The 72,089-nt window shown below is 38.4% G+C and overlaps 2 protein-coding genes and 1 non-coding gene across 3 annotated transcripts; 2 read left to right on the forward strand and 1 right to left on the reverse strand.

Annotated features, from left to right (window-relative positions):
* The first annotated feature begins 17,868 nt into the window (after nucleotides 1-17,868).
* Nucleotides 17,869-47,790, forward strand: Ndfip1 (Nedd4 family interacting protein 1). Its single transcript, XM_015498946.1, has 8 exons — nucleotides 17,869-17,892; nucleotides 19,576-19,663; nucleotides 25,462-25,592; nucleotides 29,788-29,875; nucleotides 30,804-30,928; nucleotides 35,028-35,094; nucleotides 38,480-38,585; nucleotides 46,799-47,790. The coding sequence occupies exons 1-7, from the start codon at nucleotides 17,869-17,871 to the stop codon at nucleotides 38,581-38,583; spliced, it is 627 nt and encodes a 208-aa protein (XP_015354432.1). The 3' UTR covers nucleotides 38,584-38,585; nucleotides 46,799-47,790.
* On the reverse strand, nucleotides 34,815-34,887 carry Trnaa-ugc. The gene has a single exon. It is a non-coding gene; the product is annotated as a tRNA-Ala (tRNA).
* LOC107142237 (10 kDa heat shock protein, mitochondrial-like) lies at nucleotides 41,477-42,944 on the forward strand. Its single transcript, XM_048811716.1, has one exon. The coding sequence runs from the start codon at nucleotides 42,244-42,246 to the stop codon at nucleotides 42,538-42,540; it is 297 nt and encodes a 98-aa protein (XP_048667673.1). The 5' UTR covers nucleotides 41,477-42,243; the 3' UTR covers nucleotides 42,541-42,944.
* Nucleotides 47,791-72,089: the final 24,299 nt, after the last annotated feature.

The following is a 72,089-nucleotide window of genomic DNA, read 5'->3' on the forward strand; positions in this document are numbered from 1 at the left end:
TACCACTGATGAATATATCATGAAAGCTCTTTTGTAATGTTAGGGATATGGAAGCAGGATTTGTCAAAGTCAGGAGTTGCAGATCTGTAACTGTCATTTGTATTTGATTTGACTCACTCTTGGTAAACCTTGTTCCTCATGTTGTTTTGTAGCAGTGGTGGATTCTTATCGATCCATCTTTATTTTCTTGCCTGATCTCACTGATGATTCTTTGTTAGAGGAAATTTGTTTGGCTTACTCATTTTGTCTGTCCCTTGGAAACAGGGCAGGATTTCCTGCTTTGGGCTGAAACCAAGATCCAAGTGAGCTGCTCTAGGGAATCCTGCTCTTAAGGATGTGCCACCCACTTATTCTCTACATAACTCCAAATTACTTTATCCTAGACATCAATTATAGTACATTATAGTAAATTATATTATTTAAAAATCCTATCATGAAGATGACTTTGAATTTTTTATGGAAAAAAAAGGGCTTGAAGAGATTCAAGTTACATCCTCTGATTTATTTGTTCTTAGGGCTTCAAAATAAATGCTTTGGTTCCTTAATTTATTTTTGTGTTACTTTTGAATAAGTACAACTGCTTAGCAGAACCATATTCTTGTAATGGTGAACAGTGCCCATTTAGATGAAGATTCTTATGTTACAGATTTATGTTGAAAATCATGTTGATAGTCCTTTTTTCTCAAGTTACTGTTGCCGGTAACCTAAGCAGTTGGTAAACATCATATTAAATTTTTTGGGCTTTATGAACTTTCCATTTGTAATTGCTTGGAGGGACTGGCTAGGTGGAAGTATAGTATGTATTGTTAACTTCATCAAGTGTAGTAATACAAAGCCAAGTATTGTCAGACACCACTTAACACATTCTGCTGTTACAGTTAGGCTCTTATTGTTCTGAATAACATAGTTTATATTAAAAGTCCCAAGTTTAACAATATTTGTAATGAAGCATTATCTTAGTGCTTATAGCAGTTCCCTTCACATGTATAATTTTAATAGTAATATTAATTTCTTATCTCCCTTGGCAATTTAGCATATTCTTTTGACAATTTTTCTACTTTGCCTTTAATGTATGAGAATGATCAAGTAGTAGTTACCATAAGTAGAGGCTTGAATGCAATTTGGAGGTGATTCTGAAGATTGGACAGTTTATGAATAGAAATAGAAGTGTTTAGGGACGCCTCTAATTCCAGTGGCTCAGGAGGCTGAGGCAGGAGGATTGTGAGTTCAAAGCCAGCTTCAGCAACTTGGTAAAGGTGCTAAGCAACTCAGTGAGACCGGGTCTCTAAATAAAATACAAAAAGGTCTGGGGACGTGGCTCAGTGGTTGAGTGCCCCTGAGTTAAATCCCTGATACCCCCCTCCCCCAAAAAAAAGTATTCAGAGATTGGCTTTTCTTTAATAATAACTTAACATTCAGTGTTTAAATGTGACATTTAAAGTTAAACATGTCACCAGAGTGGGTTATGCTTTTAATCCTAGCTACTTGGAAGAATGAGGCAGGAGGATTGTAAGTTTGAACCCAGCCTGTAATCAAAATAGAAAATTTTTTAAAAGGGCTGGGGATGTAGCTCGGTGGTAGGTCTCCCTGTGTTCAATCCCAAGTACTGAAAATAATAGTAATAATAAAAATAAGAAATTAAAACTTTTCAATTTATACAATAATACATAGATAAATTCTTCAAGTGCTAGATTCAAGCAGTAAATTTCTAGAGGAAAATTTGATTTTCCTTTTTCTTCCAGTCCCTCTCCAGAAGTATTAACTTCTCAAGTTTGGTATGTATTCTTTAGACTTTCTTACCTTTCCTTTGCTGTTGAAAAGTTTTTATTTTTTTATTCATGTGTATGCGTGCAAATGTGAGCGTGTATGCACACATGTTGGATATTGGACCCAGGGCTTTGGGTGTGCTAAACATTCATTTTACCATTGAGTTACACTCCTACCCCTTCTTCTTTTGTTTTTGTTTTCTTTCTTTTTTTTTCATTTTTGGTGGCACTGAGACTTGAACCTGAGGCCTCACACATACTCTTGACACTGAACTGCAACATCCTTAGTCCTTTCATTTAATTTTGAGACAAAGTCTTGCGAAGTTGCTGAGGTTGTTCTTTGAACATTGTGATTTTCCTGCTTTAGCTCCCTGAATACCTGGAATTACAGCTGTGCATTATCACGTGCAGTTCTAGTTAGTATTTTTTTTCTTTTTTAGTTGTAGATGGACACAATAACTTTATTTGATTTTTTTTATTTATATGTGGGGCTGAGGATCGAACCCAGTGCCTCAAGCAAGTGTTCTACCACTGAGCTATAACTGCAGCCCCTCCATTTCATACTTTTAAGTGTGCTTTTTAGAACATTTTTATGTTTATGGAAACACTAAGAAGACAATACTCAGTTTCCATATACCCACACCTACTTTCTTCTGTTAATATTTTACATTAGTATGATAAAACTTTCATAATTAATGATAAAATATTGATAACACTATTTGCAGTACCAGGGGTTGAACCCAGGGGCCATCTACCATTGAACTGCATNATTGTTTAGATTTTAGGTGTCCCCCAAAAGCTCATGTGTGAGACAGTGCAAGAAGGTTTAAAGGTGAAATGATTGGATTGTGAGAACCTTAACTCAATCAGTGAATTAATTCCCTGACAGGGATTAACTGGAGGTTAATAGCTGGAGGTGAGTCACACTGGGGGTGCTTTTGGAGTATATATTTGGTGAGCTGAGCTTAGTCTGTCTCTGCTTGCTGATCATCCTATGAGCCCCTTCTCTCCACCACACTCTTCCGCCATGATGTTTTGTCTCACCTTGAGCCCTGAAGAATGGAGCTAGTGGAGCTAGTTTTCTGTGGACTGAGACCTCTAAAACCATGAGCCCCAAATAAACTTTTCCTTCTCTAAAATTATCCTTGTCAGTCTTTTAGTCTCAGCAGCAAAACACTGACTAAAACACATGCTATCAATATGACTTATTGCTGTCGTAATGTTTGGCAGGTTTCTTTCTCATAAAAATACTCTTTTACCCTCTTCCCATACTATACTGTTTGTGAGGAAGTCAATATGCAACATCCCATACATAAGGAGTGGGGACTTAACACAAAAGGCAGGGTATTTGCATAAATAATGCAGAATTTATCTGTATGAGATGTCTTTTCTCTATTAATTTCTAAATTTTGGTTTATATCTGAATAGATTTATAAAAATTTATATCTGTATGTACTCAAATACTTATAATTATTTGGGTTATAATTCAATAGCAATTTATTTTGTCACTAAAATTATTCCAGCTTTGGCTAGTGGGAACTCTTGAGGTAGTGCCTGTGTCCCCTTGACCATCATTGTGCTTTTGTTTCTTTCTTTCCTTTTTTTTTTCTTTTTAAAGCACTCATTTGCTTTTTGGTACCAGACTCATCTTATGTATTTCCTCAATTCCTAGAATTGGGCATTTCTCCAGGGAAAATTCCTTTTATTGGAGAATAATACTAGAAGCCATATCTACATTCATTTCTACTGGGCTGTTGTTTCTTCCAGGCCTTGTAAGCTGACAAAGCAAGGAAATATATGTGTATATATTACCCTGTGGTTATATCCATCTATAAATATTTTTTTTGCTTTTTTTATTGTTAAAAAAATTAAGTCTGTTAAGTATGAACACTACCATTTAACTATACCCCCAGCCCTATAAATATTTCTGTATGTTACCATCTGTCTATATGAAGCTAAACATAAGTTCATACTAATATCTCTGCTCTAATCCATTACCACATGAATCAATCTAGCCTATTTCCCTTATCTGTAAACTCCCTTTCCAACAGTGATAAATTTGGCTCCCACCATCTGGCATTCATTTACTTAATTCTTCAGTTCTGATATGCATGTAGAGTGGCATTAGACTTGTTAACCCATGCCTGTGTGGGAAACAGTCTTATTCACTAGAGGACAGGATATATATTTGGTTGCAGACTACTCATTTCCAGAGTTACTTAGGTCAGCACCTTTCTCCTATACTCTTTTTTAAAAAATTCTAGTTTGTTATATATGACAGCAGAATGCTTATTACAATTCACATTACACATATAGAGTACAATTTTTCATATCTTTGGTTGTATACAAAGTATATTCACACCATTGTGTTTTCATACATGTACTTAGGGTAATGATGTCTATCTTATTCCACTGTCATTTCTACCCCTATACCCTCTCCCTTCCCCTTCACCCTACATTTTCCCCATACTCTTTTTTTTTTTTAAGATGTTGATGGATCTTTATTTTATTCATATATTAAATGCAGTGCTGAGAATTGAACCCAGGGCCTCACACATGCCACTGAGCCACAACTCCAGCCCCTCTCCCATACTCTTGATTAGATTCTTCCATACATTTATATAGTTTTCTCACATTCTGCATACTATGCTGGGTCTTCCTGGTCACCTAAATGAATTTATAACATTTGCATACATTAAATTCACTCTCCTGCAAAGTTCTATAAGTTTTGACTTTATCCTTATTTTCCCCTGCTTTTTAACTAAACAATACATCTTAAGGAAAACAGTATGCTTTTCTTTTTCTTTCTTTCTTTTTTTTTTTTTTTGGTACTGTGGATTGAACTCAGGGGCACTCAACCACTGAGCCACATCCCCAGCCCTATTTTGTGTTTTATTTAGAGACAGGGTCTCACCAAGTTGCTAAAACATTTTAGGAATTTTAGTGTGATCAAAATAACATTTTTTCTTTAATTAAGCCACAAAGACTATTTGAACACAATAAGCTAATTGTTATAGGTTAAATACTGAATGTTATAGTATTCTATAACATTGCTGAGGCTGGTTTTGAACTTACGGACCTTCATGCACCACTGATTACAGGCATTTTTTGGGGGGAGATATATATTTATATATTTATATGTAATATATATGTATGTATATATATATATAATTTATATATTTTTTTTCACAAAACTTTTTTACTTTGCCCTTACCTTTTTTATTTTTTATTTTTTTGTGGTGCCAGGGATTGAACCAAGGACCTCATGCCTACTAGCACTATACCACTGAGCTACATCCCCTGCCCTACCCTTCTAAAATTTTGATGAAATTTTGTGGACTAGGGAAATGAGCAATAGTAGTCTTAGTATTTTGAAGCTTTGGTTTTAGGCACTGTATGTTATAGGATTCAGACTTCTGTATTTTTGCCTTAATAAGCAGTTCTTCCTTTCTTCCTTCTCTTTCCCTTCTTCTGCTTCCTTTTCACCCTCTTCTTCCTCTTCCCTATCCGTATCTTTTTCCCTTTTGGTGCTGGGCTTTGAACCCAGGGTCTTGTACCTGCTAATAAGCACACTCTACCAGGGAGCTACACTCCTAGCTCCTTTTCCCCATTAAGTTTCCATTTGCCAGTGTGGTTGTTTGCTCCTCATTGCTTTTTTCTCCCTGGTTGGTCTTTTATGAACCCTTTGTGTTAGAAGCTTTCTGTGGTAATCCTTTGACTGCACATTAACAGAGTGCTCCACCAGGAAAGCAGTTTGGAAGCTCAGTATGTTTGATGGAGCTTCTCACTGTGGCCTGTACCCACTAGGCTGTTCTTTGTGTCATTGTCTTTGGATCTTTTCTCATGGACTGGTCAGTTTCTTCAAGAATAGGTCTGGCTGCTAGGAGTTTGGGAGTGACTAGAAAAAGAAGGCAGGGAGCTCCCAACATTTAGTGTAGAAATCTCTCACTGTTTTCTGTATGTTACCCTTTCCCTTAAACTCCAGTGTCTTAGGTCAAGAGCTCTCAGCTTTACATCTCCTGAGAATAAATCTGTATTCTTCTAATGGAAATCCTGAGAGCTGTATATGTTTAATTGCTCCTCCAAACTTCCTGTTTTTAAAGCCCATTTTCACTCCTACTTAACTGCTGCCACAGATTTCTGACCTTATTTTGGTGACAACAGGCTGTTTTTCTGCTTTCTTTTTCTAGGATTCTGCTTTCTTGGGTCTCATGAGTCAATTACCACTTGTCATCCAACTTTTGGCTTTCAGAATTTTATTGCTTCCTCTCCCTTTGCTTATCTTTGTAGATATTTCCCTTTAAATGAACAACATTTTACTAATGTCTACATTTAAGAGGGCTTTGGAAGGATTAGTGGCAAATGTGTGTGTTTAACCTTTATTATTATTAGTGGCAAATGTGTGTGCAACTATTTCTTTGTCTTTTTTATTCACTAAACTGTAGGGTTGATGAGGTAAAAAACATCAGCCACATTCACCTTGGCCAAACCAATATCAGTCAAGGCCTGGCACTTTTTTTTTTTTGGCCTCGATAATCTTTTTTTTTTTTTTTTTTTTTTTTTNCTAAGTAGACCCATACCTAGTGTTGAGAAGTTTGCTGTGTGTAGCTTTCTGAGATCGTTAACTCCTGTTTATCTATTCCAAACCCTCTGCTTTACAGAAATAGGTCTTTGCTTATGTCGTGAATTTTAGTCTTCATGCCAGATGTTTTGAGAATCCAGTGGGTGATGATGATACTGCCATATAGGTTGAAAAATAAACTGCAGAATGTTCGATTTCATACTTAACTCATGGCCTACTAGTGAGCGTGTGCATTGAGAGCATCACTGGTAAGTTTATATTGTAGTCTGATAAGAATGTAGAGCAGTTTCAGGAATGACACCTTTTGAGGTAAGTTCTCTTAAGATTTTGGAGGAACAGTTTGATAGGTCAGGAAATGAGTCATACATGTGCACATATACATATATTTTTTGGCACCTGAGATTGAACTCAGGGGCAATTAACCACTGAGCCACATCCCCAACCCCTTTTTAAATATTTTATTTAGAGATAGGGTCTTGCTGAGTTGCTTAGGGCCTTGCTCAGTTGCTTGAGGCTGGTTTTGAGCTCATGATCCTCTTGCTTCAGCTTTCCAAGCTTCTGGGATTATAGGCATGCACCACTGTACCCAGGGAGTCTCATATTTTAACAGGTTGAATCATTTGCATTAAAGTATTAGATGAAGTCATGATCTTGGAGGATGGACTGAATAGTGCCCATGTGATTTGTTTTATTTTTTATTTTTTTTAGTTTTATAAGTCATAATTGTATCATGGAATACCCTATACAATGTTTTATCAAGATTTTTAAGGTTACTTCTATATAAGTGGCCTACAATTGTCAGTGATCAAAGAAAACTTTTTCAAAAAACTTTTGTAAAATATTTTTTGCAAAAGATTGAGAAGATGAGTAAATTGTTTCTTTGAAAACTTTAAAAAAATGTGGTAAAATACATACAAAATATACTGTTAACTTATTTTTCTTGATGCTATTGATTGAACCCCCTGGGTTCATACATGCTCAGCACGTCCTCTACCCTGAACCATAGTATATAGTTCAGTGGCATAAAGTACCTTCACATTTGTGCAACCAGTCTCTATCTTTACAAAACTGAAAATTTTTCTGTACTCATTAAACAGTAACTTTCCATTATTCCTGCCCTAGCTCCTTTCAACTACCATTCTACTCTAGGTATCTCTTATAAATACAATCAATATTTGTACTTTTGTTGAGTGGCTTATTTCATTTACCATAATGTCTTAAAGTTTCATCCATATTGTAGCAGGTGTCAGAATTTCTTCTTTAAAGCTGAATGATTTCCTGTTGTATGTGTATACTAAATTTGCTTTTATCTAGTCATCTGTTGATGGACCTGGGTTTGCCTTCACCTTTTGGCTGTTATGCATAATGCTGCTATGAACATGGGTGTACTCTGAGTTTATGCTTTTAATTCTTTATAACCAGTAGTGCAATTCCTGGGTGATATGATAATTCTATTTTAAATTTTTTGAGGAATTGCCATACTGTTTTTCATAGCGCTGCACCATTTTACATTCCTATCAATGGTGCACGAGGGTTGCAGTTTCTGCATATCCTTGGCAACTCTTGTTCCTGTTCTGTTTTTTTTTTTTTGATAGTGATCATTTAATGGGTGTGAAGTAGTATCTCCTTGCAGTACTGATTTCCATTTCCCTAATGATAAGTGATGTTGAACATGTTTTCATTGCATTGACCATTGTATATCTTCTCTGAAGAAATGTCTATTCAAGTCCTTAGCTCAGTTTTGAATTGGGTTTTTGTTTTGTTAAGTTGTAGGGATAGAGTTATTTCTTAATGATATTTATATTTTCAACTTTTTACTATCAGGATTTCAGACATACAAAAATAGATTAGGGGGAGGGGAATAGAAAAGACAGTAGAATTAATTGATCATAACTTTTCTAGCCTTGTATTTGTAAATACGACCAGGGTAACACCACATCATGTACAATCACAAGAGTGGGAGAGAGAGAGAGAGAGAGAATTTTTTTTTTTTTAATATCTATTTTTTAATTCTCGGCGGACACAACATCTTTGTTTGTATGTGGTGCTGAGGATCGAACCCGGGCCGCACGTGCCAGGCGAGCGCGCTACCGCTTGAGCCACATCCCCAGCCCCCTCGATAATCTTTATTCAATTACTATAGCAACTTCTGAACTGGTCTCTAGCTCCATATTTTTTTTTTTCCTTTTTAAATTTTTTTCTACATACTTGTACAGTAGGGTTAAATTAATCTAGTAATAAGCATGGAAAAATGAAATGTTCTTTGATAATAGGGATTGTGGAAATGTCTGCATCCATTTCTTTGCTCTTAGTGTTCTTGCCAGAGACGAGGACCTCATGTGCAGGCCTGTGTCCATGTGGACCTTTTTTCACCCATGATTTCTGCCTGAGTGTACTATTATACCAGGCTAATAAGCAAGCATAACTTCTCAGCTATAGGGCTAGCTCTGGTAGCACATGCTGCAGTCAGTGTTTGTATTTGGGTCCTAGGCATGGCTCTGATTGTCTTTTCAGTGTATTCCACTGTCTTTTCAATGTAGAATATTCTATTTGTTGGACTATTCTATTTGTGCCAATTGGTTATTTTAATAAGGAAAAACATTTTAGGAATTTTAGTGTGATCAAATATCATTTTTTCTTTAATTAAGCCATAAAGTCTATTTGAACACAGTATGCTATGCTAAGTGTTATAGGTTGAATACTAAATGTTATATGTTTTGTATTTTTAAGAGATAAAGATTGGAGATGTCTGTTTCTCCTCTTTCTTTCTTTTTTTTATACCAGGGATCAAACCCAGAGAGACTTATCCACTGAGCCATATCCCTAGCCTTTTTATTTTTTTATTTGGAGTCAGGGTCTCACTTAGTTGCTTAGGGCCTCTCTAATTTGCTGAAGCTGGTTTTGAACTTGAGATCCTCCTGCCTCAGCCTGCTGAGCTGCTGCCAATCCCAATCTAGCTGCCTTTTCTGAGTAGGTTTTTGGTAGAACTGTATCTCCATGCCTCTTTTGGTTAATATGTGCTAGTAATGTATTTATGATGTGCTACTCACTGTGTAATGTGGGGTGAATACACCAATAAACCATGCTAAGTTTCCATTCGGCAGAAGGCTTAGGTCAACAAAGAACATTACCACCCCTCCAGGGGCTCCTTTCAATGCTCTTCTAGTTATCCACTTCTCCAGGGTAACCACTAACTGGTGTGTTAGGTTTGTCTGTGTGTGTATGTGTGTTTTAATCTTTTTTATAAATATAAACATTTATACTTTGACTAGTTTGATCAACATTATGTTTGTATGTAGTTACAATTTATTAATTTACATCATTGGATACTATTCCATTCTGTGAAGTTAAAACAATTTAGTTACCCATTCTACTATTGACAGGCACTTGAGTGATTTCCAGTTTTATGAATAGTGTTTCTTTGAACATCTTGTATGACTTTTTTAAACTTTCTTTTGTGGGTACGTGTGGTATAGGGTATGAACCCAGGGCTCCATGTATGCTAGGCAAGTGCTCTGCCATTGAGCTACACCCTCATCCCTTTTTATTTTTTATTTTGAGGGAGGATCTCACTGAGCTACTCAGACTAACCAGCGATCCTCCTGCATCAGCCTTCCAAGTAGCTTGGATAACAGGTGTGCACCATCCTATTTGGCTATGCTTGTATAAAATCTTGATGTGGGCTAGAAATGTCCTTTAGTCAAGCCCAGGATCATTTTTGCTCTATTTTGAATTTATAAGTAGAAACAAATAATTTTTAATATTGTTCTTAAAATCTAAAAGAATTCTTGAATTCTTGAATGCCATTTATAGTTCATGCTTTATTGTGAAAATTTATTTGTCCAACAAAAGGGTTGGAAATGGGTTGCTCATGTATCATTTTAAATGGTGACTAATTAGGAGCTTGGTTTGCTTTCATGTTTCTGTTTTAGAGTTTAATGTATCTTAGTTGAAGATTTTATAGAGTTTTAAAAAATAGATTGTATTTACCACCTTCAAATTTACCTTATAGACTAGATTTTACATAGCTACTATTTTTAATATTATTTACTTTGCAAACAAAAGATGTACAGTTTCTGCTATCTTGTCAAATTCAGGGGAACAAACCAGTGACGAGTCTCAATTTCAACCTTTCTTGCTTTAGGACTTTTAAATTTTTTTTTTTTTCCCAAGTAGCCCTTGAGGTCTGAAGTAAGCCTGATTTTTTTTTTTAATGGAACCAATTAGAAAAGGATGGACTCAAGGACACAGTCTGGTTATTAGCTTGAATGCTATTAAAAGATGCTATGTTCAGTGGCAGAGAGATCTGCTATTTCCTATTTAAAACATTCGGGCAAGTGTCTCTTTATTTCCTCAGTTTTTGGAAAATCATGACCCACTGAGGTCAAACCATTAACCTGGAAGGCTCTTGATTGCAGGTTTTACTGAAGCTTGGTGCCAGGAAACATTGGGGACCATTTCCTTGAAGGTATTTTGGTGGAGCTATCAGTGATAGAAATACTTGGATGTAAGGTACAGATCCCAAAGGTTGGCAGGTTAACAAATTTCTAATGCTGCTCAAACATCTCACAGTGCTAATACCATAGCCATAGTTGGCTAATTTATTATCTTCATGGATGTGGAGTCATTTCTCCAAATGCCTTGGCTAAGGAAAGTTGAGGTTGGAGGAGATGCATGCCTACTATGTTGTTACCTTCTTTTCTTTCTTGTTAATTTGAACCTAAAATAAGGAATAGAAAGTTAAGGAAGACAATCAGAATGATGATCATAGTTCACAGGATTTGCTTTCTCATCTCTAAGGACTTATATAAATACTGAGAATATTTTCTCTCCTGCCAAACCAAGTGTTCATCAGTTGTATTTATGTTAACAGTGACAACCACAAAAATCTTTAAATAGAAAGCTTTACAAACTAATGGGTTTTCTAAGAGGATTTACTGCAATATTGTTTTTTTCATATGTTGTGTTGATTTAAAAATCATTCTAATTACTTGATTTTCCTCTGTTTGGGTGAATTTTAATATTTTCTTATTTTCATTTTGGCATTAAGAAAATTCGTATTTATCTTTTCTTTCTAACATGAGTGACACTATTAGGGATTGTCTAAATTCAGTGTATTTTTTCCCCCCTAGTACGGGAATTGAACCCGGGCTGCTCACTGAGCTACATCCATAGCCCTTTTTATCTTTTGAGACAGGCTGCCCTTGAACTTGTTATCCTTCTGCCTTAGCCACTGGGATGTTGATGGGATCAAAATCCTTTCCTTTTTGTTGAGGGGCATAGTTATTAACTTAGCAAGATATCATAATTTGGAGTAGTTAATTTTGGGTTTTGTTTTAAGTAAAATTTATATAATATAGTTTTCCTTTTTCAAAATTAAGAAATACTCTTACCCTGTTTTGGGGGGCATAAAATTCACATACCATAAAAGTATTCTACCACTCAGCTACATCCCCAACCCTGAAATATTCTTTTGTTTTTTAATTTTTTTTTTTTTAGTTGCATGTGGTTTATGTGGTGCAGAGGATTGAACCCAGTACCTCACACATGTGAGGCTTGTGTTCTACCACTGAGCTACAACCCCAGCCCCCTGAAATAATCTTTTAAAAGTGTAAAGTTAACTGGGCCTGGTGTAGTGGCATGTGCCTGTAATTCCAGCAATTTGGGAGGCTGAGGCAGGAAATTTAAGTTTAGCAATTTAGTGAGGTCCCAAACAACTTAGTGAGACCCTGGCTCAAAATAAAAAATAAAACAGGCTGGGAATGTAGCTCAGTGGTAAAGCGCCCCTGGGTTTATCCTCAATACCACCAAAAGAGAAGCATAAAGTTAGCCAGATTTGGCATTGCATGCTTATAATCCCAACTACTCAGGAGGCTGAGGCAGATCACAATTTTAAAGCCAGCCTGGGTGATTTAGGGAGATCTTGTAGATCTTGTAGCTCAGTAGTAAAGAGTACTTGCCTACTGTGTGGGAGGATCTGGGTTCAATCTCTGGTTCCAATAGATAAACAACAAAAAAAAAGCATGTACAGTTCAGTTTAGTAATTTTTGTTATATCCACAAGGTTGTACAGTTATTATAGCTGTCTAATTTTAAAACTTTTTTCGTTTTTATCAGGGTCTCACTATGTTGCATAGAACTCTCAATTCTTCTACCTCAGGCTCCTCGGAAACTGAGATTATAGGTGTGAGCCACAGCACCCAGCTCTCAAAACATTTTTTATCACCCCAACTGGGTGTTGTAATTACAAATATCTGTAATCCAGTGACTAGGAAAGCTAAGGCAGGAGGATCAGAAGTTTGAGGCCAGCTTCAGCAATTTAGCAAGACTCTGTTTAAAAAAAAAAAAAAAAAAAAAATTTAAAGAGCTGGGATGACCCCCAAAGAAACTCAGATCTATTAGCAGTTAGATGCTTTCTTTCTATTCCACTTTGTCAGAACTTGGCAACATCTGATCTTTCTCTATGGATTTTTGCATTTTTTGAAAATGTTATATAAATGGAAGAGTACAGCATATGGTCTTTTTTACTAGTGACTTCTTTCTCTTAGTACAGTGTTTTCAAGATTCATTTATGTATTGGGTTCATAGCATGTATTAGTAGTTTGTACTTTTTTGGGCTAAAAAATGAAATATACCACATATTATTTATCCTTTGACGTTTTGGCTACTATGAATAATGCTGCTGTAAATTTTCATGTGCAAGATTTTGTGTGAACATGTTTTCATTTCTCTTGTGTGTGTGTGTGTGTGTGTGTGTGTGTGTGTGTATGCACCTAGGAGTAGATTTGCTGGGTCTTATTGTAACTCTGTTTTAGCTTTTTTGAGAAACTGCCAAACTTTTCTATAGCAGCTGCACTATTTACATCTCACCAGCAGTGTATTAAGGTTCCACTTTTTCCATATAGGCAGCAACATCCTTATGGTCTTTTTTATTTGAGCTGTCTTGTGAAATGATAAGGTTTTGACTTGAATTTCCCTGATTACTTACTGATTTTGAGCATTTTATGTCTATTGACCATTTGTGTATTCTCTTTGGAGAAATATCCATTCTGATTCTTTGTCCATTTTTAAATAGGGTTGCCTTTTTATTGCTGAGTGTAACTTACTTTGTCAAAATTAAATAAAATATAATCCCCTAATTTATAGCAATTTAGTAGAAAACGGGCTGGAACTCAGTGGTAGAGCACTTGCTGGGCACATGCAAGGCCCTGGGTTCCATCCAGAGTGGGGAAAAGCATTTAACAGAGAACTGTTTTTGAATGGGAAGAATTTGGGGATGTTAGGGTGACACGATTTATAGTTACATTATATACAATAAAGAATTTATAGTCTTCACAAACATTGTGGCTCTTTTTGAATAACAGTAAAATTGCATACTCAGTTGTTTATCTAAAGGAATGTGCTTGTTACTTCCTGGTAATTATACCGTCTCCTTTGGTAGGATTTAGAGTATACAGAAGTAGTGGGTTGCTAATGAAAGGTTTAAAAATTACATTTTAAGGTGAAAGTTTTACAAATTGTAGAATTTAAAATGGTAATTAACTTTTAAAACTAGAGTTTAGGCATTGACCCAGGATTTTATGAGATTTATTTTAAGTTGGCAACTTAAAGAAGGGACTTGAAATTGCAAGAATTATTTATTTACTTATTTTATAGTACTGAGGATTGAAGCGTTGTACCACTGAGCCATTAGGGATTGATCATTGATAGCTGAGTAAACTGCAGAGAGGCGGGACTTCAACTGAAGGAAATAGTTCAGTGGTAGTGTACCCTGGAAGGTTTATCTTTTCCCTGTACCACCCATCCCCCTTCCTGGTCGCCATGACCTCAGCAGCTTTTCTCTGCCACACCCTTTGCTGTGCTATTTCTGTCTTGGAGCCAGCCAACCATGGACTGAACCTGTGAAACCATGAGCCAAAAGAAATGCTTTCTCCTCTAAGTTGTTCTTGTCAGATGTTTTGGTCACAGCAATGAAAAACTAACATGTGTTGGTACCTATCTTGAAGCATATTATTTATGGGGTTGTTTGTTTGATTTTCAGTAGTGGGATTTGAACCCAGGGCTCTGCACATGCAAAGCAGGTACTCTACCACCAAGCTACATCCCCAGCTCTTTTTATTTTATTTTTTATTTTGAGACAGAGTCTTCTAATGTTGCCCATGCTGGCCTCAAACTTGAGATCTTCCTGCCTCAGCCTACTGAGTTGCTGGGATTTAGGTATGCGCTGCTGTGCCCAGCTTGTATTTAGTAAGATTTTTTTTTGTTGTTTTCCCATTCTTAGTAAATATAGAGAATTGAAGAATGACTTTTTAGTGCCTATAGGTACTGACATTTGATGCAGTTATAAATTGTTGCCCCTTATTGAGCACTAATCCTAGGCTTGGCTCTGCTGTTGCTCAAAAACAGCTTGTTTCTAAACTGAAGATTATCTTTAAAACTTCTTAGGGGAAGGTGGTAGTAAAACCTTCTTGCTGGGGTGGGAACTCAAGTACAAATTAAAGCCTGTGGTATAAATGTCTTTAAACTTGTTAAATTCAGGTTTGTTTCTTTTAGAACTAGAACTACACACTGGAGATTTTTTTTTTTTCTTTTTAGAAAGGATCTCACTATATTAATCAAAATTGCCTCTATCTCTTGGGCTCAAATGATTCTCTAGCCTCAGCCTCCTGAGTTGTTGGGAATACAGGCATGTACCACTGTACCCTGGCTCTTGGGGGGTCTTTAAAAGATCATATTTATTTTTAATAACAGTAGTAGTTGGATGCAGAGGAAATGAGAAGGGTGAGAATCCTTTATTTTATTTGCAGGCTTAATCTTGAGTAGCATTTGTTGGTAAATAAATATTTTTTAAAATTTAGAGTAAAGCTGGGCATGGTAGTGCATCCTGTAATCCCAGAGACTGTGGCTGAGGCAAGAGCATCCCAAGTTCAAGGCCAACCTGGGCAACTTAATGAAACTTCCTCTTAAAATAAAAATAAAAAGGGTTGAGAATGAAGCTCAGTGTTAGAGCGCACCTGGGTTGAACCTCAGTACTGTGTGGGTTTGGGTATGGGGGGGTGGGATTTGAAGGTGATCAAGGCCAAGAGGTACAACTATAGATTATGATATATCTAAAGTGGGAACATAGAAAAGAAAGTAAAGTAATAATGTAGAGTGCAGTAAAATGAAAGGCCACCTGAATTTTAAGATGATTATTGTTCTTATTTCAGTGATAGAGACAAAGGTAGTTACAGACAATTTTGTATTAAACTCAGTATTTTCTATTATGTGTAAGCAGTTGAATAATTCTGTTTGGAAAAAGTAGTGCCATAATCATAGTAGAGGGGCTGAGGTTTAGCTTAGTGGTAAAGCTAAGTGTTTGGCTTAGTGCCTAGCATGCTCTAGGCCATGGATCAATTTCAAGCCCCAGAACCACAATAAATAATTAATGAAATTAATTAATTAATTAAAAGTAGAGTTAAGTAAAATTGGTCAAATTTTAACAAAAATATGATGAAAAGAATCCAGTCCCCAACAGCTAGTATCACAGTTATCCTGTAGCACTTTGCACTGAGAACAGAAATTCCTATTGCTTTTAGACCTGCCTCTTAGAGGATCACCTACAATTCAGCTTCTGTGACTGTTAAGATGGACTGGGGTAGGCTCCTACTGATCTAATTGATATGAGACTGTGAGCCTTTCCAACTGCAACCTAAAGTGACAATGATATACTTAATTCTCAGAGCTCTGAAGAGAGGCTGAAGAGATCCTTGACCTCTGGAAGTGTTCCCAGACACAGAAAAAGAAAATCTTAAAAAATAATTTTTTGTGTTGTGTTTAGGTGGTGCACACATGTAATTCCAGTTGCTTGAGAGGTTGAGGCATGTGAATGGCAAGTTCAAGTCCAACCTCAGCAAATTAGCAAGACTGTTTCAAAAATTAAAAGGGCTCGGGGTATAGCTTAGAGCTAGAGTGGCCTTGGGTTCAATCTCCCAGTAGCATTAAAAAAAAAAAAAGGAACCAGGTAAATAATTCATTGCCCGCTCTAGTTTTACTATACACGTTCCCTCTCCTTTATTAGTGAGTACCTGACCTGTGGTTCCCAAAGTGTAAAAATGTGTATGTTTAAGATTTTAGGGGATGGGCGCTGTGGCGCACACCTCATCCCAGTAGTTCGGGAGGCTGAGGCATGAGGATCCTGAGTTCAAAGCCAGCCTCAGCAAAAGTGAGGCCCCTAAGTAACTCAGCAAGACCCTGTCTCTAAATAAAATACAAAATAGGGCTGGGGATATAGCTCAGTGGTTGAGTGCCCCTGAATTCAATTTCCGATATAAAAACAAAAACAAACCAATTTTGATGTCCAGCAAGTTATCATTGAACATAATAGGGATCACTAAGTATCTTTTTTAAAAAGGTCATTGCTCCCCCCCACACACACATTATAGTTTTATTTTTAAAAACAAGTCTAATTTTAGCACCAACATTATAGAAGTAAGCCAGAGTGGGAAGGTGAGGTGAGATCTTGGGATCACCCCAGTGGTATAGAGCCTCCACTATTATCATAGAGTCATAATGTTTTATTTTTTGTGCTGGGGATTATTGAACCCAAGGGTGCTCTTCCACTGGGCTACATCTACGCCAGTCCACCCGCCCCCCCCAGTCCTTTTAACTTTTTATTTTGAGATAGGCTCTCACTAAGGTGTTGAGGGTCTTGCCAAAGTTGCTAAAGCTGGCCTTGAACTTGGAATCCTTCTCCCTCAGTCTCCCAAGTCATTGGAATTACAGGCATATGCTACTATACCCAGCTTGTTTTTCCTTTTTTAAAAGATGGAAATATTTTTACATGATTTTAAAGTAATGATTTTTAATGGAGCAATCTTTCTTTTTTCCTCACCAAAGAGAAAATTGGGGTTTCTGAGAATGTTGGAATTTCTTCGATCTGTTATCTGTTACTGTGATGGCCAATGATCAAATTTCACATTACCAGGTTGCTAGGAGACTGGCAGCATATCTTATAGACACAGGCATGTAAAACCTCTTTAGTCTTTGAACATCTATATTTCTTAGAATTGCCATGTTTCCTTTCTGAAACCTAAATTATACAGAGGAAACATGATTACTTTGACCTAGATCAGGAAATATAAAACAGGTCAGAAATCAGACAAATCTTAAATAAGGGACATTCCTGGCTGCCTTACAGTAAGGTAACATTTTTGGAAAGCTGTTTTTGCTTCTGTTCTTGTGGCTGGTACTTTTGTTGCTGAGTTTTGTGATCTTCCCTTGGCACAAGAGTGGTTATTGGGGGAGCTGAGAATTCCCTTTTGAGGGCTTCAGATTATATTAAAGTCACTAATACAGATAAATCATGGTTCAGGAACTTCATCAAATAATCACTGATTTGGCATCCCAAGAATGTTTGACTTTCCTATAGCTATTTTGCTCTTACACTTTCATTTATAAGAAAAAATTATCTTAGGTTATAACACAATTATTTGGAGAGTGCCTTCGATTTAGATTACTAGGACTCAAAAAATATGCCCAAATGATATATGCTGATGAGAACAAAGTATGATAATTCATTTGAAGTTGAATGCTTTGCAATAGTAATTGGAAAAGTTTGTTGGGAATCTGGTTTTTAATAGCATGGGGCGTAGAGATTGAGATGGCTAATTAGAATTTAATGGATTAGGGAGCTCTGCTTCATGTTATGACACCTTAGGTCTTGTTCTGTCTCAGTCTGTGATAGAGTTAGTATAACACTGTTGATTCGAAGTGGTGTGTGTTTTGTAAGTATCTCAGTTGACTCTATACATTATGATACTGAAGCCAGGGCCAGATCCCTAAATTAGTTACATCAATGAATATTTGTTAGTACTTTACAGATTGGCTCCCAGTTCCAGCAAATTCATCTTTTAAATAAATATGGGCTGCAAATCACACTGGAAAAATTAAGAGAAGTCTTTTTTCTATGATGGTAACTTGGGTAGACTGTCCATACCAGCAACAGCAGGCAGACACTTTCACTATGTTATTTAAAATAACTGAAGAAGGGCTGGGGTATTTACTTAGTGGTAGAACATGTGCTTGGCATGCCCAAGGCCCAGAGTTCGAACCCCCACACTAAAAATATAAATAACATTAAAATAACGTACCAGAAAATTTGGCTATTAAGAAAGTTGCTGAGATGGAGAAAAGGGAGATGTCTAAACAGAGGTTAGAATTTTATGTTTTTTGGGCTGGGGATGTGGCTCAAGTGGTAGCACGCTCGCCTGGCATGCGTGCGGCCCGGGTTTGATCCTCAGCATCACATACAAACAAAGATGTTGTGTCCGCCGATAACTAAAAAATAAATATTAAAATTCTCTCTTATTTAAGATTTGATTTCTATGTGTAAACTGAATAAAATGATAAATGTTGGTTTTCCTTGATTTGTGTTTGTCCTAACAAATTATTTTTCTAACTATAAAATTATATAAGTGATAAATGTTCATCAGAAAAATAGAACATACATATAAACAACAAAAAGGAAAAAATGCTGTACTTCCATTGCTTAGAGATAATAGTGTTGAATTGTAGATGTCCAGCATTCTAGATATTCTTTGCATTATGAATCAGTCTTCTGTGTGTGTGTAGTACTGAGGATTGATCCCAGGGCCTTGCACATATTAAGCAAGCACTCTTAAGCTACACCCACAGACCTTTAACATTTCTTTTGTAATTTTTGAGACAGTGTTTCACTGAGTTGCCCAAACTGGCCTCAAACTTGAGATTCCCCGGCCTCAGCCTCTCAAAGCTGAGATTACAGGCATGCACCACATACCCGGTTTATATCTGTCTTTAAAAAATAAATTATTTGATGTATCCTCTTTGGTAAATTTAGCTTTTTTCTTTTTCTTTTTCTTTTTTTTTTTTTCATGCAACGGTTTGAATATCTGTCTTAGTTGTCAAATCTTTTTTTATTTTTCATGACTGCCTAATAGTCCTTTGTGAAAAGTACTATAGTAAAGTCTCTAAGATTGGAATTTAGATTGCTTCAATTTTTTTGCTGCCATAACATTTTTATCTAACATTTTCTCTTTGATTAATTCCATAAAATAATTTCCTGGGAGTAGAATATATTTTTTAAAGGATTTGCACATTTTAAGGCTTTGAAACATACCACCAGCTTTCCAGAAAGGCTATTCCCATCTTCAGGTTCTCTTCTCTCTTATTATTTTTATATGTGCATTAATATCTGAAATTTTTATAGTTGCAGAATGAAGAAGAGCCTGGGGAACCTGAACAGGCTGCAGGTGATGCTCCACCGCCTTATAGCAGCATCTCTGCAGAGAGTGCAGGTAGGTAATGGGGCAAGGTAGTTACTGAATTCTTAAATAAAATACACTTAGACCTTGTCTAGTATATGTTTATTGCTATTTGCCTTTGCATCAGCTTTTCTTAAGTTATCCTTGGCTTTATTTTTAGTTTGTAGTCAAAGATGAAAAAAATTCACTTTACAAACTGAAAAACAGATAAAAGCCCATTTCATTGTGGCTTTTGTATAGAGCTTAATTTTATTCCAGCTGACTCTTGAAATTTAAAAAAGTAGAAAATGAGGAATTGGGTGATCACTTTCAGTTTTAGGATTGAATTCTTCATTAGCTGTACTGGTACTTATAGCCAATAATACCTGATACTTATAGCCAGTAATACCATAATATAGTAATATACTGTATTAAATGTATTTTATGCTAGTAAATCCTTAATGAAGAAAACTAGAAATCTTCAAACCCTTTCATTCCATTTTGCTTCTCATAGCTTAAACTTTCTTTGCTTAGTCTTCTCATGCCAAATTATCTGTTATGTATGTGTGGACAAGTTGGGGAAGGAGAAAGAAAATGTCAGTAATGGATGTCTTTTGGTAACTAGTTTCTGAATACCAGTTCTGCTCTAATTTCTCAAAGTTGACCAGTTTTGATAGAAACTCTTCCATATTCTCTAAAACAGAACTATGGTAGAGTGGCATACACATGACCCATGTGCCACGACTGAATTCAGCCTGCTTCCAAGATAGATACTATAGGTGAATTGGGACATCATTGAACCTGCAGAGCTCAGACACAGCCTCATTTCAATACAGCAGTTTAGGCAGTTATTGTCAGTTGATATAAGATTGATAATCTCTGTGTCTCTGAGGTTGCCATTATAGTTACACGAAACAGGTCAGTCATTTCTCTATTCTGTCTTCAGTCTCTGAACTCTTTGTAGTTCTATTGCCTTTTACTAGTTATGATTCTTTCATTTGTAAATACCTGGAAACCAATCCTGCTAATATAAGGTTTTGGAAAATTTCTAGATTATTTTCTAGAACCAAGTTAAGCCTGGAACATCAAGACTTGGAAAAGAAATCATAATGCCATCATCCATTTTTCTCTCTAGACCATAAATTCTGGTCTTCCATTAAATCACAGCTCATTAAATTAATAAGAATTTTTTATTAATGATAAAAGTCCGTTATGTTTAGCTAGCCCAAATCATCAGAATATGATTTTTTTTTTCCTGAATAGTATCTGAGTTTCTGTCTTCTGTGTTGTAAAACTTTAGACCATTTTAGATAGAACTCTCTCAAACACTTCTCGGTCTTACTTACATCTTATATTCTTTGTTTAAATTTTTCTATATGGTTTAGGGATTACAGTTAGAAACAGTCTCTGGTAGATGTCCTAGTATTGTGATGGCTTCAATGAGGTTTTTTTTTATTATTATTATAGAGGGAGATTCATTATATAAAATAGTGGGGTTCATTGTAAGATATTCATACAGGTACTTCATTGAGATTTATAGAACTTTGTGATTAAAGAATAGGTTCTCCATATTTGTCTCTCCCCCACCCCATTGTTAGATGATATACCTTGTTGCCACCAGCTTGAGGTCCTTTCACCTCTTTTTCATGTGTTTGTTTATCTGACTGTGGGCCTGAACAGTAAATAACAAAGCTTCTTAAGACTGGGTATAAAGTCAAGGTAGACTGTTTCTGGAATACAGGCCTGATGAACTCTCTCTTAAATATATAGTCTTTGGGGTTTGTGGTATTTCATCTTAATACTCGGGCCTTGAAGCTAAGCATGGTAGTGCACACCTGTAATCCCAGCAACTCAGTGGGCTGAGGCAGGAGGACCACAAGTTTTGAGGCCAGCCTCAGTAACTTATCAAGGCCCTAAACAACTTAGTGAGACCTTGTCTCAAAATTTAAATAAAATAAAGGACTGGAGATGTGGCTCAGTGATTAAAGTACCCCTGGGTTCATCCCAACTACCAAAAAAGAGAGGGGTGAGGCGGGGAGGGAGCGAGCTAGCTTAATATTCAGGCCTTGAAAATAAAGAGAAGGAAGGAAGCAGGGAGGGAGGAACTTACTTCCTACATCTCTAGATCTTTTTAGTTCCTATTAAATGAAGTGTCAAGAAAATGTGTTTATTTGTAGATTGTGAATTATACAAGAATATCAATTTTTTAATGATTTAAGCAAGAGTTTTCCTTTTTGAAAAAAGGAGACCTTTAACATAACCTTTCTCTCCTTGTTGAAGGGGCCTTTCTTTTTTTTGAGATGAATGTTAACTATTCATACCTATTAGTCCATATATGAAAAAATGATTAAAGACTGGAGGGCATATGTACGTGTTGATGGGGGAAAAAGCACAAGTCATTATTAGGTATACTCACTTAACCTATTGTTACTTTATTTTGTAGTATATTTTTTTAAAAATGACATTTTAAAGAAATGACTATGCCAGCAGATTAAAGTATAGGTTTTTGTAATATCTTCATATAACTAGGTTAAAAGAAAAATAAATTATATATGGAGTATTTATAATAAATGATGTACATACATGTGTTTTTATATTTTGTTATGTGTGTATGTACATGAATAGTTATTTTAATGTGGAACAAAGTGAGCTTTTTTTTTTTTTTAAGTAAACTCTTTTTTTAATAATATTTATTTTTTAGTTTTCGGCGGACACAACATCTTTGTTTGTATGTGTTGTTGAGGATTGAACCCGGGCCGCACGCATGCCAGGCGAGCGCACTACCGCTTGAGCCACATCCTCAGCTCCTTAAGTAAACTCTTTAAACTGGATTACATGGCAGTTTCTATTTAATTTTCATGACCTTTTTTTTTTTTTTTTTTTTGGTACTGGGTATTAAGCCCAGGGTACTGAGCTATATCTCTAGTCTTTTCTGTTTTTTATTTTGAGACAGGGTCTTGTTAGGTTGCTGAGGCTGGCCTTGAACTTGCTATCCTCCTGCCTCAGCCTCCTTAGTTGCTGGGATTACAGACATGTGCTACCACAACCAGCCTACATTTTCTTTTAAAAGTTTTATTATTTTGCTTCTCACATTAAGATCTGCATTCCATCTGCAGTTGATTTTTCTATATAGTATAAAGTAATGTGCAAGATTAATTTTGTTCTAGTTTGGACATCTATTTGGCTTCAGCACTGTTTTTGAAAAGACCATCTTTCTCCACTCTTCTGTAGTATTACCATTGTTCTAATTCAGGTGACCATATTTGTGTAGATCTCTTTATGCCTCACTATTGTGTTCTTGATTTATTTATCCTTGAGTATCCTGTTGTTTTATAAATTTGATGTCTGATTATGGGTCCCTCAGCTTTAATTTTTTTTTTATTTTTTATTTTTTTGTTACTGGGGATTGAACCCAGGGTCTTGTGCATGCTTAGCAAGTGTTCTGAGCCACAGTGTCAGCCCTGTGCACCCATTCAATTATTATTATTATTTTTTTTTAATACCAACTCCTTTAATGTTTTACTTTGGAGATCGGGTTTGCTAAGTTGCCCAGACCAGCCTCGAACTTGATGATCCTCCTGCCTCAGCCTCCAGAGTAGCTTGACTTACAGGTTTGAGCCACTGTACTGGGTTCCTTCAGTTTTTTAGCTTTTCATAATTGCTTTGACTATTCTTGACCTTTTATATTTCCATGTATATATTTTTTTCAATTTATTTTTTTTTAGGTAGATACAATATCTTTATTTTTTATTTTTTTTATGTGATATTGGGGATCGAATCTAGCACTCCACGCATGACAGGCGAGCATGCTACTGCTTGAGCCACATCCCCAGCCTCCATGTATATTTTAGAATCAGGTTGTCAGTTTCCATAAAATGGACAAAACAAAAGCCCTGCTAGAATTTTAGTTCATATTACACTGTATTTGTGGATCAGTTTGAAGAGAATTAACATCTTTATATATAATGTTGTCTTCGAGTTTATGAACATGATTTATTTATTAAGACCTTTAACTTCTTTCCATATTTTGTAGGTTTCATTGTAGAAGGTCCTGCAAGTTTTTATTCTATTTATTTTTAGGTGTTTGATATCTATTGGTGCTATTGTAAATGATTTCATTTTCCATTTGTTGCTGGTATATACAAATATGATTCATGTTTTATATTAACTGTATATCCAGAGACTTTGCTAAATTCTCATATTTTAATAGTTTATAGATAATTTTGGATATTCTACATATGCAGTAATGTCATCTGTAATTGACAGATTTTTTTTTTTTAATTTTTAAATCTTTTTTTTTCTTTTTCTTGTCATATTGTACCAGCCTAGGACTTTTAAGAAATGTTTAGTTAGAAGAGGTAATAGTGCATAATTTTGTTTCATTCTCTAATCTTAGGAAAGAAAACTTTTAATAATTTATCATTAACTATGATGTTCACACTTTTTTTTTTTTGGTAGAGATTTGTGACCAGATTAATGAAGTTTTTTTTTTTTCTTGTTTTACTAAGTGTTTTATGGATGAATTTTATCGAATACCTTTTATGCCTATGTCATGATAGTAGAATATTTTTCCTTTTTTATTAATGATGTGCATTATGTTGATTCACCATTATAGTAATAGATTACAGTAAAATTTTGAAAGTTAATTATAATTAAATTAAAAATGTTTAAAACTTGATGAATGGTAATATTTTTTCAAATTTTTAAATTTTTTGGAAGAATTATGTAGAAATTTAATCCACTTACAGCTATATATTTTCTGCTTGTATTGGATCTTTCATAATAGAGGTCAATGAGAATGGAGGTGCAGTGTTAAAAAGAGGAAATGAAAATTTTAATAGAGATAAGTAATTGTTCTGTTACTGAATTAGTTAGCTTAATTAAGCATACCGAAGGAAATAATATGTGGTAAAAAATCATGTGAAAGAGTTAAAGTACCAAAATAAGAAATGAATTTTAAGCTTTGGCTTTTTTTTCTTTCCAGTTGATTTACTCGTTGTTAATAGGAGGAAACCACAATACAGATTTATATATACACATGTGAAGTATTTTTAGCTGAACTGTTTTCCTTATTCTACTATTAAACTTACGTGCCTTTTGAGAACCTACACGATGGCGTTCTCAAATAGTGTTTGAAAAGCAGTTGGAGGGGCTAGGGATGTGGCTCAAGCGGTAGTGCGCTCTCCTGGCATGCATGCGGCCGGGGTTCGATCCTCAGCACCACATACAAACAAAGATGTTGTGTCCACCGAAAACTAAAAAATAAATATTAAAAAATTCTCTCTCTCTTAAAAAAAAAAAAAAGCAGTTGGAAATAAGGGTCCAAAGTGAGTCTAGATTTCAAATAACTGAGAATTGAATAAATTTAAAAATCATCCGTAGTCTCTTACATTCTTTTTTTTTTGGTACTGGGGATTAAACCCAGAGGCACTCTACCACTGAGCCATATCCCCAGCCCTTTTTATATTTTATTTAAAGATAGGGTCTTGCTAAGTTTCTTAGAACCTCACTAAGTTGCTGAGGCTGGCTTTGAACCCTCCATCCTCCAGCCTCCTGAGCTGCTGGGATTATAGGTGTGCACCGCTGCACCCAGCTCTTAACATTCATTTCTAAAAGTCTTGGGTTTTTTTTGTTTTGTTTTTTTGTTTTTTTGCAGTACTGGAGATTGAACTCAGGGCCTCAGGCTTACTGGTCAAGCGCTCTACCACCCAGCCTTACATGTATTTCTTGATTCAGTTATTCTATATGTATCTTAGGAAAAGAATGGATTTTATTTGCCACAATTAATGGAAATCCTTTTATTCCTTTAGTTCAGCGACTCATCAGACAATGTGACTTTTTTTTTCCTGCAGCCTATTTTGACTACAAAGATGAATCTGGGTTTCCAAAGCCCCCATCTTATAACGTGGCTACAACGCTGCCCAGTTATGATGAGGCTGAAAGAACCAAGGCTGAAGCTACCATCCCTTTGGTCCCTGGAAGAGTAAGTGTAGTTTGCCATTCTGACACATGATGGACTGTTTTATGGGAATTGTTATTTTCATTATCCAATTTTGTTATTCCTTGGGATAGTATTGATTAGTAAAAGTATAGCTAATTTTAAACAAGTACGTTTTCTTTTGGGATAATAAATATTTCTTCCTGAAAAATAATAAGTTATAGAAGTATGAATGGGCAGATAATCAATCACTACAAAAGTCAGCTTATTTTTTCTGTCTCTAAAACTGCTGCCACAGCTTTCTTAAGTCTCTGAGGGTGATTGAAACATCTTGGAGCAGGAGCTGATTTAGGAAACACTCCGACTGCCTTGATTCTGCACAATTAATAGATTGGTGTTAGGTAGGTAGTAGCTAGGGAGGTCTATAGAAAGAAGAAATATGTGCAAGTTCATAGAATTGAACTTCCTCTAGTAGTCCAGATAATACCATTTGTGGGGGTATAATGAGTTCAGATCTCATCTAGCCTGATGTTGATTCATGAGAATGAGATGAGATAAGCCAGCAGAGATTTTAGGGTACTCTTGGCTCTTGATGTTTTTGTAAGCAGTATACATATAGTTTCATAAATATTCATGCAGGTCAAGATCATGCATGTAGAACCTTGGGCCTCATATTAGGAAAGTTGGGGCAATCAGGGTTTCAGGGTCTAGGCCTGGCAAGAAACTGGAGGGAGTGGTAAAATAAGAAGAGAAGTCCAGCTAGGCATAGTGGTGCACACTTTTAACACTAACTACTTGGGAAGCTGAGGCAGGAGGACTGTAAGTTAGAGGCCAGCCTCAACAACTTAGCAAAACTCTGGCTGGGGGTAGGGGTGGGGTGGGGTGGGGTGGACACCCGGACAGCTGAAGGTTGAAGCTCAGTGGTACAGCACCCAGTGTGTTCAATCTCTAGTAGTGGAGGAGGGGCAGAGAAAGAAGTTCCCCTGACTTTAGGATAGTGGGCTGTTTATAGGCTGTGCCTGCTATAAGGAGTGGAGCTCCTAAAACCACTGCTTGAAAGAAATAGTTTATAAGCCCAGTAAAAGCTGATCCTACATGATAAATGCATTCAGATCTTGTTGGTGCTAAGGAAAAACTTAAGAACCCTTGTGGAGTTTATTGTCTAAACACAAAAAACAGTCCTGACCTGCCGTATTTACTGGAAGCAAAAAATGTGTTTGGTACTGTGCTTGGTGCTTTTATATATTTTGTATATTGTTTTCAACCCTCAAATAACCTCTCAAAGTAGATAGTATATTATCTTCATTGTATTGATGTAAAAATTTAGGTCCAAAGAGATGAACTAACTTGCCTGAAGTCATTTGGCTAATAAGTAGCAGAAGTGAAAGTCAACCCTAGATATTCTAGACTCCAGAGTCCTTCCTAGTATGTTCAGTGTACTCTACAAACCTGTTGGAATAGATGGTAACTAGAGCACTCTGGAGATGATTAATACCATTTGTGGGGGTATAATGCTAGACTGAGGCATTTAAAATTTGTATCTGGCTCATCTGGAGTCCGCTTCAGAATTCTTTTATTTGAAAAGTATGCATAGTTAAGAGCTTTTTTTGGGGGGTGGGGTATAATATTGGGGATTGAACCCAGGGCCTCACACATGCTAGGAAAGCACTCTATCACTGAATTACACCCCCACCCCCTTATTGGAGACTGGATATCTCTCCCAGGCTGTCCTTGAACTTGGAATCCTCTTGCCTTATTCTTCCTAGTAGCTGGTATTATAGGCATGTACCTCTATACCCAGCCTAAGAGTTTCTTAATGCTGTCTTATTCAGGAGATACGCATAGATCACTTTTTTGTATAAGGTGCTACATATTCTGTAGTGGATGAGTAAAGAGCTTTGTATATATTAGGATACAGAGCTTAAAATCCAGCTAGGTTAAAAGGCCCACAGATATTCATATCTACTCTGAGATGAGCAATGAGCATCAAGAATTGACTTTTTACTAGGTTATCATGGCGAAAGATGGGATTTGTAGTAGGCCCAGAGTTTTGATGAATTAAGAGCATTCCAGAGGGAAAAAGCCCAGAAAGCAGATGTAAATTTAACCCAGTATAAGGGGCAGTTTTGTGGATGTAGTCATTGGGTTTTTCATGAGCAAGGACCTTCTAAAGGGAAATAGAAAGATGTGACCAGAGCTCTCATTTGTATGATCCTTGGAATGCTAGACTGAGGCATTTAAATTTTGTATCTGGCTCATGTGGAGTCCTTTCAAATCAGGAGTATTGAAGGAATAGTCTAATATTTTGGAAACATTAATCTGGCAACTATTTATGGGAGAAATCATGACAGAAAAGATCCCAAGGACAGGAAGAACATTTAGAAAGCATATACAGAATAAGTTACTTCATGTATTTTTGGTGTATAACTTTGAGTAGCTATGCAAAAAACAGTTTGTTTCTGCCAGTCTTGTGTACCTGTAATTCCAGCTACTCAGGAGTCTTAGGCAGGAGGATCATGAGTTCTAAGTCAGCCTGGATTTAGTGAGATCCTGTCTCAAAATAAAATTTAAAAGGCTGGGGACGAGCTGGGTGTAATGATGCATAATCCCAGTGACTCTGGAGGCTGGAGCAGGAGGAATGCAAGTTTGAGGCCAGTCCCAGCAATTTACTGACCCTGAGTAACTTTGTGAGACTGTTTCAAAATAAAAAGAGCTAAGGAAGTAGCTCAGCGGTAAAGTGCCCCTGGGTTTAATTCCCAATACCCTTCCACTCTCCTTTAAAAAAAAAAAAAAAAAAAAGACCAAGATCTTATTCTGCTAATATTAACTTAGATATTTAATATTTTTGAAAAATTTGTTTTAAGCTAGGCATTGTGGTACATGTCTATAACCATAGTGACTAGGAAGCCTGAGGCAAGAGTATCTCAAATTCAAGGCCAATCTAGGCAACTAGGTGCAAGACCCTGTTTCAAAATAAAAAATTAATAAGGGTTGTGGGTGTAGCTTAGTGATAGAGTACCTCTGGGTTCAGTTCATGGCACCACCAAAAAAACAAAACACAACTGTAAAACAAACATTCTTATAAAGATTTAAAATGATAGGGGAAGTGTGTTCAGTTAGAAAAAACAGCGGCCACTGACACTTCCCTTTCTTTAGTTCCCTTCTCCAGGGTAACCACCAGTAACAGTTTGGTATAGATGTTCCTCTCCAGACCCTTTTCTGTGTAGGACAAGTTTTGATTTTTTTTTTTTTTTTAAATTTTAGTGTCTTTCTTGATCTATGTAGAGCTTGTTACTTTCAGTTTTAAGTTATACTCAATTACCTTTAAATATCTCAGTACATACCTACATCAGTTGAAAAGATAAGCCACATAAGTTGGTGTTGGTCAAGATCATGTTCCTTTTAAATCTGCAATATTGTGTTTTCAAGTTAGAATAGAAAAGATCCTGTATGCAAGTAAGACTATAGGTGAATTTGTTTCAGACTTATATACCAACACAAACAAATGCTTATGGACAAGTTGAGCAGTGGGCAGCTCTAGAGACTCTTCATGTATCATGCTGTCTTCCTCCTATCCCCTTAGTATGGTCCTAGATTACTATTATATTATAGGCCCTAAACAGGCCCTTGATTACTGATTTTCTAGAATTTAAGTCAAATGTGTAAACAATTTTTTAAGATAATTTTGAAAAAGAAAATAGTTCTTTGTGAACTTTAAAAAATATTTTTTCCCACTTTACCACTGAACTACATTCCCAGCCTTTTATATTTTTTGAGACAGGGTTGCATTAAGTTGGTGAGGGTCTTATTAAATTGCTGAGGCTGACCTTGAACTTTCAAACCTTCTTCCTCAGCCTTCCAAATTGCTGGGATTACAGGTAGGCATCACTGCGCCTGCCTGTGAACTTTTAAATTATTATTATTATTATTATTTTTTACATTTGAATTAGATGGGATATAATTTCTCATTTTGAACTTTTAAATTATTAAAATATATTGTTAAAAGACTTTCCACTGGGGCTGGGTGTGCAGCTAAGTGATATAGTGTGTCCTTAGCAGGCAGGAGGTCCTGGTTTCATTCCCAGCACCAGTGGGGGGAAAAAAGAATTTGGGTTATAAAATGAAAAATTTATTTAGAAAACCATGGAGATTAACAAAAAGATTTATTTCAACTCTAATTATATCTTTTACTTTATGATGCAAAATGAAATTATTCATTTACCTTTTTCTTTTCAATTAGGATGAAGATTTTGTGGGCCGGGATGATTTTGATGATGCTGACCAGCTGAGGATAGGAAATGATGGGATTTTCATGTTAACTTTTTTCAGTAAGTATATACACACAGCAGAGTCACTTCTTACAAACCAGGGTGCTTTGGATTAATATGTAGAAAATATAATTAAAGCAGTTATGGGAGGGCTGCATTTTTACATGAGCTAAGCTTCATTTTCCAAGTCCACAGAGTCTCTTTACATTATTCCTACTCACACCTAATCTGTAGAGTAGGAATTAAATGCCCTTGTCTGATAAATTGTCTTCTATAAGCGTCTATTTTTTGATAAGTCAAAATCAACCTGATTTTTTCCCTTTGATATTATTGTTCATTTATCTTTTCATGAGTCTCATTTAGAATGAGCAACTATTTTTTTTCCTCTCTCTATTAAAAACAAAGAAAATGCAATGTTTTTAGAGGTAATGTTATATAAACTGTTAGAATTCACAGCAGGATGAGTAACATGAATCAGATTATTTGGGGGCACCAATTTAATGGCCAAGGTATTTATTTATTTATTTAAATATTTATTTATGTATCTTTAGATTTTTAGGTGGATACATTAGTTTGTTTTTATATGGTGCCGAGGATCGAACCCAGTGCCTCATGCATACTAGGCGAGCACTCTACCACTGAGCCACCACCCCAGCCCCAAGCATTTATTTTATTTGATGAAGTATATAACATACAGTGAAGAGCACAGGTCGTGCGTATGCAGTTTTGGTGACTGTTAAGGCATTTTGGGCATGAATAGAAATAAACATAATAGTATAAAATGATATTCAAAGAAGATTTTTTTTTATTGCTTTTAGGAGAAGACAAGAGGATGGTTGTTTGGGAGAGGTGGGGTAAGGGTTGTGAAGGCCAGGCTGTCTTTTATCCTTGGGAAAGTCACCGAAGCAGAGGCAGATGTAAAGGGCATTCCTGCTTCTTCTCCAGTAAGACCTGGTTGGCATTTTTTTTTCCCCTTCTCCTTTTTCAGTGGCATTCCTCTTCAACTGGATTGGGTTTTTCCTGTCTTTTTGCCTGACCACCTCAGCTGCAGGAAGGTATGGGGCCATCTCAGGATTTGGTCTCTCTCTAATTAAGTGGATCCTGATTGTCAGGGTAAGTTGTACAACAGGAAAGATAGATCCTCCAGAGAGACAATAATCAGAATTATTTTGAATGTTTGACTTTTTTCATTTGCATTTTCGAAGTTATCTCAACATTTAAAATTATACTAATCTTTGTTTCTGGTTTTATAATGTAGTTGAACCAAAATCAGTTGCAAGTGGTTCCTGCATCCAATTTTTGTAGTTAAATCTAATGAATATTGGTTTATTCTACCGGTTGTTCACCAGCTGCTTTCTTTGTTTTTATTTATTTATTTTTCATGGTGCTGAAGATTGAATGTAGGCTTCATGCATGCTAGGCAAGCACTTTACCACTGAGCTACACCCTAGCTCTGCCTTCTTGTTTTTAATACTTAAGGTAATGTGTATGTACAATCCAAAATTAGTTATTTGTATAATAAAAAGGATATCACTTCTTTGGTGTTTCATCAAAAACAGGCATTCCTCTCATTAATTCTTCTGAATTGTTAATCTTAATTTCTTCTTCTTCTCTCTGTTTGTTTTCCTTCCTTCTGGGATTGGTTAGGCCAAAATATTTGTGGAGACAACAATATTTAACAATATTGATCCATTAGGGATCAAATTAGAGAGATGTGTGTTCCTTCAGTGATTTGGGAGTTGCCAGTTAAAATCATATGAAGTTATTTAAAGTTATAAAACATCCCAACTTTTAAAATATTCTCTGATTTCCGTTAAGTTTATTATTGTTGTTGTCTTCCTTATAGAGCAAATCAATTTACTCATTGTAAGTTTGCATACTTAAATACTCAGTTCTTCAAAGTAGTTCCATTTTATTTATTCTGGAACACTTTTAGCATTTTTAGGTTTCCAGAATCCCTTAAGAATCTGATAAAAAACAGGAGCTTTCCCCCTAGGCAGCTAATGTACATTCATCTAAAACTTCGGCTTTAAGTTAAGAACTTAGGCCACAAAGAAGTTTTCATTCCTTCTCTAAATCTTGTTATACTTTATTAATAAGTAAAATACTATATCATAGGCCTCCCTTATTTTCAGTTTTGCTTTCCATGGTTTCAGTTCCCTGTGATCAATCCAAGTCTGAAAATATTAAATGGAAAATTTTAGAAATAAACAATTTGTTCATTCTGAATTGCATGCCATCCTGAACAGTGTGATGAAATGAAACATCCTACTGAAGACCTGAAGGATTGTTCTGCTGGTGTACTCATGTGGAATAAACTTCCCACTGTAGTCACTTAGTAGCCATCTCAGTTATCAGATTATCAGGTTATCAAAACCCTTGGGTCCAGGTCATCCTTATTTTACTTAATAATGGCCCCAAAGTATAATTCATAATTTGGATATGTCAAAAAGAAGCCATAAAGTGCTTTCTTTTTGTGAAAAGGTCAGTTCTTGATAACAAATGGGCAAGAATCATAGACTGGGGTTCCTCTTCCTTTCTCCCTTCCTCCCTTCTTCCTCTTCCTCCTCTTCCTTTTTCTTCCTTTCTTTTTGGCAGTACTGAGGATTGAACCCAGGGCCTTTTAATGTTAGGCAAGTTCTCTACCACTGAGCTACATCCCCAACACTTTTTTATTTTATTTTTGAGACAGGATCTCACTAAGATGCCCAGCCTGGCCTCAGACTTGCAATCTTCCTGTCTCTCTGGGATTACAGGAGTATACCCCCACACCTAGCTATTTACTGAAGTTTCTAAGATTTATAATACAATATGATATTTTGAGAGCAAAACCAAGCTCACATAACTTTTTTCACAGTATATTAAAATTGTTTTAATATTAGTTATTGTTAATCTCTTCCTGTGCCTAATTTATAAATTAAACCTTATTGGAGGTAGGTACGTATAGGAAAAAAAACATTTTATACGTAGGGTTTGGCACTATCTGCAGTTTCAAGCATCCACTGGGGGGTCTTGAAAGTCATTCTGTATGGACGGGTGGGGGATTGCTATGTATGAATTCTCAAACTACAGTAAATTCTTTGATATCAAAACCTCCAAACAAAACAAATAGAATTAGTTACTAATCTTTCTTTGAAACTAAATTTTTGACTGATTTTTAACTGATTCAAATGATCAGCTTAAATCAGTTAGGATCCTTTTTGAATGTGAATAACTGAAAACCCAGCTCCAAGTGGCTTAGAAAATCAGAAAAACAATGGAGAAAGTTTATTTTCCATGAAAATGAGTCCTGACATGGAGGTTAGTTAAATCAGTAGTTCATGAACATCATGAGGGAGAGCTGATATTTAGCATGTTGCTATCATTCTCACTAAAGATGGCAGTTTCAGATACTACATTGAAACACAACGGCACTCAGCAGGAGAAAGGGAGTTACAGGTGGTTTCTCCATTTGTAATGGAGTCATGTCCTGATAAACTTATTTTGTAAGTTGAAAATATTATTAAGTAAAAAAATGTATTTGATAACACCTAACCTACCAAATGTAGAGTAGCATCAGAGTATACAGTAGAGTGCCAGTTTCCCCTCATGATTACATGGCTGACTGAGAGCTGTGGTTCACTGCTGCTGCCCAACAGAGAATGTTGCATGTGACTAGTGCAGGAAAAGAGCAGTACTTTGAAGTATGGTTTCTACTGAATTCTTATTGCTTTCACACATCTTAAAATTGAAAATTTTTAAGTTGAAAAATCTTGTTGGCCTATCTGTATTTCTTGTTGTTGGTAGTTTTTTCCCCATTCTTCTGTAAGAGCAAGTAAGCGTTTTCAGAAATCCTGAATTTCTGTTGGCCAGAATGACACCCTGTGTTAATTTCTAAACCAGTTACTAGCAAAAGCATAGGATTAACCAAGGTGAAGGCAAGGCTGGAGGAGTAGGAACAAAACTGGGCCTTGTAGAAAAGAGGCAATATTAGGAAAACAATTAGTTTTAGCACTGCATAAATCAAGTAAAACTCTCATTGAAGCATGTTTTAAGAAGGGCAAATACTGTGTTGGGGGGAGTATTTTTTAAAAATCAAATTTTTATATACTTTAAAAACAAGGGAGGTGGTCGGGCGAAGGGGCGCACGCCTGTAATCCCAGCAGCTTGGGAGGTTCGCAAGTTCAAAGCCAGCCCCTCAGAGAAAGTGAGGCACTAAGCAACTCAGTGAAACCCTGTCTCTAAATAAAATACAAAATAGGGTTGGGGATGTGGCTTAGTGGTCCACTGCCCCTGAGTTCAATCCCTGGTACTGTTAAACTGATACCAAGACCCTCAAATAACTCTCAGACCACACATTGCCATTCCAGTTAAGCTTTTATTGCTGGCCAGTGGCAGACACTCTACTCTCTAAAAGCAAGATGGTCAGAGTAACGTGCCCACCTTCAGCTGGCCTCATATTTAAGCCAAAAAACCACAAAAGGGATGTTTGGAGGTTTAGCCAATGTAAGCAAGCAAGTACAGAAGCTGAATTGGGCAGTTAACGAGACAATGCAATGGGTACATTGGTATTTCCCACAGGACTTTCCAGATTGGCATAGCAGCAAGCAAGCAGAAAGGAAGTGGGTCAAAATGACCTTAATTGAGTGTAAGAGAATGGTTACTAACGTCTAGACAATCAATCTCTGACAAGGGACATTGCCCAAGAAAGATGGAAAGCAAAGAAAACAATTTTATATTGTATAAGAATTGCTAGGTAACTATTAATGGGTACAGAGGTGGGGCTTTCCCACAGGAGAAGCATTTCTTACATGATATGGAGTCTCAGGATCAAATGAAGTCTGTTTGGTCATTGCACATCCTGGCCCATAATAATACGAAACAAAAAACAAAAACAAGGAGGCCATAAAACTAAAGCTATAAAAGGACTGCTTTTCATGAAAGGAAATAGATTTACATTTATCAGATCATTTCAAATCAGTAACACATTAACATACTTCAACTTGCCTTTTTTTTTGTGGGGGAGTGCTAGGGATTGAACCCAGGGCTTTGTGCACGCAAGGCAAACACTCTACCAACTGAGCTACATCCCCTCAACTTGCACTTTCTAAACTTTTATAAGGGCTAAATGTCAGCAGTGGTTTAACAAATGCCTTGTATATTATGCGCCATTAAATTACTGGGTAAAATTGTATTTGTTAAGCTGATATAAAGTGTTTTCCTTATTTTTTAGTTTTCCACCTATTTCCCTGGATACTTTGATGGTCAGTACTGGCTCTGGTGGGTGTTCCTGGTTTTAGGTAAGCACTTCTAATATAAGAAAAGGAGAGAAAAATTTATGTTAAATTTTACAAGTAAAATTACTTTTAGTAAACCATCATCTCACTTATTACATAGCAATATAATAATTATCCATTAAAAGTATAATTTTGAAAATGTTTCTTTCTTAAAGATTAGGCTGTTGTCACCATCAGAGTAATGTGCATGTTAATGATGAGTCTGTAGTGGTTTTTCTTAACCCATTTATGGATACTTCTTCCCCATTTGATCAGTAGGGCATTATTCATGAGAAGACTGGATAATCTGTGGAGTTTCCTCCCTGTTATTGCCACAAAGTGTTCACAAACTCAGCCGTGTATTAAACTCCTGAGTGTATGTAGTTCATTTTTGGTTAGATCTCAGTAGACAACAGAAATGGATAGCCTTATTAGACATAACTTCTGAAATGACTGTTATTGGTTTTCTAGAATTCTTTAGTTTACCATTTAAGAATTATTTTATAGTGGGGAGGAAACTTTAAAAAAAAAAATCCAGGTAGTTCAGACTATTAGTTTTTGTTGTTGGTGGTGGTGGTATATGTGTGTGTGTGTGTGTGTGTGTGTGTGTGTATGTGTGTGTGTGTGTTTTATGTGTATAGTGCTAGGGATTAAACCCAGGGCCTTGTGCATGTAAGGCAAGCACTGCACCCATGGAGCTACATCCTCAGCCCAGATTATCAGTTTTAAGATTTTATTTTTTTACTCTAAATATTTCCTTTAGAAGTAAAAAAAAAAAAAAAGACTAAGCAAACAAATAGACAAGCCCACTGGGTGAATTGTTTTAATGTGGCTTCTTCATTATTCATAAATAAAATGTATGTGATACAGTAAGAGAGGCCATCATAACTGTTGTTACATCTTAGAAGCAAGAGCTGGGCTGTTTGCAGCTGTTTGATGTGATTGCCACGTTCCCCATTGGTGACACCATTTTCTCCTACCTCCAGGTTTGGGCCCTCTTGTTGCCTCTGTATTAAAGATTCTTGGTGGTATTCTGCTCATGGACCTGGCACAACCTAGTGACTATACCCAATAGGTGCTTAATAGGTTTAATAGATTCAGGACGTGCTTTGCTTAGTTTGACAGAGTCATGTGTTGCTGACCCTAAATTTTACATAGAAAATACAAGTCATTTATCACTTTATTCCCTGTCCTTTTCTGCAAGCAGCATCATTCACTGTGCTGTTGGTCATTGGAATTCCAGTAATTGAAGAGAGAGAAAGTGATTTTTTTTCCCCTCCATTGATTACTGAGAAGTTTAATAATAAAAATTACCAATAAGACAATAACTTAGGGAGAATAATTCTTTGATTTGCTTATTCTCTAAATTGTATTTTCAAAAGAAAGCCTGACTAAGCCTAAAGTTAAATCGAATCCTGAATGAACCAAAGCAGAGTTTTTAAGTATGTGTGCAGACTGGTTGATTGCAGCATAAATTATTTAAAGAAATTTAATGGATAGATTTTCTTTTTATATAAAAGTTTCATGGAAGATGGATTTATGATACTTTATCATTGATCATTCCTGCTGTGTACTGTTTTCTTATATGCAAAACATATTAAGACATTGGTTATACTTATATGCTTTTGCACCCAATGTTTTGGTCATTTTTGGAACTTTTATCGAGAAGAACTTGTTTTATGGAGTTTCTTCTGCAAGGGACTTGGCATGGGTCTCAGACTGGAAGCTCATGAACTACATCTAGCCTGTGGTTGTGGTTTGTTTCAACTCTTTGTTTTGTTTGTTTATTTTTGCAATACTGGGAAATAAACCCAGGGGGCACTCTACCACTGAGATATATCCCCAGCTCTTTTTAAAATTTTTTTATTTTGAGACAGGGACTTACTGAGCTACTCAGGCTGGCCTTGAACTTGCAGTCTTTCTGCCTCAGCCTCCTGAGTTGCTGGGATTATGTTACTATGTCCAGCTATACCACAGTTTGTTTTTTTTTCCTTGTAGTTGTCAACATTTAAAAATCAAAATTTTTCATAGAAATCATCCATGAGTTTTTTGTTTGTTTTGTTTTACTTTTCTTAAAAGTTGGCCAGCAAAACTGGTCTATATTCTCATCCCACACAGCACCCTTTGGTTGGATCTGAGCTGATTCGTAGCTATCCCTTCCATACACAGGTCACATGCTCTCCCTTTTAGAACGACTCTGCCTCCCCCCTCGCCCATCCCAGCATTTGGAAGGGTAACCCTTAATTTACTGTTGTGTGCTTTTTTTAAAAAAAATATTTTTTTAGATGTTGGACCTTTATTCATTTATATGCAGTGCTGAGAATCAAACCTAGTACCTCATACATGCTAGGCAAGTGCTCTACCACTGAGCCACAACTCCAACCCTACTGTGTGCTTTTGATGCCAAACAGAATCGTATTCACTGAGCCCAGCCACTACAACTCTTGCTTATTGCCCAAATCATTTCTCCTGAGTACAAAGTTTTCCACCTCTGAGTATACTTAAACATGTGTCCAAAAGAAAGTGATGGACTAATAAAAAAGAGGGAGGAGGGAACAGGTGAAAGGGTAGTGACTGCTAATGGGCACAGGGTTTGGGGGAGTAAGAAACATGTTTTAAAATTAGATTGTGGTTATGGTTATACAAGTCAGTAAGTAAACTGGAGCCCAGCTTACTGTATACAGTAAACTTTATGTATCTTTCAATAGCAGTGTTTAAAATGTACTCAAAACTCAGGGACCATCTCCGAAGGAGAGTCAGGAGTGTATGGTTTCCATTGGAGGGGTAGCATCACCTCCCCACAAACCATTTCAAGAAGTGCAGACTTCTGTAAATGAGTAGACTCTGGTATAGTCATAAAAACAAACAAACAAACAAAAACAGCATTAATGAGAGTAGAGAAAGAAGAGCTTAATAGCAGAGAATATGAGAAATGCTGTAATAGGTGGAGGCATTCTGACATCTAGTGGACAGCTTTATGTACTGTCATCAACAACAAAAAAATCTCAAGAAAGTTTAGAATATTTTTTACCTGAGAAAAACTCTGTTCTAACTTCTCCCTGTTTTGGAACTTATTATCTTGGATTTCTTTCTTTCTTTTTTTTTTTTTTAACTCAGTAGATAGTGAGGCCTTCAAATATAAATGTCTGGCCTCATCTTTTCTTTTTCCTTTTTAGACCTATTAGATTCTCAATATGCAAAATAGACTCTTGGCTCATGAGATTATGCCTTCTCATTGATGAATGGATAATTTGGTATAAAAAAATCTTTTGGAGATTCTGGAAATTGCTCATGCTTTAATATCCTTTAGCAGAAAAATGACAAAGAATTGCTATCAAGAGGGATATTTCTGGGATGGGGACTTAACATGGAAATTATAAATTCACTTGACTTTTCTTTTTTAAATTAGGCTTTCTCCTGTTTCTCAGAGGATTTATCAATTATGCAAAAGTCCGGAAGATGCCAGAAACTTTCTCAAATCTCCCCAGGACCAGAGTTCTCTTTATTTATTAAAGGTATGAGGGCGGGGTGGGGTGGGGGTGGGGATGGTGTTGGGGAGGTTGTGTTCTTATCCCAGTGTAATCACGCTACATTGAAGATTTCTATTCAGTTTTAGAGTAAGTGTTGGTGGTAGGGGGTAAATAGAAGGTAAGGAAGGCACAGTCCCTGTCTTTTTGTAGTTTCTACTTTATTAAGGGGTGGTCTACAAAAGAACATTGATAAGGGCAAGTGAGCAAACTGCCATAGGAGAAAACATCATCTCATGCTTTAATTATACCAAGGAAGGAATGGTCTTAATGCTGTCATCAGGAAGCTTCATTGCTTGATTGAATCCCACATCCTCTTAGTGTTGTTCCAGTTCCAGAGGACAGCATTCAGAGGGAACCCTTCATGCCTAATCACTCTTCTCTAATCATGTAGAGTCCCTAAGGCCAGAGGAGGAGGAGAGACTATAAGAGTACTTTAGGAATTCCATTTGCCTGGGCTACTAATAAGCTCAACAAGGCTTTTCTTTCTCTCTCTCTCTCTTTCTCTCTCTCTCTCTCTCCACTGGGGATGAGACCCAGGGGTGTTTTACCACTGAGCTATGTCCCCAGTCCTTTTAATTTTTTTTTTTTATTTTGAAACAGGCTCTCTCTAAGTTGCTGAGGGTCTCATTAAGTTGCTGAAGCTGGCTTTGTTCTTGTGATCTTTCTGCCTCGGCCTCCGTAGTCGTTGGGATTACAAGCATGTGCCACTATGCCCAACAGGCTTATATCTTACAACTTCCCTGGTGCCTTCTTTCGCATCACACCCATATATTATCACTGTTTTGGTGAGGAGAGTCAAACCCACGGAAGGAAGGGGAGAAAGGACCTTTCTCCTGGCTTAGAACAGGAGGACTAAGCCCTGCCAAAGCTCTTTGATTCACACATGGTTTTCCCAAGAGGCTGACTCCATCTTACAGCGGTAGACAGACAGAGCTACCTAAAGGAAGAGATAGGGAACCTTGGGAAAAGAATATACCAGATAAAGCTCTCTGGTAAGACAATCTAGGCCCTCGTGACTCTATTCCTTGGGTTTTTGGGAGCTGTGTGGATGATAAGAGAGGAATGTTGAGTACCACTCAGAGGTCAGTACACAAGGTTTACAACAATATGTGTGTAGCAGTAGTGACAAATGTTAAATGACAGAGTTTTAGCAAGTGGAAATTTGGATAGCGTGGGAACGAATTTCAGAGTCACTTAAGGCAGAGTACAGAGCAGAAATAGAGGCAGGGACCCAGAGGCTTGGGAGGCTGAGGCAGGAGGATCGAGAGTTCAAAGCCAGTCTCCGTGAAAAAGCAAGGCACTAAGCAACTCAGTGAGACCCTGTCTCTAAATAAAATACACAATAGGGCTGGGGATGTGGCTCAGTGATCCAGTGCCCCTGAGTTCAATCCCCAGTGCCACACACCCCTGCCAAAAAAAAGAAAAGAAATAGAGGCAAGGAAATACAAATGACAGCAGCTCAATGGGAACATAAAGGAGTATAAAGAGTTGAGACTAGAAAACAGGTTCAATCAGTGTTCTTAACGATCTTGAGTATTAAGCCCATTTTCAACTGATATAGTTCAGTTGGTAGAGTGCTTGCCTCACATGCACAAAGGGAAGCATCAAGTTCATAGAGCTGCCCTTTAACCTACTGACATGTTAACTGGGTGCAAGCTAAGCCCATGAGAACATGAGTTTGTATTTGCTGTCTGGTATCATAGTTTATGTAGGTAATGATGTACTAAGAGTGGGTTTCTCAGTTTTAAAGGCTTATGGTGGTCTCAGGTATATGGTGTAAGCTTCAAGAAAATTAAGTACTGTATTTAATTTGCCAGGTTATGAGGCAGTGTTAAAAGCTTTTAAGCAAGAGAATAATATGATTATACCTTCTTGAATATAACAAAAATTTTTTTCAAGCGTGATATAATCTTACCATTATAAAGTTTTCCATGTGTCAGATACTGTATTAAACATTTTACGTGTAGAATTAAATATACGTACGTAAGTAACAGATGGCTTAAACTGTGTTAAAGTTATTTCTCCAAGGGATTATGTACTTTGTGTTTATTTTTTTTAAAGGGACAATCTTAATATTACATGTTTAAAAATGTGTAGCATGTTATGAATTTGATTATGGTCACAAAATCTGGACATGGATTAACACTGGCTTGGGCCCTAAGGCCTGTGGTGTGTCTTTGTGTCTAGGACATTCTAACTTTAAGAGGCCTATCAGATGTTCTGTGCTGTTTTATTCAATTACTGTTGTCATCTTTCATCTACATATCTGATTATAATATTCAGTTAGCCTTGGGGTTAATTCTCACATAGCAAAGATCAAAAGTTAATGCATTTACAGGGTTCTTTACAAACAGGGCTGAAATCACCACAAATTTCCCCTAAAACATTGCTGTGCAAAAGATCCAGAGGGGATAGATTTCTCTCTTCTTTTAAACAATGAATTCTGTAGGCAGCAGTGAATTTCTCAGTGGACTGACATCACCCCTCTGTTCTCTACGTTCTTCAGCTGGATAAAAATTTGAATCTTTAATAGGGGCATGCATTTAATCTTGCTTTTTATCTATAACAAATAGCATAGAAAGCCTGAAATAGTCAGATTTCCTAGATTGTTAGGGACTTTAATGAAAATTTTTTTATTTTCTAAAAATTTGAAATGTTTTATGAGTGTTCTAAATTTAAAACAATACATCTAGCTAGGCATGGTGAACACATCTGTAATCCCAGCAACTCCAGAGGCTGAGGAAGTTAAGATGGGAGGATAGCAAGTTTGAGGCCAGCCTCAGAAATTTAGTGAGGCCCTATCTCAAAATTTTAAAAAGTAAAAAGAGCTGGGGAGGGGCTGAGGATATAGCTCAGTTGGTAGAGTGCTTGCCTCACATGCACAAGGCCCTGGGTTCAGTCCCCAGCACCATTAAAAAAAGAGCTGGGGATATAGCCCCTTGGGGCTATAAAATAAATAATTAAATAATAAATGAATGAATGAATAAAAATAAAAGTCTTTAGGGTTATGATATGAAGCGGGCAGTCCTTGATAATAATGCTGTGAGAACTGTTGAGGAGCTTGTTTGAAATCAGGACTGTTGACAGTGCTTCAGCTCTGGGGAAATAGGTCAGTGGCACAGCATACTTGCCTAGCATATACAAGGCCCTGAGTTCAATGCCTAGCACTGCAAGAAAAAAAATTTATGTATAGTAAATTCATATCCCCCAGTAGAGGGCATGATAGCATTTGTTTACTTTTTCTGCCCAGCATTGACATCCTAGTTGATTTGAAAATCATTCTTAACATACTTAGAGGATTCAAAACTTCAAAGTAAGAGTTTTGGGGACTTAAAGTAGCGTTTAGAATTCTAATGATGTTCTTATTAATTCTCAGGATCTCCAGAGGGAGCCTGAAAAGCCATAACATACCATGGGATTGAATGTCCTTTGTCCATTGAAGGGGATGGATAAGAACTTTCCATTCAGATCCAAATGCATATAGCTTTCTTTCTCTAGTTCAGAGTAAATTTAGTTAGAAGATGTACTGGAAACCCATCAAGTGAAAAAGCTTTTCTTTTATTGACTCCTGCTTTCTTTGATGGTACTATCACTTGTTAAAAGCTAACCAAGAGTGAAGTCCGAGCTGCGATGGTGCAGAGTCATGGCTGGACAAGTATTTAGAAAGTTTCTTCCACTTTTTGACAGAGTATTGGTTGAAAGGAGTGCAGCTGAAACTGTAACCAAAGAAGGCATTATGCTTCCAGAAAAATTTCAAGGAAAAGTTTTGCAAGCACCAGTAGTAGCTGTGGGATCAGGCTCTAAAGGAAAGAGTAGAGAGATTCAGCTAGTTAGCGTGAAGGTTGGAGGTAAAGTTCTCCCAAAGTATGGAGGCACCAAAGTAATTCTAGATGACAAGGATTATTTCTTATTTAGAGATGGAGACATTCTTGGAAAGTAGGTAGACTGAAACGAATCTCTGTGGAAATGGCGTCCTATGAAGCTGCCCACTCCACTCAAGCTCTGAAATCTTTCATCATGTAAATAATTTCCATGTCTCTTTTATAATAAACTGATAATCTAATAGCATCCACTATCTCAAAAATTTAGTTTCTCTGTACTTGTGTAAACATTTCCAAATAAAATGTGTAAATGGAAAAAAAAAAAGCTAACTATAGCCAGGCGCTGTGGCACATGCTATAATCCCAGTGACTGGGGAAGCTGAGATAGGAGGATCACAAGTTCAAAGTCAGCTTCAGCCATTTAGTGAGGCTCTAAGCAATTTAGTGAGAACCTGTCTCAAAATATAAAGGGCTGGGGATGTGGCTCAGTGGTTAAGCACCTCTAGCTTCAATACCTGGTATCCCCACCCCTCAAGAAAAAAGAAAAAAAAAAAAAAAAAGCTAACTATAGGCTTTCTTTTTGTCAGAAAGACCACAGAAAGGAAATTTAAAATTTTAAAAATAATCATAGCAGAAAAATAACACACCTTCCACACTGTATTAAGATTCAGCATTTTACTAGAGGAGAGTAGAGTAGTGACTTTTCAGTTTTGGCTACCCAAAATAAAAAACCAACCTGGAAATGATCCCCCAGAGACCAAAGCAGATGTTACAAAAGCCTATTGACACTCATGTAGTCCTGTCAAGTACCCCATTAGAGCCCATGGAGGCTCTGGAAGGCCGGCAGGGAAGGTACATTAATTACCTCAGTTTAACTGGTTTCCCACTTGATAACAAAAACCAGAAGAAACTGCTAAAGGTGGACACAGTGTCATCTACTGTGTGACTGAGAGGAAGCAAATGTTCCTTATTGTTGTTCAAAAAGAAGCATACCTTTTAAAAACATCTTTACTTGATATGGTAAAAAATAAAAATTACTCACACTTATTTACTCTGTTCAGGGCTGGGGATGTAGCTCAGTGGTAGAGCTCTTACCTAGGATGCAGAGACCTCCCTGAGTTTGATCCCTAGCACTGTTTAAAAAATAAAAAATAAATGTACTATGTTCACTGAAAAGTACATTTTTATGGACCACTACCTTCTCTGATGCTGCCAGGTAAATGAGGCATACGCTACAGTAACTATAAGGTAGTAACTTAGTTGATTATATCTAACACTGTTTGTGTTGTACCAAAAGCACGTGTACATATGAAGTATAATGTATTTAGAAGTCTTTTGAAATAGAAGGAAAATTGTCTTTAAGCCCTGGCATTAATGAGCTAGGGCCCTTTTGTAAGTGATTCCTTTATCTTGGTAAGCTATACCTGAGGGAACAAATATTTTAATTTTTTCTATATGATAGCACACACTTCACCTCTTCCAGTTCCTTTAATACCTCTCATTTTATTAAAGGAATTTCTTCTCAAGGTAAAGTTTGATTTAATGGACTCTTGTTTTGAGTGGCAAGACAGTGCCAATGGTGTTTACAGTGGATTTTCTATTTTTAAAAATTCACAAACATACGTAAGAACTGGTTTGGTTGTCTTCCTTCTTCAGTTAAATGATGTATAGGCTTTTGGATCCCTTTTGTTTCCAAAGTGGTCAGATCATAATTTAGTATAATGATATCCACAGTCTTCAAGATCTGTTTGTCCTTCAGCTCATGTAGTCCACCAGTGTTTATGTGATACTGCTAGTCAAGTGGATGTGAACATGCCTCTGGGTCTTAGACAGCAGTGCCTTTTAGAAGAATCTTTCATTTGGAGTTTGTACGGTTATTGAGATTACCTATGGTAACCTATCTAGGTCCTCTTTAGGGATGTTTTTGTTTATTTTGGTGTGTGGTGTTGGGGATAAATTTAAGTACTTGAACTTGCTAGGAAGGTAGGTATTCTACCACTGAGCCACAGCCCCAACACTTTATTAATTTTTTAAGACAGGGTCTCACTAAATTGCCCAAACTGCCTTGAGCTTGTGATCCTCTTGCCTTGGCCTTCCCAGTAGCTGGATTATAGGCATGAGCCACTGCTCCCAGCCTCTTAGGGATTTTAAATGATTGTTGAGTGTCAGGCTTTATCTTTGCATGAGTTAAAGTGGTTTAACAGTTGAGGCTATTGATGAAGTAGCATGAACTAACAAATGTTGCCTGTACTCTATCATAATGTTCTTGCAAACTAGTGTTTTGACCTAAGAGGCATTGTTTCATTAGTTTTCATCATTAATCAAAATGGATAAAACAGAAATCACTTTGGTTTGTAATGAGTCTGGCCTTGTTACAAAAGCCTCCATTTGGTAACAGTCTGCCAATTTTCTTTTTTCTTCTTGGTTTTTATAGTTCCTTATAATTCCTTGTCTCTCTGATGTCTCTGTATATTCTGAGATCTTCAAATCTTTTATGTCTCTTAATCTAAATAACAGTTGCTCTTGTAGTCAGTATCATTGGTTTACTGAATATTAACTGAATTTGGAGTTTGGAAAAATGTTGATGGTTTTTAAAAGCTATGTTAATTTCCTCCAGTATTGTACCTTGTCTGCATTTGGACAGCCTTTTAAAGATGTATCCAATAATCTAAGCAAAATATTTTAAAAAGTGCCTGGGGTGGAGTTCCTGTGGCTTTTATAGTAACATGGAGAGAGAAAGGTAAACTAAAGGCCTGTGTATGAGCCCATCCAATTGTCAGTTGATCCCATTAAGTTGTCACTTGGTTCTGGGTACTAGAAGTGGTTTCTCAATAAATGTTTATTAAATTAATCAATGTTATCTCTTTAGTGTTTTGTCTTTTAGCATTAAAATAGGGAGTAACTGGTAGTTTTTCCCAAGTTATTTCCATGAGAATCAGAACAATTTGCTATGCCAGTATGGAATTGCCTCAAAGTATTAAATTAAAACGGGCATTTAACAAAATGTATAAACAGGATGGGGATATTGCTCAATGGTAGAGTGCTTGCCCAGCATGAGCAAGGCCCTGAGTTCAAACCCCAATACCACCAAAAAAGGTGAGAGGGGCACTATTGACTTTATTCTGATAGCCTATATTTCTTTTTTTTTTTCCTTTGGGATTAGTTTATTTCACTTAGCATGATATTGTCCAGCTCCATCCACTTACAGGCAAATGCTATTATTTCATTCTTCTTTAAGACTGAGTAATATTCCATTGTGTGTATATACCAAGTTTTCTTTATCCATTCATCTATTGAAGGGTGTCTAGGCTGATTCCATAATTTATTTATTTATTTATTTATTTATTTTTTATTGTGGGTTGTTCAAAACATTACAAATTTCTCGACATATCATATTCCACACTTTGATTCAAGTGGGTTATGAACTCCCACCTTCACCCCATACACAGATTGCAGAATCACATCAGTTACACATCCATTGATTTACAAATTGCCATCCTAGTGTCTGTTGTGCTCCGCTGCCTTTCCCATCCTCCACCCTCCCCCCTCCCCACCTCTCCCCTCCCCTCCCCTCCTCTCTCTCTACCTCCTCCACTGTATAACCCTGAGGGTCTCCTTCTATTACCATGCAATTTCCCTTCTCTCTCCCTTTCCCTCCCACCTCTCATCCCTGTTAAATGTTAATCTTCTTCTCCTGCTCTTCGTCCCTACTCTGTTCTTAGTTACTCTCCTTATATCAAAGAAGACATTTGGATAGCCTATATTTCAATCATATATAACTTTCCTAAAATATTTCAGGATTACATATATTTATTATTTTCAGAGAAACCCCCAGAATACTTTGGCTTTTTATAAAATTTATTTTTAAAAAGTATTTATGGAAATTGTGAGTTTACAGTGTGTTTTTAAAATTTTGCCTTGGTCTGTTTAAATATAGCATGATATCATCAACATCCTCAATGGAAGTGAGATTGACAGAATTGTCTGGGTAAACAGTAGCTCAGGTGTGTTAGGAAGATTACTTGAGCATGTGAATTCTGTTCTAAGTTTTAGTCATTCCTGACAGGATTAAAGGTAGAATGAATTGTTACTTCATTCTGTTCTTTTGTTAGAACAGAAGAGAGAAACCCCTACCCTCAAAGGGTTTTAGAGAAAGCAGACCAGTTCTTTCTAGTTTTTGAGGCCTTGATAATGTTAAGGACTAAAAATTGAATGTTTATTGAATACCATGATGTCATTATATAGTAATCTGAAAACTATGTTAAAATGCACTTCTCGTGTCTCCAAACATCCTGCTTTCTTTTGTGACTACATCCTTCTCTCAGCCAAAATAACAAGCTAACTAGAGTTTCAATATTCAATATCCTTCTCTGGCAGATGTTTTCTGGCAAAGGCCTTCCTGCATTTATGAATTCTCTCTCAAGAAGCAAGAGAACACCTGCAGGAAGTGAATCAAGACGCAGAACACAGAGGAATAATCACCTGCTTTAAAAAATAAAGTACTGTTGAAAAGATCATTTCTCTCTATTTGTTCCTAGGTGTAAAATTTTAATAGTTAATGCAAAATTCTGTAATCATTGAATCATTAGTGGTTAATGTTTGAAAAAGCTCTTGCAATCAAGTCTGTGATGTATTAATAATGCCTTATGTATTGTTTGTAGTCATTTTAAATAGCATGGAGCCATGTCCCTTTAGTCAGTAGGGGGCAGTCTTGCTTTAGTCATCCTCCATCTCAAAGAAAATTTGGAATTAAAAGATTTTAGTGTAAGATATGTTTAAGGCTGGCTATTTTAAAGGGGTTTTCTCAAAAGTTAAATTTTTTGTTATGACTGCATTTCTGCACATAATCCATATTTGCTGTTAAAATTAATCTAGAAATTTATTGTACTGTGTGTGAACACCTGGAAGCAAAATTATAGTACAAAAATACATTTAAGGTGTGGTCAAAAAAGTATGTTCTTAATTGATAAATAAATATTAATTTTTATGGTCTGTATTTGAATTTTTGCAGTACCTTATTGTTATGTGGTGTGTACCTAAGGAATTCTAAAGGTATTGTCACTGTATAAAATAGAAAGTGTAAGAAGAAATGCAACTTAATTACTAAAATGTAATTCTTGACACTGTATAATTAGAGTCCCAGAGGATTAGGTACTAAGAGCAAAGAAAGAATTAGCTTGGAACTTTTGAGATGATCCCTAACATACTGTACTACTTGCTTTTACAATGTGTTAGCAGAAACTGATGCGTTATAAATGTAGAATGGTGTGCTTTCTGCCCAAGTGGTAATTCACCTTGGTTTGCTATATTAAAACTGTAAATACAACAGAACATTAATAAATGTCTCTTGTGTAGCACCTTTTACTGTAGATTAGTGTTTAATTTTTTTGGCTTGCATTTGTTGATTGCTAAAACAAATTTTTCTAATTTTAACAGACTCATTCTGTAAATATTAAAAAAAAAAACTGGTCATGGGTCAGTTTTCAGCACATGAAATCTCTTTCTTTCATATCCTACTCAGTATATTCCTAAAAATATATGTGAGCATTTTATGGACAAAAATGGGGAAAAGTTCTAGAGATCATACATAAATTATTCTGGAATTTCTAATTATGTTTCATTCTTTAGATGTACTCTTAGGTTACTTACTTTCAACCAGTGTTTTTTCTGCATGTTCCCTGTATTTGCTTCTTTTCTCAGTTGAACACAGCCTGTGTTTTAAATCCTGTGTTGCACTCAGTTAAGGCTAAAGCTTTCTCATTCCTCCTAGTCTCTATTCTTGTCTTAGTTGTATTAACATCAGCCATTTGAGTTTTGCATTTTCCACGTACTCAAATGAAATATTTAAGAGTCAAATTATTAACAAACCAACACTGGCACAGTAAAATAACTGTAAATTCATTCATCTGCCTCCCACGAACATCCAGAATCAGCATAGGAAGTCTATTAGGGGTGTCAGTATATAATGCACAGAAATGTAGGTTGTTATGCCAGCCAAACAGGAAGATCAAGGGTCTCCTGGACTGACATTTCAGTGATTATTTCAGTCAGTTTTATTGATAACTACAAGTATTAGTATGGTACATTCTTGTTTAAAAGTTATATTTTGCAATAGACAAGGGACTTTTATGAAAGCTGTGGATCTATTTTTAAATGTTTGAATCAGATTATACCAACATTAGAGTTTGAAACTTTTTATGGCCTATAATATTCTGAGTTCCAGAATAAAAAAATCTCTATCTGAATAACTGTGGACACACAAAACAGAACTATTCAAAATTATCTCGCAGAACAAAATAGAAGGGTCTTAAATCCCATTAACTCAAACACTGTAGACTGACTTTGTGTTTATTCTGTAGGTCCTTGCATCTTATTTGGTTTGGATAGTCAGTGAACTGAAATGCTTGTAATTCCTATTTGTACATATTTGGTGGTCCATAATACTTTGTCATATGTAAACCTGCAGTTTGACATACCTTGAAACACTTAGTCAAGGGGATGATTTTTTTTTATTCTTTTAAATATTGTTAAAATTTTATGTACCTTTGAGGTACATAAAAGTATTACCACATGTTATCTAAAGTCCTTGCTATTCAGGGTAAAAATATTTATGCTATACTGTTATTTTTTATTTTTCTCTCTCATTTTCTTTCTTCCATAGGGTTCTCCTCTGTCATATGTTTTGTGGTTGAGAACAGGGTTTTATTGTGTTATTCAGGCTGGCCTTGAATTCATGGGCTCAAGTGATCTTCCTCCTTCGAATGATCCCTGTGTCTCAACCTCCCAAGTAGCTGGGAGTACAGGTGTGTGCTACTGAGCCTGGCATGGTTCATTAGTAAGAATGACCCTTTGGGATGAAGGATGGGTCTTTATAATAAAGTTTTTTGGGGAAAAGATACAGAAGAACCACTGTTATTTGCTTAAAGTTTTGGAATAAACTGGCTCACCAGTGATGACGAAGGCCCTGTCTCTGGTTGCTATTTGAACCATGCATGTTTATGTTTAAAGGGTTCTCTGTAGTTTCTCTGTAGCCATTTTTTTTCTTTTTTCTTCAGAAAGCTCTAGATTGCTTTGTATGGAAACAAAAAGATTATTAAAATGTGCTTGTTAAATTATAAAAATAAATATATTTACTAATTTTGTTTAGAATTTTTCTAAATAAACAATTTTTTTTTTCGTTGTGGTACTGGAAATTGAACCCAGGGCCTTGTGCATGCTAGGCAAGTGTTACTGAGCTACAGCCTCAGTCAAGATATTTAGTTAATCAAAAGATAACATCCCTCTCTCCCTCCCTCCCTCTTTCTTGTTAAGACTAAGTATATGATTTGAGCTCTGCCTATCATGAGTCAGTAGTAGCACACATGAAGTTTCTTTTGGCCTTAACTGTTTTCTTACACTCAGCTTAGCTATAAATTGTTTATATTTACTGAGGGGAATAAGTCAAGAAATAACTATTGACATGGAGTGTCAGGGCCAGTGGAAGTGATAATTCAATTTTGAATGATTGCCTAAAATGACAAGATTCTGGGTGAGACTCAGCAAAAGTAGGCCCCCACAAATGGAGCCCTGGCCTCAGCTCTGGATCCACGTTTACATCCTCTCTTCCCACTTTCACACCATCCTTCTTGAGGATTGGCATAAGATTAAATAGAGACAAAATGAGAAAAACAGACATGATTTTTGTAAATATCAGTAATCACTTTTAAATTATGCTAAGATTAGATGTAGAACTGTACATTTATATAAAGTAGAAGAATATTGTTTATGACAAAATAATTCTGGTGTTTTTAACTGGTCCCTGTCTTTCAGCTACAAGATTTTCATTTTTCTGCTTTCTGAAGATGATTTGAGGAATGAAAAGGGATAATATTTCTAAAGATTATATTAAAAATTATTTTGTAGCTCAGTGATAAAGTGCTTGCCTGGCCATGTGTGAAGCCCTGAGTTTAATCCCCGGCACCAAAAAAAAAGCCAGAATGTAGAATTTTGTTTTGCATATTTTTAAGCCTAAATACTATTTATAGTCTGTAAGGTAGATAAGAGAGCATTTATTAAGCCAGTATTAAAGTATTTTTGTGGCTGATGGTATAGCTAGAGATAGAGTACTTGCCTAGCATGCATAAGGCTAGGGTTTAATTGCCAGCAAGCGCCCCCTGCTCCCCACCTAAAATTAAAAGTGCTCTTGGTTTAACTTTCTCTTTGGCATATACCTGTATACTTTTGCATAGGTATATAGTTGTTTGTACTCATGTAGATCACAAAAGGTGTTGTTAACATGTGGCCTCTGGAAGACATAAAGAAATATACTGGGAAGTCCCCAGGAGTAGAGTTAGGTTTAGGTTGAAAATAAAAAGTTTTCAGGAATAAAAAGGTAGTTACAGAAATCGATCTTATATAATTCCCATTCTTAAAAAATCCTTTTTTCTAGCCCATTTTATCGTATCACCTACAACTTTATGACCTATAGAAAGAACTGCTTTCATGTAAATTATATGAATGAAGAGCTGTCCTCCTGAGCCAGTTTCCCTGTCTATAAAATATGAAATATTCCCATTTAATGGTTTCCTTTGAGTCTTCTAAACATCAGTGTAGTAGGTCTGGGGAAAAGGCAGCATACAAGTATACACTATTACTCCCCAGTTGTCTAGAAAGGTTCAGATGTGTACACAGCCTAGAAAACAAGAAAATGGGGCAAGAACGTAAAAGAAATCTCAAATAGAGAAGGTGATTGCCTAACAAAGCATCATTACAAAAAGTAGAGTTGAGGATTCCTTGCCTCTGACTGAAACCCAGCCCAGGCCTCTGGAGTTCCTCCAGAATGCCAGCGAGCTGCCTCAGTCTCACCTTGCAGGGTGCGCATTCACGCCCTGACGAGGGCCACTTCCCCTCCCAGGCCAGCCACGTGAGCCAAGTAGAGAGGCTTGGAGCAGTTATTATGGTGACTGGCTTCAGTTACCCTTGATGAAACATCTCTTTTTATTTGGAGAACAGTCAGCAGTGCCTAAAATGTTCCTTAAGGTTTTAGAAAGAATTTTGCCATCTGCTTCCTGGTTTCACATCTTTATTTTGACAGAACATTTCCTAGTCTATATTTGCCAGACACTGTGTTTAGATGTCATTGTGGTCATTTGGGATGTTGCATTTTTCTCAGATTATCAGCATTGATGATTTTTACATATATGACTTATTTCTGGTTTATATTTTAACTGGGACTGCAGGTCAATTGAGCCACTAGGTAGAGCACAAACCTTTTATTACTAGCATAGTTTGGCCCTATGTGATTATTAGAAATTGTGAACACTGGTGTCCAGAAGAAGTAAAATTAGCAATCCATTTTTTCCCAGGTTTGAGTCAGTGCCTTTCAAGCCTAGATCTGTGTACCCATGGTCATATGCCTGACAAAAATAATATTTTCATTTTTTTGATTAGTCTCACATTTCATCTCTAGGGCTATATGTAAAAAATTGGGTTTAATCTGTACACAGGTCTCCAACCTATTTTTGGCCTTAGGCTCTTGTGATTGAGAAATTCCTAGATTTAGGTATTAAAAAAAATTTTTTTTAAAGGTATTGGAGATTGAACTCAGGGGCACTCTACTACCTTAGCTACATCCCCAGCTCTTTTTTATTTTATTTTGAGACAGGATTTTTCTAAGTTGCCCAGGCTGACCTCAAATGCATTAATGTTTTCTAATATCGGTGCCATTGAATTCTAAATGGTCATAGTTCCTGTAGCAGTTCCATAGTTATTCCAGATAAGGATAGGGGTAATGGTTAAGCTCTTCTTTAACCTTCAGTTTCCATAGAAGGTTGAATATAGAACAAACTTGCAGAACACGTATACCTATACTTTATAAATTTTCAGTTAATTTTTTATCAGAAAATTTTCATGATTGTTGGGTAAGATTAAGAATTATTGCTGGGTGCCTTGGTGCTGGTCTGTAATCCCAGTGACTCAGGAGGCTGAGGCAGGAGGGTTACAAATTCAAAGCCAGCCAGAGCAACTTAATGAGCTCCTGTTGCAAAATAAAAAATAAAACGGGCTGGGGGCATGTAGCTCAGAGGTAAAGCTTCTCTGGGTTCAATCCCCAGTATCAAGAAAAAAGAAATTATTTTGTTTGGGGGGGATGGGAGTATAGAGGCCCTGGGTTTACTTCCTAGCACCACAAAAAAAAAAAAAAAAAGTCATTTATGTAGGTCTTATCAAGCTCCTGGCTACAATATTTTTATTTCCTTTATGGAAGGGCTATGGGAAGTATATCCAGAGCAATGAGGAAAGGCCATAGGGAAATTATTTATAAAGTTTAGCTAAGAGTGATTGTGGACTCTTGCTTGGAGGTCTTTAAGAACAGGATAGATCATCCTGTGTTTGGAATGGTCTAAGGGCAAAGGAGAAGGACTGGATTAGCAGGCCCCTTAGAGACCCCAAGAGTTCTGGAGATGCGTACGTGGCCCGTGTCAGTGACAGATGGAAAAGTAAGTTCAACAGATGTCACGTTTGCTGTTCCCAGGCTGTGCTTCCTTTAATGTGGTGACCTTCTGGGAGCATTGTCCTAAATGGTCTGCAAAAAGGAAAGGAGTGTATCTAAGCTTCTGGTAAACCTAATTTGGGTGGTTTATTACGTCCTGCTGCTTTATTTTAAACACCTAGTGATCCAGAAAAGTTGTGCTTTGCCTAGAATTCCAAAACAAGGAAACAAAACACTACTCTCTAGTTTCTGAAGCCATTTTCAAACTCTGCTGCTCCTGAAGGGATTTTGTTTAGGTGGGATTCCCTGATGTTGGCTAAAGAATCCTTCCCTTGAGGGATGATGGGAAAAGATGAGGTGGGCAAGGAGGATGTCTGAGACCAAGCAGGACTTGTTGAGAAAGAGGACCAACAGAGGAGGGCATCAGGTGGGTGCCCTTGGCTCCTGCCTTACTACTTCAGACCCACAGAATGAAGTGGCCAGCTAATTGTGGGGACTGAAGAAATCCTCCTTTTTTCAGGTCACTTTACTTATGTCTCCGATAAATGGTTGACTCACCTCTTGAGAAGTTCTCTTTATAAAAAAGAAGGAAAAGAAAGTCTCTGAAATTCCAAAACTTTCTCTGCCATTGCTGTGCTTATATGAGCATGTGATGAACTGAACTCACCAGACTATAGTTTAAACTTAAAAAACAAAACAAAACCCCAGAAAGACTAATGTGTTTTATGGTGGTGTTTTTATACAAGTGACTCATTGCTAGAAGTATATCGACCATTTTAATATGCAATCTGATCTTTCAGGGGAGACATTTAAATTCTCAGTACAGACACTATACTTGGGACAAATAATTGTGTTTGTACCTTGGTGCTAATATCAGTCATGTCCTCACTGGATGCTTGTTTCCAAATAATGCCTGATCTGTCCAAAAACAGTATACTAAAACTTGTCATTAAAAATATATCAAGTTTAATAGCAAGCCATGGATATTTTTACTGCCTTTTATTTATTGCTGGGTGTATTTTATTAGAAGGAAAGGTAAATAAATGTGTTTTGCAGAAAATATGTAGAGTAAGCATCAGTAGCAGTTATTATTTTTTTAAACTGGATTGTAGAGCATTTACACACTTAGTTTATTAGTGACCTTCCCATAAAAATGTTGAGGAACCCAGGGCCAAACAGAGGTCATAAGTTTATCCAAGCCTTCCCTCTGGAGCACTTCTTTGGTGACATCACACGGCTGAAGAGAGGCCAAGAAACATTCCCTTCATCTTTGGATTCCAAGTGGCCTTGGCTTGGCCCATCTATGGTATTTATTCTTTGCAGAAAGAATTATATTTGAAATTTGCATAGTCAATTGTGTTAGCAGTGATCCAGTTCTACTTTTGAAAAATGTACTTTATACATATTATAAATACTTGTACTCTGGCTTCTCGAATATAGTTGTTTGGGGGCCTTCATTTGATAAATATTATTTTTTTAGCCAATTAGGATGATCTTTTGCTGAATACAGTATACAAAGATTTGTACAAGCTGGCCACTGGCCACAAGGAGGTTCTAAACTAGAGAGAAAGTGGGCAGGACAGAGAACTTTCCTGTTTAGGAAATCTTGTCATGATGTATCTTTGCCTTATTTGCATAATGGTGGAAAAAGCTTTTTACACTTGTCATGCTATGATTACTTGCTTCTAATTTAGTTTTTGCTAGAAGGCTAGTAAAGATCTCCATAATACCAAATACCCTCAAAAGAGGGAAGGTCACTGCCATGGAGAAGCCATCCCAGAAAGGTCCTAGAAGGATGGAAGGGGCAACATCTCAGGGCTGTGACGCTGGACCACAGCTGCTAAGGGAAGGCCAGCTGCTAAGGGAAGATGTGAGTGGGAACCGGTCAGTGGAGCCTGAACCCTCACCTGACCCACCTCCTGCCAGTTATGGAATCTCGGGTCGTTCACTCGCCATGTGCAACCTTTGTTTCCAATCTGAGTGCCAGAATATTTTCACGTAGGGCCGTTTTTAGTTCTAAATAGTATAAAGTAGGTAAAAGTGCCTGCACACAGAGGACAGCTTTTTGTAGCATTCTAGCCAACTACAGCATTAAATCCAAAGGTAGTCCATTAAAAGCTTGACCCTGCCAGGTGGGGTGTTGTACGCCTGTAATCCTCAGCGGAGGCTGAGGCAGGAGGATCGTGAGTTCAAAGCCAGCCTCAGCAAAATCGAGGCACTAAGCAACTCAGTGAGATCCTGTCTCTAAATAAAATACAAAATAGGGCTGGGGATGTGACTCAGTGGTCGAATACCTCTGAGTTCAATCACCTGTACCAAAAAAAAAAAAAAAGCTAGAACCTGTAATTCAAACCCAGGGCCTTCATTTCCTTCTCGGGACCGGGAAGCTTTCATAAGCCCTGCCTATCCTCATTCTTTCCTAAAGGCTATCATTAGAGTGTCCCTGATGAAGAAGACCATTCTTTCCCTCCTAAATTCCTGCAGCCCTGATGAGAATACAAGTTACTCTTGCTTTCTGGTACTGCTGTCACATGTTGATGCGGGAACTCACATACATGTTCATTGATCCTTACAGATTACTATAAAAGGGCTTATTTCACGTTCTTTACTATCAAGCAACCCCCCCTCCAATAAGTTGTCAACACTCCGTCACATCAAACACTGTCAATTCAATAAGCTCTGATTCTCATTTCCTTTCCTGAGTTCCTTCTTTTTTTTCTTAAGCCATTTGTGTTACTTTACAAGATTTGTCATATACTATCTGTGTGGATTTAGATCTTCAGAGCAGCCTTTGAACTTCTTACCCTTCGCTTGTTTCTTTCTGCACTTGCCTTAAATTCTTTATTCTTTCCCTGCTTCCCACAGATCTTCCTCAACAACCTGCCTCCTCTCCCTCCCCTCTCCCTCCCCCTCTTCCTCCTCCTCTTCCTCCTCCTCTTCCTCCAGTACTTCTTAAGCCACTCAGTTTCTTCTTTCTGGCTCTTCCTTCCCGAATTCCCACACAGCTTTAGCCATGACCATTTTCAGTGACTACTTGCCCTTTCTCCAAAACTCCCTGGGCCGTGGGCACCCCAGTCACTTCCTTCACCATCCTGCTGAACCTCCCGCCCCCCAACAAGAGAGCCACATGCTTTGTGTTTCTTCTGGAGGCCTCCAGGTAGCTTTCCTGAAGGCCCCCAGGTAGATGGGCCCAGCCTGTGGGTCTGTGCTCTCCATCCCTGCAAAGCCAGGGCGTGACCTGCCGATTCCCTTTGTGGTCTGGGACCTTTGAACAGATGTGCCTTCACCACTGTATTCACAGACTCCCCCCCTTCATGACCCTCCGGTTTTTATTTTGTATTTGTAACTAAACAGAAGACATCGGGGCCTCCTCGGCTTGTTGTTCTTCCTAACCGTATTTGACCCCAAGCATCTATGACAACCCTCAGGCCTCTGTAGGAACCACCTGATTGTGGGCTAGCCTAAAGTTTCAGAATCCACCTGAGCTTCTGAAATATTTCCCACAAAACACTAGGATTCTGCAGGCTTTGAACTTATTTTTTTGTGGGGAGCAGGGGGTGCTGGGTATTGAGACCAGGAGTGCTCTACCACATCCCCAGCCCTTAATGTTTTTTGAGACAAGGTCTCACTAAATTGTTGAGGCTGGCCTTGAACTTTGGATCCTCCCGCCTCAGCCTCCTGAGTAGCTGAGATCACAGGTATGCACCACTGCACCTGGCTAAAATTTTTTCTCAAAAAACATCTTTAACCATAAAAATGTAATACAATGTCTATTCAAATGTGTATCCAATCTGTATTTTAGATAGTTGTGCTCTCATTTATAGATCTAAGTGAAGCAAGTATTATAATTGAATATAAATGATTTATACTCAATAACAAGTATTTATTTGCTTTATATATTGGGGTTTCAGTAACATTTATTCTTCAGCTAAAAAAAAATAGCATAAAAACCACCTCCTTAGGTGAATACTCCACTCATTTCTCACATTACCTGGAACTAACTATTAGGTCATCAGACATTTCTTTCCCCTTGATCTTACAGAGGTCTCAAAAATACCCTAATTTGGGGGAAAAAAATCCAAACCAATCTAAAAAGTCACCTGTAAACCCACTACCTCCAAAAAATAAACTATTTGTTGTTTTTCAGCCTTGATTTTATGACCTTAGCCATTTTTATGTAATGTAGTAAAGTCTTACTCTAGTAAAGTCCAGTGAGATGAGGCCTTTCATTCAACCATTCTGCGTCTGTCAGACATTGTTTCCATTTATAGTCCATTTGCTGTCCAGGAGATTATCTTGTCTTTTTCTGCTTTTCAACTAGTTCTAAGAACTCCTAAATGATAGTGTTATTTAAGCCGGCTTCTAATACCTCTTCTTTTCATTGCTAAAGAAAATGACTAAACCTTTTTAACAATTATGACAGAGTTGCCTAGCATGTGCCAGGACCTGAGTTCCTACCCCTGGCACAGAATGAATGAATGAATGAATGAATGAATGAATGAATGAATGAATAAAACAGGTATGTCTGGTGCAGTGGCACACACCTGTAATTCCAGCTTCTTGGGAGGCTGAGGCAGGAGGATCACAAGTTCAAGGCCAGCCTCAGCAATTTAGCAAGATCATGTCTCAAAAAATAAGGGCGTGGGGATGTAGCTCAGTGTCAGAGCACCTCTGGATTCAATCCCAGTACTGCAAAACAAACCAACCAACATAAAAAGGGTCACCACAAAACCTTCGTATACATATAATTTTTTTTTATCTATAGGGTGTCCAATAGAGTCCCAGTTTTTCTGTTGATCTGAAATTCACCAAATTACTTGATGCCAGGCATTAAATTCATAATAAATATGTAATTATCGTGTTACAGATGCTTGACATAAATAGTGATGAATACCCATTATTGACCATTTACCATGTGCCAAGTGCCCTGCTTTGTTTTGTGTGTGTGTGTGTGTGTGTGTGTATTACGGGGGTAAGCTACATTCCAGTGCTTTTAATTTTTTATTTTGAGATAGGGTCTTGTTAAATTGCTGAGGCTGGTCTCAGTTTGTGATCATTTGTGATCCTCCTGCTTCAGCCTCCTGAGCCCCTGGGATTATAGGAATGCCCCAGGGCACCTGGCTCTACTTTGTCCTTCATAGGTATTATCTCATTACTTCAGTGTCCTTCTTTTATAGACCTAAAAATACATATAGGCTCAGAGAGGTTGCCTGAGTTGCACGTTTGGAGCATGAATTCTGAACAATGATGCGACACTTGGCCCTCCCAAGAGCGACCTGCGTCTGCTCCTTCTTCATTCTCTTGTTCCTTCTTGGTCCACTCTTCACACTTTTCCCTTTCTCTTCCCCCACAGGTCCTTCTGTTGACAGTGGACAGAGGGGATTCTGGCCTAGAGGCCAGCACCCTCTCCCTGTACAGCTGCTGAGATGTGCTCTTGGCCTTGCAAGCTCTCTCCTGAGGGGCCCTGGCTCCTTCCTTGGGAGACTGCTCCCCCAGCTTGTGCCACAGGGTTTTACTTTTTTAGATGTTTGATTTTTAATCCTCCCCCTAAGCCAATGAGGCAGGCATAGCTGATAGTCTGCACCTTCTTTCTAGCTAGAGTTCAAATGAATGATTTCTGCAGGTTCCTAGAACTAGCACCGGACAAAGACAGGGCAAGTCCCAGGTATCTCTCGGTTAAGCAAAACGGGCATCTTGCTCTTTCCTCGCTCTTTTTCTGTTAAGCAGAATGATGCCTTGAATGCCAGTTTCATAGCAACTGCTGACATTCCTTCAGCATTTATTGCATTCAAATGCTGCTATAGTTTTTTCCACACAGAATCTCTTAATCCACCATAATTCGACAGCAACAGGGCTGTTCGCCCACTTTCCCCTAAGAAGCTGGCTCTCAGAGTCCAGGAGCCTGGGCAAGGTCACACAGCATGTAGGGCCCAGGCACACTCCACCCCTAATAATATTTCTATTGCCCTACAACTTTTATTTTTTTTAAACATAATTTTCATTATGAAAATATTTCGATTCTGATTTTTAAAAATATGTCTGTCAATATGTCTAGAGAACTTTTTTTATTATCTCAAAAGGCCATGGTCTCTAATGTATCCAGAAGTGATTCTTCATAGGAACAGCATGCAATCTTTGTCCTGCTGAGACGCTCCTGTCTTTACGTCAGAGAAGAGTGTCGGAAGCTGCCCAATTGGTTTATATTTATTACACTCTTCTTAGGAAAAAACTCAGGTTTAGAGAATTCACAGATATTGTTATTCGACTCATCTTTTCAAATTGAACTTTAGAAAAAAAAAAAAAAAAGCTCTACATTTAGGTCACAATCTATTGCAAACCTGAAAGGAGACAATTCCCAGCGGCTGGCTCAGGACTCTAATCCAGAGCTTCTCCAACTTTAACCCGCACCCCAGTGAGCTGGGCATTTGTGAGAAGCAGATGTGGTTTAGGAGGTGAGCCTGCAGCTTTTGGAATGAGCTCCCAGGGATGCTCTCCGCTTGGCAGCAGAACCACACGCAGACGCAAGGCCGGAGTCCACTCTGACACTCCAGAAAGAAATTCAGACTCGAATGTACAACTTGACAAAAGCTATTTACTCAATAACCCCAAACTCACAGGTCTTGAAAAACTAACCCCAGTCCTAGGCTCTGAAGTCGTCTGATTTTCTGGAAGTTGACTTCCTTTCTGCTGACGCTGTGCATGCAGGTAAGCTCGCCAGCTCCCCCTTCCTGCTGTGTGGCAAGTTGACATCCCTCTCTTTCTAGTGTGATGCGAGTGGGTCGGGACTTGAGCAGGCCCACTTGTCCTGCTTGATGATCTGCAGTGAATTTTCTGAATTGCCATTGTGAAGAGAGATCTGTGAGGTGGGGTATGGGGTAGGGAGGAAAATACAGAGCCTAAGAATTAAAGATCAGCGTGGTCCTGCCTTTATACACTTATCTGATAAAGCGCAGGAGAGCTTGCTTCTCTCTCTTCACCACTTCCACCACCGTGAGCCGTGGCCACATCCAGATTGGACCCCAGACGGCAGTTGTGGATGCTCAGAGCACAAAAGGTCACTTGTTTACCCAAGGGTCTATCAGTGTTTAAACAGAAATGGCGGAAGCACAGGCACACGCTATCAGCAGCTTATCGGGCCCAGCGTTTTCCGTGTCCATTTGCCAGTCACTTGAGTTTTCCCAGCTCCCTCAGCAGCAGGGCCAGTCTGTGCTGCATTGAGATAGGGCAGGGAGAACAAGTAGTTCTGAGTGTCGCTCTGTGTACGGGTCCTCAAGAACTTTTTTCTGTCCTACCTGTGTAGACAGTAAGCAGTGCTGGCATGTATATTAACAGTCACCCAGACCTAGGCACCATGGCACACCCCTATAATCCCAGCAACTTGGGAGGCTGAGGCAAGAGGATCATAATTTAGAGGTCAGCCTGGGCAACATAGTGAGACCCTGTCTCAAAATTAAAAAAAAAATAAAAAGGACTGAGATGTAGCTCAGTGGTAGAGCACCTCTGAGTTCAATCTCTACTACCCACTCACCCCCCCAAAAAAGAAACAACAGAGTCTGGTTTAGGAATGCACCCAGAAGGTAAGATTTCTCCAGTTCTCATGAAACAGAACATCTCTCTCATTACTCTGGTTCTCCATCTTAGTTTACCAGATCTGTAGTTAACAAAAGATGTGTTGGTATCAACAGGAGGTGTCAACTGGGGGTCTTGGAGTCTGTGAACACCTTAAAAGTGTATGCAATTTGGTATTTGGTCTTTCTGCATATTTCTCTAGGAGCAGATCTGTGAGCCATAGATGTTTCTGTACTGTGAGTTCTTTACATTTATAATCACCCCTACTTTCTAAACTCTTGCTGTATTCCAGGGGCTATGCTAAAGTATAAATATTATCTAATTTAATTCTCAGGAAAATTTCCTTATTTTGAAGCTAGGTCTTGCTGTGTTGCCCAGCCTGGTATCAATGTCCTGGACCAAAGTGACCTTTCTGCCTCAGCTTCCTCAGTACTCCTACAGGCATACCCCACCCCACTTGGTCTCAGACAATTTTCTGAGATAGGAATTTTTATTTCTAACTCACAGATGAAGAAACTGAGGCTTAAAGAGTTGTGATTTGCCCAAGGTCACGGTTAGGTAAATGACAGTACTGGGATCTGACCTTGGGCTTTCTGTACCCATGCTCTTAGCACTCTCTCCACGGTTTCCGTGTACATTAGTCAGATTATCTACCTGGCGCAGAATAGGGTGGATGTCTCTTTTTCCTGAACTTGACCTATCTAAAAACCAGCTTCATGAATCCTGCCCTATTTATACATCATTTATACCATTAAGTTATTATTTGACACTTTAAATTAAATTGGTTATTACTTAGCCTCATCCTAAATGATATCCACAAAATAGCCATTGGTGTGATGATTTTATCATTCTTGAGTTCACACTAAAATAAATATACAACCAATTCATTAAATGTACCACCTACCATCATTTAACCTGACATCAGTGTACTGGTATCACGCTTTGAAAACCCAATGTAAAATCTTAAGGCTGCATCTGTATTGCAGCAGAATTGTGGGTAAAGTCACCTTCATCCCACTTATCCCAGGTAGCACCCATTTGCAGGTCCAGAAGCAGGCCAGGGGCATGTTGGCTGGTGCCAAGAACCTCCATGGTGGCAGAACTGTCCCCAGGGAGGGCACTCTTCCATTGGAGACCATCACCTACATCCTGTAGGGTTTGCATAAATTGCTCTCATGAGGCAGAGGGGCCTAGAGAAAGGGTACTGAGTGTGCCTCAAGGGGGTTGAAGGATTCCAGGAACCAGGGCAAGAATTGTGTGCATTATTAGCCCACAGGCTATTGCTGGGATACTGGGGGTTATGGAAGGCCAGCCTTGCAGGGTCCCAGCCTAGGATGAAGAAGCTTCTAACTAAACTTTGTTTGTTGCCATTTCCATTCTAACCAAGTGTTCTCTCTAAATCTCATCCCCTCTGGGGCATAAGTTGAAGAAGAAATTTAGAGTCCTATTGTCTGAAATTATGTGTACATTTGACCTACATTGCTAACACAAACAGCTAAAGAATAATTCCTAATTTCCTAACTTCATTGTTATTCCAAAATGGGCTAAGATTCTGTGTAACCAAGGGCCCTCAGACCCTGCCTCCCAAAAAATAAAGTATCATTTTACATGTTAAACTTTCCAGTCTTGGACCTTAAGTAACTCTATAATTTGGCAAGTTAAAGGACGGCAACACTCTTGTGCTCTGGGGAATGGATTCCAGGAATCTGTCCTGTTTTACTTGCCTGGAGAAATCGGAGAGGAAAAGGTTTTCCTGAGCTCAGCTGGTAGTCTGAGCTCTCTGCTGAGGCCCACCAGAGAAGAGACATTTGTCAGTTCTGGAGCTGGGTGGGCATCCTGATCACCCCAGAGACACAATTGCCTACCCATGGGGATTGGGCTGTTCCTATTTCACTGCAAGATATTAAATTAATCTGCAAAGAAAGAAGGACGGATTGACAGGGAGGGGGATAGTATGTGATGGTGAGGATCAAAGCCAGTGCCTCACATATGCGAGGCGGGCACTCTACCACTGACCTCTAGCCCCAGCCCAGCATTTAGCATTTTGACGGTTCTCATTCTTGTGGTTCAGTAGGAACTGACCTGTGATGCTCTTCTGGGGACTGCAATTATGCTTCCTGGCCCTGAAAACAAAATCCCATGTTTCTGTAGGAGCAGTTCCTAGGCTGCTTCTATTTCTTTCTCTTCCTCCTCTCCCTTCCCCTCCTTTGATTTTTTTTTCTTCTTCTTATTTTTGGTACTGGGAATTGACCCAAGGAAATTTTACCATTGAGCTACATCTCCAGCCCTTTTTTAAATTTAGAAACAGGGTCTCACTCAGTTGTTTAGAGCCTAAGTAGCTGAGGCTGGCCTCAAACTTGCAATCCTCCTGCCTCAGCCTCCCTAGTCTCTGGGACTACAGGCATGCACCACTACACCCAGCTTCCTCTACTGTTTCTACCCCCAAATGGCTAAGAACTCCCAGAGATGGTGCTTTTGAAAATGCCTCTCATCAGCCTTCAGCATCATGTCCCAATCTCCACGGCTGTCCCTCCTCCCCACCAGAAGCTCCCAGCTTGTGGCTACAGGAACGCCAGGCACAAATGGAATGCTGCCAGTTGCAAGAGATCCTGAGGGAGATAAAAAGCACATCTTTGACCACTTCTTTACCAAACAGACCCAAGATGTGTAATTAAAGGCCTTGGGACTCCGCTGGAAATAGGTTTAAACTTGAGGTAATCCCTTCTGGCACTTCCTCTTCCTAATAACCATCAACAAAAATCAAACAAATCCACCTGGCTCCAGTCAGTAAGTCTGTAACCAGCAAAGGTCACGGGAGGAGCGATAAGAGAAGAAAGCGGCCACAAACCGCGTTACTGGAAACACATGTTGGGACGTGTTGGAAAGCGACCCTTGCCAGGCGCATGTGGCTCTGGGATGGGCCCACTGTGTCGTGCAGAGAGCCAGCACAGCATGGGAGGGCAAGAGCGCGGGGAGGCTCAGTGGTACCGCATGCCTTCGCCTTCATCTCTTCTCTCTGGGGGATTGACTCAGGTCACGGAGGAGACAGAGGTGAGGCAATTTGGGGGTGGGGGGTGGGGAGGGTACTGGGGATGGAACCCAGGAGCCCTTTACCACTGAGCTACATTTTCAGCCCTTTTTTTATTTTGAGACAGGTTCTGGATAGGTTTCTAAGGGGTTTGTTAAATTGCCGAGGCTGGCCTTGAACTTGTGATCCTCCTGTCTCAGCCTCCAAAGTTGCTGGGGTTACATCATGCACCACCTTGCCTGGCCAGAGGTGAGGCAATTCTTAACATTCTTTGAGAGTTAATTCTCCCTTTTCCCAAAAGTAATGCATATGATGAAACACTGATGAGGACCACAAAGGCTAAAATAATCACCTCTAGTTCCACCGTGCAGCAATTATTCTGCATTCTATGCACCTGCTTCCAGTCTTTCTTCAGTGCGTGCATGTGTATATAAGTATGACATATATAAACACGTATGTGTGGGAAAGCGTTTTTAAACTTTCAAATTGCATTACATTGTTTTACTAGTCCCCTTGGGCTGCCATAACAAAATATGTACATTGGGTGGTTTAAGCAATAGAAAGGTATTTTCTCACAGCTCTGAAGGTTGTAGAGTTCAAAATCAAGGTGCTGATTTAGTTCCTGGTGAGGATTGTCCTCTGGCTTATAGATGGCATAGAGATCATCATATCCTCATAGACAGAGGGGGAGCTCTGTTGTCTCTTCCACCGCTTCTTAAGAGCAGGTGCTCTTTTTGCCCTTCCGCCCCCTCAATCAGAATAACAGTTGCACCTCAACTGCGTGCAAAGGATTTTGACTACTAGGGACTCTCAGGGAAGCCCGTGTCCTTGAGGCCTGTGGCAGTCACATTCTCATCTTGCCAGAGTCCAGAGGACTTGCTGAGGGAGCAGGCCTGACCCAGGGAAGAGTGAGCACAGCCAGGCACACAAGCAAGGCTTCATTCCAATTTGGGAACCTCCCGCTGCAATCTCGGGCCCCTTGTCTGGGTGTTGGGACTAGATCAGAGCCATGGATCCCTTCTACCTGCAGCTTCACTTCATTCATGGAGGAAACTGGATGGCCTAGAGGCTGGGGGGGCGGGGGGGGGGAAGGGCTTAGCTCTGACACAGCACCTGCCTAAGGACAGAGCAGCCAGGCAGGGCTGGGACTTGAGGTGGCATTTGACTGGAGCAGGACCCTTTGCATCATTGACAGACATAACCTCTGGGAAGGAGTCAAGGGAAGCTGGGTCACCTGGGGGATTCAGGATGGATTGTAGTGAGGGGAGGGCTGCGAGAGAGTAGGGCTATGACATGATTGGTTTCCAGGACCTACCTGGGACAAATAAGGAGGGGAATTGGGGTGCTGTCCTATGTACACCTAGTCACTTTCTTTTCTTCTTTCTTTCTCTTCTTCTTCTTCTTCGTTTTCTCCTTCTTCTTGTTTGTTTGAGACAGGGTCTCCTTAAATTGCCCAAGTTGGCCTCCAACTCTCAATTCTCCTGCCCCAGGCTCATGCTCCAGTCCCAGCTCACCTACTTACTTTCTGGCCAGCATCCAGTACGTCACCATACCCTCTCTGTGCCCAGCAGCATTATAGGTGTGAAATATATAAAGATAAGACAAGATGGTGAGCTGCAGGAACCCACAGTCGCTAAATAGCAGAGGCAGAGAACCCTTTTGCGGTAACTGGTCCATTGCAATGAGCCCAGCAGCAGCAAGAGGAGCCGTGCAAGGGCAGTGCTGGTGAGTGCTGTGCAAGCTCATGTTAGTGCTTCAAGTAATCTGGTGCTTCTTAGTGGTGTTTTCACAAATGGATGCCAAGTGCTTTAAATCCCTCAACATTTTACCTTTGACGCTCACGAGCCTCACCATGTTCAGAGTTTACAGTAAGTGGTGGTCAGTGCTTTTAGATCAATTAAGAGCAGGTGCCTTGAGCCCTGGCCTGATATGTTTGAAGACTACCCCCAAGAATTTTTAAAGGCAGGAAGCAGAAAAGCTTGGAGGAGTGGTAACTCAGGCTGTTTTCAGAGAGGTCTGTTTGAAACCTATTGCACATCATCTGAGCCACTGTGTGCCAGTTGCTTTAACCTCTGTGAGGCTCTGTTTCCCTGCTGTAAGAGTTGAGGGTGATGCTGACCTCTCAGGACTTGAAGAGCTTACCTTAGAATTGTGCCTGATGTTACTAAGCACTCAGAGCAGGGAGTGGCTGCTTCAGACTGAAGGGGTCTGTCTTTCTATCAGGTTCTGGCTGTTTCTAGATCCAACCTTCTTCATTCTGCTCTGAACCAGATATTATGAAAATCCAGGAAAGAGATTAGTCCTTGAGGTTTACTTTTAAGAAAAAAAAATTTTTTAAAAATGCCTTGACCTCCCATTAGCTTTTTTAAAGACTTTGGCACAACTAGGAATAGAGGACTGGGATATAGCTCAGTGGCGGGGCCCTTGCTTCGCACTTGTGAGGCCCTAGGTTCAATCCCCAGTACTAAACAAACAAACTAGGATTAGAGAAAAGGCTAAGTGACCGGGCATGACCAGAGAGATGGTTAGTCTTCTAAGAAATATTTATTATGGCTGGGTGCAGTGGTGTACACTTATAATCCTAGCAGCTTGGCAGGTTGAGGCCAGCCTCAGCAACTTAATGAGACTTTGTGTCAAAATTAAAAATAAAGAGGGCTAGGGATATAGCCCAGTTTTAAAACATCCCTGTGTTCAACAGTCCCCAGTTTAAAATACACACACACACACACACACACACACATATATGTATATATACATACATATTATGAAAAGTTTCAAACGAACAGAAAAGAGAGTAATAGTAATGTAATGAGTACCATGGTCTGCCTAAATGTTTATATGCTTTATTTCAAACATAAAATTCACTATTTGAGTATATACCTTGGTGTTAAGCATACTCACATGGCGAGGGCATGGTCACACCATTCATCAACAGCCCTTTTTCATGACCCCATACTGTGATTCTCCACCCATTCAGCAGTATTCCCCATTACCTTCCCCAACCCCTGGTAACATTATTCTATTTTCAGTCTCTATGAATTTGAATATCCTAAGTACCTTATATAAGTTCATCATCTAAATTTAATAACCATTAATATGTGGTCAATATTTGCCATATTGTTTTTTTTACTCAAATATCTTAAAGTATTTATAAATATGACATTTCCCTAAATATTTCCATATATACATCTCCAAGAAATAAGGATCTATTCGTAAATAACCCCAATACTGCATATCACAACTTATAAAATTAATTTCTTAATATCGACTAATGCCAAATTCACACTCAAATTCCTGTAGTTGTCCTAAAAAATGTCTTCTACCTGGTTTATTTAAATCAGGACCTCATATTGCTTCTTGGTTTTATGGCTTTTAAGACTTTTGGGGGGTTCTGGAGCATAAATGCAGGGCTAGGCATATGCCAGACAAGTGTTCTGCCACTGAGCTATATCCCTAACCTTTTGTTTTGGTTTGTATTGTTTTGATAGGGGTCCCACTAAATTGCTCAAGGCTGGCTTCTACCTAGCAATCCTCCTGCCTCGGCCTCCTGAGTAGCTGGGATCACAGGTGTGCACCACCATGCCCTGTATAAGACACTTTTATTCCAGAACATTTTGCCCCTCCCTTCCCTCTTTCCCCATGACATCACTTTTTTGAAGAAACCCTGTAGTAGCCTGTAGAACACCCACCTACCTGGCTGGTCTGTTTCCTGGGGCTGTTAAACATGTTCTCCATCACTTGCTTTCCCGGAGGCTGGAAGTTAGAGCTGGAGGCTTGGTTACATTCCCCTGCAGTCACACCATGCCCTTCCTGTTGTATCGCATCAGGAGGAATATTTTGACTGTGGTCCCACTGCACCTGGGGCAGAGGTTGGTCTGGGTGGTAGGTTTTGCTTCCAGTGTCAAATTACCTTTTTATTTTCCACCTCACAAACAGCATGTCATTTGCTAGGGTGACACTTTGGCCCTGTGTGAATATCCAATTCCCCAAAGATCAATTTTACCCAATAGTTTTAGCATCCATTCATGATTCCTGCCAGAATTGCCTGTTTTATTGGGGCTGCAAAAATGTGATTTCCTAATCATTGTTCCTTCTGTATTTGCCATTTAGAATTTGTCACTGAGGAAGAGCTCTCTCCCTTGTCTTCAACCAATTACCCCGAAATATAGTTCCACCTGGCGAGTTGGGATAAATGGTAAATTCTGTCCTTTTAGTAACTAATTTTCAGGGTTAGGAGTTGGGGAAATGTGTCCAGTCTCTTGGAGGCTAAAGAAAGAGGTTTTCTTTTCTTTGATCTCTTCCACTTTCTCCTGCAACTCCCAACTCTTTGGGAACCTTGGGCCTGTATGTGCATGTGTGCAGGGGTGGAGTTTCCTTCCACCTGGAAGATTCATCCCAGGCTGACGCCCTGGGTGGACTGGGGAGAGAGAGGATAATGAGAACAGTGAGCTCCAAGCCTTACACACTGTGTTTTCTCCACTTTTGGAATGAGCTCGGAGGGCCATTGGAGGATGCTGTCATCCCCAGGGTCCTTCACCCTAGTGTCCTCCCTTCCTTCTTTGTACCAGGGATTAAACCCAGGGGCACTTAACCACATCCCCAGCCCTTTTTTATGTGTGTGTGTGTATGTATGTGTGTGTGTGTGTGTGTGTGTGTGTGTGTGTATATAATTTTTTTTAAAAAAATTTTATTTAGAGACAGGATCCCACTGAGTTGCTTAGGGCCTCACTAAGTTGCTGATGCTGGCTTTGAAATTACGATCCTCCTGTCTCAGTCTCCTGAGCTGCTGGGATTACAGGTGTGCCCCACCGTGCCCGGCTCTGGTGATCTGCTTATGACAAGGTCACTGGTTTCACCAGTTTCTGCCTGAGTGGCCAGCTGTTTCTAGTCTTTCTTTATTTTTACCCTTTTTCATATGAATAATAATGGGCCAAAGGGATATCAATCTGCCATTCATCTAATAGTTCTGGGTATCATCTGTGGGATTTGTCATCGGGCTCTCTCCAGAGGAGATGATCTTAAGAAGTCCACTGTCTCCTTTGGGTGGAATAACATGTACACATAGGACGCAGAGCAGAGAACAGTGTCAGCCCAAAAATCAAGTAAAACTAAACTCCAATGTATAGTCTGGTTTGATAGTAATCATTTATTAATCACTCATATTGTTATCTTTAAAATCTCTGAAGATGGATAGATACAATCATTGAATATTTCAGATGAGGAAACTGAAGTTCAGATAAGTTGCATAGTTACCCACACTCACACAGTTTTTAAATCCAGTGCATGGGCTCTCTCTGTATCAAAACCCATGCTCCATTCACCCACCAAGCTGTTTTCTTATCAGATGTTAAAAGAGACAGGAATTTAGAGAAAGTTGCACACTTATGTAGTTACTATACATATATAAGGCATTTGTTACTTGGGAAATTTAAACTTTTCCCTTTTACATGTAATTACCAAAACCAAATTGTGAGATGGACATGGCGTCACACACCTGGAGTCCCATCCACATGGAAGTCTGAGGCAGAAGGATTGTAAATCTGTGCCCAGCCTAGGGAACTTAGCAAGACCCTGTCTCAAAATAAAAAAGTTAAAAAGGACTAGGGATCTAGCTCAGTGGTGAAGTGCCCCTGGATTCAATCCCCAGTGCTAAAAGAAAACAAACAAACAAAAAAACCCCAAACACAATATTGTGTTAATAATGTATTAAATATATTGCACACTAAAGAAAGTCTTCATAGAAAAAAATATGCCTATAACTGTAACACTTTAATTTAATAAGTAATTTTTATTTATTTATTTTTTTTAATTGGTTGTTCAAAACATTATAAAGCTATTGACATATCATATTTCATACAATAGATTCAAGTTGGTTATGAACTCCCAATTTTACCCCAAATACCGATTGCAGAATCACATCGGTTACACATCCACATTTTTACATAATGCCCTATTAGTAACTGTTGTATTCTGCTACCTTTACTATCCTCTACTATCCCCCCTCCCTCCCAATAAGTAATTTTTAAACATATCCTTCCAACCTTTGCCCATAGGCATTGGTATTTCCACATACTATTAATCATAGTACATATACTATTTCATGTTTTCTAGTTTGACTTTATGTGCATTATAAATATTTTTATGAAGTCTTTATATTTACACCTTTAAAGACTGGATACTAGTCCATTGAGTGGAACACATTATTTACTTAATTTATTCTTTTGGGTCTTACTTGTACCATTTCTAAGTCTTGTTACTTGAAAAAAAAAAAAGGAGTTTCTCTGCATTTTTCTTCTTATCCTCTTGTGAATTATTTCTTTAAGAAAATTCCAAGGAGTGGGTTAAGTTGTTCAAAGATCTGAAGGTTATTGTGGCGCCTGACGTGTTCTGCTGACTTACTCTCCAAGGCCACGCACCCTTCGTGGCTACCAGAAGTGGATGAGGGGCCCATTTCCCGCAGGCCTGTCAGTACTGGGTGGTCTCTGGGCTTGTGTTTTGCTTTCTGCTGCTTTAATAGGTGGACCATGATCCTTAGAGTTGTTAGTGTACGTATATTTGAGTCCCAGGAAGCTTGACTATTGCCACATCTTTTTGTTTCGTACTTGTTTTTCTTCTATATGAATTGTCTTTCTTTCCTTTCCCTCCCTCCTTTCTTCCCTCCCTCCCTCCCTCCCTCCCTTCCTTCCTTTTTGGTACTGGGGATTAAACCCAGGAGTACTGAACCACTGAGCCACATCCCCAGCCTTTTCATTTTTTATTTTGAGACAGGGTCTCACTAAGTTGCTGAGACTGGCTTTGAGCTTGCCAGCCTCCTGAGTCACTGGGATTATAGGCATGCGCCCCTGTGCCCGGCTGAATTGCTTTCTTAAGCTGCCCATTCGTTCCTTGGGGCCTTAGCAATCGTGTGTTTTGTACAAGATATATGTACAGCACACTCCACTGATAGTTCAAAGAGTTTGAACTATCAAGGCATGGGCTTTATAAATAAAGGGTTCAGGGAGCCAACTGAGGACTGAGCAACCCTCTACAATAGTCCAGTTTGCCCAGTGAGGGAGCAGGCAGCAAGCCCCATAAGGGATGCTATGAGGAGAGGAACCCTGGCAAGAGCTTTGGCCTTTGATAGGGACGTGGCCAGGCCAGGATGACTTGTGGGGAAGGAATGGGGGAAATTCTCCACCCTCATTCTGCTCCTGCCTCCCACTCCTACTGATGCCTGAACTTAGGCCCCCGTTCCCGGCTGTTTCCCAGTTGTGAGGTGATTCTCGGTGCATGGATAACGATTCTTCAAAGTTTAGTAGTCAGGTATTAAGGCATACACACACATATGTATTTAATGAGTTTCTCATGTAATAAAATATTGATAAAATAAATTATTTCAGGCTGGGGATGTGGTTCAGTGGTAGAGTACAGTCTCATGTAGGCATGGCTCTGGGTTCAATCCCCAGTGCTTGAAGAAAAAAAAAAGAGTTTGATGAGTACTGGTCTCCCTGGCCAGTTCAGGGAGCTGCACTCCCTATGGACTCCACAACCCGCTGATCCTTTGATCTCTGATTATTATTATTATTATTATTATTGGTATTGGGGATTGAACCTGGGGCACTTAACCACTGAGCCACATCCCCAGTTTTTTTTTTTTTTAATCCCATGATAAAGCCAAGAGGAGGGAGAAAAGGGTCCAGGAGCCCTGATCCACATTGTGGCTCAGGGGAAGTACAGTAAGTACCATCTTCTCCTCAAGCCCCCATCTGCCCAAAGAATGCTACATAAAAAAAAGGATTCCACCCAGAGGTTAGAGGCCAGTGGCCAGGCCTGCCCTTTCCTACCTGGCAAGAGTTGGTGAAAGGCCTTGCTGGCTCCTTTGGAGGAATGGCACTGCAGGAAGCATCCCATAGACCAGGCCATTTAGAACCATCTCTGTCCACTCCTCTGTGAGCAGCTCCTTCCCCATAAGGTTCTCTGGGGGCAATTATGCTGTGAGAACACACAGGAGAAATCGGAGAACATTAGGCAAAAATACCTGACATATGACTTACCATGTATCTCCTGAGGTCATCAAGCAGGTGGGTTACCAAACTCTTTGTAAAGTGGCCATTTCTTCTGGAAAAAGTTTGAATCTAGCAGTTCCATGTTTGAATCTCAGATGTACACAAACTTGACCTTTGACCTATGGTATGAAGGATGTGTCCCTATCCTTGACACCATAGATCAAAAAACTGGACTGCTGGTGGGCATGGGGCAGGCCCAGTTCATGCCTGTGACTACTTTCATTTTGGGGAGTATTTTGGTTTGGACAATGAATTATGGTCACCTCACCCACAGGCACATGTGGCCAATTACCAGAAAAATCATGGAATTTGGGAGCTGGAAGGGATTTCCAGAGGACTTTGGTCCATTCTGTTACTGGAAGGTAACAAACAGATCCCTACCATCCAGGGTGGTCCTCCATGCTGGCCTTAGTCAAACCCTGGGTTCCGCCCTGTATGGGTGGCTCAGAGGTAGAATTTCTCCTTGGTCCACCCCTTTTTCCCTCTGCTCAAAACTCTCTAATGAGCCACGAGAGAACAGGAACACTGGGACTGCTGGGGAAATGACTTCCGCTCCAA

This window comes from Marmota marmota, unplaced genomic scaffold, assembly GCF_001458135.2.
Source record: "Marmota marmota marmota unplaced genomic scaffold, marMar, whole genome shotgun sequence".
In the NCBI taxonomy this organism is placed as follows: domain Eukaryota; kingdom Metazoa; phylum Chordata; class Mammalia; order Rodentia; family Sciuridae; genus Marmota; species Marmota marmota.

Excerpts from the sequence above, each read along its gene's own strand:
- Ndfip1 (XM_015498946.1), top strand. The coding sequence starts at position 17,869 with ATGATATATGCTGATGAGAACAAA. Across the intron at positions 25,593-29,787 it reads TCCCTTTGGTCCCTGGAAGA|GATGAAGATTTTGTGGGCCG; the intron begins GTAAGTGTAGTT and ends CTTTTCAATTAG. Across the intron at positions 35,095-38,479 it reads GTGGGTGTTCCTGGTTTTAG|GCTTTCTCCTGTTTCTCAGA; the intron begins GTAAGCACTTCT and ends TTTTTAAATTAG.
- LOC107142237 (XM_048811716.1), top strand. The coding sequence starts at position 42,244 with ATGGCTGGACAAGTATTTAGAAAGTTTCTTCCACTTTTTGACAGAGTA.